At 31.7% G+C, this 72,089-nt stretch overlaps 3 protein-coding genes across 4 annotated transcripts; 2 read left to right on the top strand and 1 right to left on the bottom strand.

Annotated features, from left to right (window-relative positions):
• Window positions 1–21,235: 21,235 nt before the first annotated feature.
• Window positions 21,236–23,098, bottom strand: LOC100252177 (UDP-glycosyltransferase 84B1). The gene is made up of 2 exons (XM_010649591.3): window positions 21,376–23,098; window positions 21,236–21,292 (listed from the first exon to the last, which is right to left on the bottom strand). Exon 1 carries the CDS (start codon window positions 22,852–22,854, stop codon window positions 21,382–21,384), a length of 1,473 nt encoding a protein of 490 aa, XP_010647893.1. The 5' UTR covers window positions 22,855–23,098; the 3' UTR covers window positions 21,236–21,292; window positions 21,376–21,381.
• A 28,420-nt stretch (window positions 23,099–51,518) lies between these two features.
• On the top strand, window positions 51,519–61,206 carry LOC100253686 (RNA pseudouridine synthase 4, mitochondrial). Of its 2 annotated transcripts, XM_002282578.3 has the most exons (10): window positions 51,519–51,916; window positions 54,997–55,068; window positions 55,234–55,371; window positions 55,455–55,502; window positions 55,595–55,675; window positions 57,060–57,173; window positions 57,324–57,425; window positions 58,721–58,832; window positions 59,695–59,741; window positions 59,856–61,206. In XM_002282578.3, exons 1-10 carry the CDS (start codon window positions 51,560–51,562, stop codon window positions 60,213–60,215), a joined length of 1,431 nt encoding a protein of 476 aa, XP_002282614.1. In that variant the 5' UTR covers window positions 51,519–51,559; the 3' UTR covers window positions 60,216–61,206. The 2 variants fall into 2 exon arrangements, with proteins under 2 accessions (XP_002282614.1, XP_010647894.1); XM_010649592.2 differs by lacking the exon at window positions 55,234–55,371.
• Window positions 61,207–63,659: 2,453 nt separating this feature from the next.
• LOC100257308 (probable cinnamyl alcohol dehydrogenase 1) lies at window positions 63,660–65,446 on the top strand. The gene is made up of 5 exons (XM_002285370.4): window positions 63,660–63,866; window positions 63,944–64,057; window positions 64,204–64,431; window positions 64,541–64,980; window positions 65,092–65,446. Exons 1-5 carry the CDS (start codon window positions 63,778–63,780, stop codon window positions 65,292–65,294), a joined length of 1,074 nt encoding a protein of 357 aa, XP_002285406.1. The 5' UTR covers window positions 63,660–63,777; the 3' UTR covers window positions 65,295–65,446.
• Window positions 65,447–72,089: the final 6,643 nt, after the last annotated feature.

The raw sequence follows: 72,089 nt of genomic DNA, 5'->3' as shown, positions 1-72,089 counted from the left end.
AAAATCAAATAACTTTTTTATTTATGTTTTTCTCATCAATTTTTTCAAGATGCATGTTTTATGGTTTGCTTGGATGAACTTTTCAAAGTGGCCTTTGAAAATTTGATATTTCATTTCAATGAAATAAGTTACTATTGATATGTATTTTTAGATTAAGTAATTTTATACTAATAGTACAATAATAACCCCCTTAGCCTTATATCACTTTCTAAAGGAACATCAATTTCTCATGCATATTTAAAATTTTTAATATCTTATAACATGACTTTATTAATGAAATTTCTTATAAGTTAATACTTCCATTGAAAGAAATTAATATTTAAAAATAAAAATTTAAAATTAATCAAATATAAAAAATATTTCTAAAAAGGAAAAAAAGAAAAAGAAATGGAAGTTTAAATAAAATAAGTTATTTGAATTGAAAACAACTAACATTAATTTTTTTTTAAATACAATATTTTCTAAATATATTTGTATCCATAAAATTTCAGTTACCTAAAAGCATTATTTTTGTTAAATATTTAGTAAATATGAGTTTATAGAAGAAAGAAGTAATTAGAAATTGAGAAATAAGATTGAATTGAATGACTATGAATTAATAGATAATATTAATGATGATAAAATTTCATAATTCAAAATTGTGACAACTAAATATTTTTCTAAATTAAAAAATTTTTGAACTAAAAAAAAAAAAAAAAAAAAGGGAAAAGTGGGTTTTGATTCTTTAATTTGAAAAAAAAATATAGAAAAAAGAACCCCAACTTTTGTAAAATAGTTTTATCTTCATCCATTTAAAAATATTTTAAAATATATGCACTTTTTTATAACTTAAATAATTATTTCCTAAAATACCCTTTACTTGATAATATTAAATAAAATTATCCAAAATTAATTTCTAATTTTAATTTGATAAAAGTACTTTGTAAATAAATATATTATACATTTTTTTATTATATAATATGAGATATAAATTATTGTGGAAAAATTCTCCAAGATTTTCAAATGATAAATAAAATATTTCTAATCCCCTAGTTAATAATGATTTTATATCGTGCATTATATAAATCTCTTCATCTTCTCATTTTATTTAATAAAATTGAATAAAAAATTTTATTAGTTGACATCAACAATAAAAGGAAAAATTTTAAAAATAGAAATAAAATACGTAAAAATTAAATACAATTAAAAAAAACTTAAAAAATTAAAAATTAAAATCTCAAATCAATTAAAAATTACTCTCATTGTATTTCCAACTCTTTATCGATATTTATATTTTCTACTACTTTAATTAAGTGAAAGTTAATATTTTGCTTTTATATTTTTAGCTTTAAAGTTTTTTTAGTTTTAATTATATTTTTAATTTTTAAAATTTCTTATTTTATTAATCTGAAATCGGTTCTCACGGTAAAAAAATTGTTAATTCATGTTATTAATATATAAAAAGGTCATTTTAGGAAATAATTATTTGAGTTATAAAAAAGTGCATGTATTTCTATATTTTTTTCAAATTAGTGACTCAAAACCCACTTTTCCCAAATATATATATATATATATATATATATATATATATATATATATATATATATATATATATATTTGAGTAACTATAAAAAGGAAAACTTTCTAATTTAATTAGATAATCTCTGATTTTCTATACCAAATGTATAGGTTATATAACTCATCTTATTATTCTCTTGACAAAAAAATATCAATTAACAATGAGATTCCCAATGTCTTTTATGTGAAACTTATTATTACCAATAAATAAGTTAATTATATCTTAATTGTTAATAGTTTTATCTTGTTACTCAAAATTTAGTTACAACTTTTATTGGTATTTTAAATACAATAAGAATTATTTATTATATATAAAATCAAAATTGTTTTTGATTTACCTAACCCACACTTGCATTTAATTTTTTTATCAAATAATATTAAATTGAACCATCATATTTTTATACTAATATACTAAACTTTATTTTGCTTTTTATCAAAGCATTGACTGTAAGTATGTATGTATGTATAAGGTTTTTTAAGAAATTATAACTATAGATAACTTAAAAATTATTTAAATAAATATCAAACTTTGATCATTAATTCACTACAAGAAAAAAAGGAATCAATAACACTTTTTAAGCGTCAAGAAAAGTATAAGATGACGCTTCTCTAAAGCGTCCCCTGTCATTATATGTTTTTGTTAATAATGACGCTTCTAAGAAGCGTCCTATTTGATCTAGACATTCAATGATACTTAAAGAAGTGTAATATTTGGATAACGTTAATGACGACACTTATAAATGCGTCATCTTTGAGTATTTTACTAAAATAATTTTTATAAAATTGTCATTGTTGACACTCATATGAGCATCGTCTTTGAATTATTTTTTCAATGACACTTTTAAAAGCGCCATATTTGGTTTATGTTGATAATGACACTTAATAGAAGCGTCATCTTTAAGCATTTTATTTTAATAATAACATTGCTTTTATGTTTTTAAAATAATGAATTTCCTATATAATTAAATAAAAGCAAAAGCAATTATAAATCATAAAATTAAATTGAATTGTACAAATTAAAATATCTCCAAATATTAATATACAATGACTTTGTTTGAATAATTAGTATAATTACTTGTATACAAATTATAAATTTGTTCATTAGATCAAAATATTTCAATGAGAATTTTTAAATCCAATATAAGAACAAATATTGGTGCAATGACTATAAAAAGAAACCATCATCAACAAAAGTCTAGTTCAACCTCCTAATGATTTAAATGATATCATCTTCATGATTTTTAGTATCGCTTCATTGTAATGATTTATCTTCTTCTTGTAAGCCAATTTCCTTTGCAAGCTATAAAAAAGAAAAAAAAAAAAGAATATAAAACTTTTAAATTATACATATAACAACCAATATAATTGAAAAAATATATATATATAAGAATAGAAAATAACCCAGCATGTTAATTAGCTTTTGTTCAAGTAAAGCAATGAAACAAACATACTAATATTCTTCTTATTTGCTCAAAGGTAAGAATTTTTACTAGTGTAAATAAATTATTAGTATTAAAAAATACTGTTACTAAGTAAGATAATTACCTCAATTATTAAGTGTACAACCACATGAATATGTCTTAGTTCCCTTAATTATTGAAAAGATCCATTTTATAATGATTAATACTATGTTGATAGTGAAGAAAATTAAATCTTCATTTACCTTGTCATTAGCATCATCGCCATCAAAGTTTTCTTCATTAGGCTCTTGCTTCAAAGAGGTTACCAATAACATTAGAGTAATATAAAGCAAAAGAGGATAATTAAAAAAAATAAAAATAAACATTGATAGATTTACCTTTTCACAAAATAGTTATATTTTAAGATGCCTTAAAAATTAAAAGAGATTGTTTATGTAGCTCAGCCATGTAAAGTTATTCGATTCATGTTTAAAGAGAGGTGAATTAAAAAAATAAAGATTGACATATTTACCTTTATTCACAAGATAACTATATTATAAAATTCCTTAAAGATGCCTAAAAATTTAAAAATAACACACTACCTATATTCCAAAGAACAGAAAAAAAAAAAAAAAGGTTGTACAATGAAAAGATGTCTCTACTCACAAGGATCAACACATTAATGTGATGCAACAATTGCTCACTAAAAGAAATGACAAAAAAGAAATAAAAATAAAAATAAAAACAATTGCTTGAACTGAAATATCCCATAATGCACTTCAAATTCCATTTTCTACCATCAAGATATCATGATTGACAAATGTGGTATGTTAAACCATGTGACACACTACCTTCATTTTCTTTCTTTTCTTTCTAAAAACTAGGAATACCATTTGATTCACTAAGGGAAAGAAAGTACTAGAATCTTGCAACCACTAATCCAAATCCTATAAACATAAGATTCCAAAGTTTCTATAATTTTATTTTATTTTTTATTTTTTACTATTCTTGCCTTAAAATTATGATTACCACTAGAGTTTTCTAGAAAAAACCAGAATTTTGCAAAGTCGGAGCAATTCAATGAATCAAACATACACAAAACACACTAAAATTTCTTTAAAACACTCACCATTCGGCTTATAATTCGCCATTACATTAGATTATGATATTCTTCATTGTATTATACCATTTATATTTAGTGATTCAATATGATTTTTGAGAAACATTAAGTTTATCAAAAGCAGATTGGAAGTTAATATCCTATTTTGGAGGACAATTGAGAGGGTTTACCTCATAAATGGTTTGGAATTATTATGATGAGTGGTGTGGAATTTACCTTTTCTAATTCCCAAGGATCTAAAAGTTCAAGAAATGACATAAAATTAAGTAATCACTGATCTAGAAAATTGTAAACAGTTTGTAGCTTAAAAACTTGTGGAAGAGACATGAACACTATTTTAGTTTTCCTTGTAGTCAGCATTCTCACATGAATACCAAGAAAAATAGAATAGTTATGAAAGTAAAAGCCATGATTTCATTAGGCAAAAAGCAAGTCTAATTCTAGAAAAACCTCTGAATTAATTCTCACTTCTCAAATATCAATTCCTACTTCAATCAAATCTGATCCATTTCTCCTACTTCCAGTTCTACGTGTCTCAACCCTAGCTATCCCAACTTATCAAGTACCTTGTAGATCCTGTAATGTTAAATAGTGATAAATACACCCACATATAAGAATTTCTCTCACTTAGTAAAATACCTAATTTTAGTTAACTTAACTATTTAATCAAGAGCTGATAATTCTTCTAGAATATGAATATTTCTTATAAGGCAGGATTTTCATCACTTAATACAAAATTCAAACTAATTAATTATTACAAAAAAAAGAGGTATAGATCTTGAAAAAACATAAGTTAATTAAAAGAAATAGTTTAAAACGTGAAACTAAAACTGTACCTACTATTTAATATCATCATTTAAGTACTAAAATATATGTTGAACTTGGAAGGAAATGGAGCAATATCCTCACTTGACATTAGCATAGTGGTTTAAAGTTCTTTCCAGTAAACCAACCCAGCATCTACATGTATAAAAAACAATTTGATACAATTTACAGGTAGATATTAAAAAGACTTCCAAAGAAACTAACATCAATAGCAAGAGAATATAAAATATTTTGAGAAAATACCAAACCTCTAAAATTTTCCTATAATTAAATACTTATGGAGTATAGTGTGGTATCTAATTTAGTAGTGCAAACATAAATATGTTGCTATAGGAAAAATAAGGTAAAAGAATCAATAATGTCATACAAATAAGCAAGGTTAAAAAATTAAAAGAATTTATGAGCACCCATCAAAATACTTCATCTACTCAAGCTAAAGTAATCGCTTCATTACTTCTCCTATTACTTGGTACTTACACTAATTCAATAAATTTGAATGAATGAAAAGTCATTACTTTTCAAATTATTAAATCAAATTATAAATTAAAATTTTAATATTTTAAAACATTTTGGAACAAATTTTTTTTACCATAAATTTAAGTTTGTCAATTATGTCAATGTTTTAACTTTATGCAATGTCATGGTCCTAAGGCCTAAATCAGGTTCGAATATTCTACTGTCCAAAAAAAATATTTTTTTTATAATTGGGATCATTTGTCTTCTATTTAATAAAATGATGAATATTAAAAAAAATTAAAAACTTATTACACTTAAATTTGCATTATTTTTTCTTTATCTCATTGTTATTAAAAACTAATAAAAATATGAAATTTTAATGATAGTACAGTCAAATGCCTAAACAAAATAAATAAAAATAATTACTTGATTCATTACTAATTTATTATATAGCTTCTAATATTTTTCTTCTATAAATTTTAAAAGTTTGAGGAGAATCAATTTAATGATTAACTATTGAAATTAATTCTACTATTTAATAATGAAAATTTTAAAAATACTACATTATATAGATATTATTAAATTTTCTAATATATAAGAATACTCCATATTCTTTATTATTAAAATAAATAAAATGTTTTTTTTATTTTGTTATAAAAACTAAATATTGGTTTGTCTAATCATCTATCATAATATTTGTCATCAAAAGTCAAATACAAAATTAATTTTTAGAGAAGTGCTACTCACAAAATCACCAATTTCCTACCAAAGCACTCCACTCCAAATCACCAATAAGAATTAAGCTGCCCATTATCCCATTTCACCAAAGCCTTCATAAATGGTACTCACCACCATCTCCCGAAATCTTACCAAAGCTAAACCTGCACACACTTAGACAAACACTAAACTCATTTAAAATCCCAAGACATTCAAAGCCTTTAATTTGAAACAAGTTTTCTGCAAATCTAGCTAGTCGTTTACTTCCCATAACCAAACACATACCCACAAAAATGCAAAAACGCTAAAATACTTTCATTTTTGAGAGACCAATGAAAACCGTAAGATAATGATAAAATAAAGACACTACCCCACCGCCAATAGTTGCAATCAAGGGAAGTCCATTTCTTCACCATTTCCATCCACTAAGCTTCTTTGCACGAATCTAAACACAAACCTATTTCCAACTCAGATCAAAATGAAAAAAAAATCAACTTTTTCAACAGAAATACAGGGATTTCAATAGGAGAGTAGTGTATTAGTAAACTATAATAAACTAGACAAAGTTCAAGCTTTGAAAATACATAAAACTAATCGTTTTTCTCTTTCTTTACAGCTCTTTACCTGATGCGAAAGTTACATAATACAGTGACCCAAAAGATAGGTGAAGTACTTTCGAGAGTCTTCGATGGGGCATTCCTAACAATCGCTGGTAAGGCTTCCAGTTGGTAGCTAGCCAATAAGGTTGTCAATTTATTGTTGGTGGTCTCCCACGAGTTTCCCAATGGTTGAAGGTTTGAAGGTCATAGATGGTTTTGGTTTTTATTTCCTATACAAGCTAGGTTTTTCAGATGCGGCGTGATGTTTGAAAAATAGGGAAACATGGGTTTCTCTCTCTATATATATATATATATATAGTATAGGAGATAATGACACTTGTTACAACTACCATAATATCAGACTCAACAATGACACTTAAAACAAACACCATTTTTTTTTAAAACATCCTTGCATAAAACACCGGTAAGGTTGTTCATAATATCCAGGCCAACAATGACACTTAAAAAAAACGCCATTGTTGAACAAGCGCCATTTTTATTTAATTCATTGACACTTTTTAAAAATGTCATGGAATTAAGCGTCATTATTTATAATTTTTGTAGTAGTGACGGTCGGGTAAATTATCACCATAGGTTTAGAATATTTAAGATAAATTATAACCTTTGGTCACGGTCAATGTGAAATTCGTGACTAAACATCATTAAAAAATATAGTTGTAGACCCTCATTTTGGTCTAGGTTTTTTTTGTTATTTTTGGAGCACATTTTTACCATATTTTAGGAAGTTTTGGAAGCACGTGTATGAGAGAGTGAGCTAGAAAATATATTTTCTTAAAGCAACCAACATGTGACAGATGGTGGGAATATTCTGAGACCGTTTTGAGGAAGTTTTGGAGAGAGAGAGAGAGTTGCAGGCCATTGTAAGGGGGGTGGGAGATAGCTTGAGAGAGGATAACCAACTAGGAAGAGAAGAAAAGAAAAAAGGAAAAAAAAATTGAGATAGTTGAAATGGGGGATTCGGGGGTTTTGAGTGAGAGTTGAGAAAATGTGTGAGGAAGAAAGAGTAAACCAATAGAAAAGGGATTTTAACTTCAGTGAGGTTCATTCCAAAGAGAGTGAGAGAGGAGAAAGAGGTGTTTTGAGTTGAGCAGAGAAGGAACTTGTCGTTTTGGTCCAGGTATGATTTTAGCATGCTTTACATTTCCCATTTCGAATTGTTCTATTCTATTTCCTGTCGATTTTGGGTTCATCTTGGTGTTTGAATGTGGACATTTGATATTATGCATATTTTTGAAATCTTAGATTGATTTTCATGCATTTTTGTTGATTCTAGTCTGGCTCCTTTAGCTTCGTTTGTAAATAACTTGTGCATTCCTCTGTTCATGAACAACTTGAATATGGATTCATCACTAAATGTAATTTTTGAAGATCATGTTCTTGCTTTCTTTTGATTCCACCTATATCTAGACCATTGACATTTATGAAATGGAGCTAGATTTAACCGTGTTATTTCCATTTGTATACACTTTGTTTCTATTTTTACTTTCTCCTCTATTTTTGGCATATTTGGAGTGTTGGGTATCACATTTGAGCTTGTCGTCTTGATCGGAATGCTTTTGAGAGAGTTCAGGTGAAGAAGATGATGATCATTGGTGTCAGATTAATTCAATAGATTCAGTTATGGAAGAAGTCTAGCTATTAAGAGTGTCTTCCAAGCTCAGGATTGATTATGTTGGCACCATTAATTAGGGTGAAGAGTACCCCTGGTGCTTTCTGAGAGCAGTGCTTGAATGTGAAGACGAGAGCCTTGTTAGCCTGGATTTAGCTTCTACAAGGACACAACCCGAGAGGTCCTTAATATTAGTGTCTTCTCTTGATTCATAACACTTTTGAAACTGAATGCATGAGTAGTAGGCATCTGGGGAAATTGAAATGATGAACAAACAAGAGAAAACAAGCTTCAACCCTTGATGATGAAGTACAAAAATGAGAAATAAAGGATTGATGAGCTTCGCAAGCTAAAACAAAAAAGAGATGAACTCATGTTTGCTTTACAAGAGGCTAAAGAAAGACATGATTTAGCCAGGACTGCTGATTTGAAATATGGGGCAATTCAAGAAGTGGAGGCTGCTATAGTAAACCTTGAAGGAATCACTGATGAGAACATGATGTTAACAAAGACTGTTGGACCTAAGCAAATTATTGAGGTAACGAGTCGCTGGATTGGCATCCCTGTCACTAGGCTTGGACAAAATGATAAAAAATGATTAATTGGGCTTGTGGAGAGGCTGTATTAGAGAGTGGTGGGGCAGAATCAGGCAGTTAGTGTTGTGGTAGAGGTTGTCTTGAGATCGAGGGTCAAGTTAGGAAGGCCACAACAACCCATTGGTTCATTCATCTTATTGGGTCTAACTGGTGTTGGTAAGACTGAGCTTGCCAAGGCCCTAGTTTAACAACTCTTTGATGATGAAAATCTTTTGATGAGAATTGACATGTCTGAGTACATGGAGAAACATTTAGTTTCAAGATTGATTGGGGCTCCTAGATATGTTGGACATGAAGAAGGTGGGCAACTCACAAAAACAATGAGGATGAGGCCTTATAGTGTTGTATTGTTCGAAGAAGTAGAGAAAGCACATATCTACATCTTTCATTATATCATCAAACCCACTTCTCTCACTACCTCCTCCATTCATTCCACTAGTAAACCCACTTCTCTCACTACCTTCTATCATCCATTCCACCAATGACAACCCACACCCTTCATACTCACCAGTCTCCATTCTGTATATTCACTAAACTTGATCACCACAACACATTCACATGTTCAGCTCATCACCTCCCTAACCATACCACCTAACTTACTTTTGGTTCACTTCCTTTCCTTTCCCACGTACATAAACTCCTATGCGCATGGTCACCTTCATCTCACCAATCTTTGTTACCTTCATACCTACTGAGACCATTACCATGCCCATCTAATAACTTTTTATCTATCATACCCACTGCCAGTTGTTGATTTCATCATCATACCCATATCTCCATCTTTCAATACCTTGTAAACCCACTTCTCTCACCACATTTTCCATTCATGCCACCTCCAAACTCATGTTTCTCATTATTCCTTCCACTTAAACTTCTTCCCATTGTTTTCCATGGGTGCGCAACCCGCATGCACAACCACTTCGATGCATACATGTCCTAATTCTGTTTATTTCTAATCATAGCATCTTCAATACTTGGTAGCCCCCCACATTATGATGAGAGTTCAAGTTTTGTAATCCTCACATAGTTTTCCAGTCAACCACCCCACCTCGAGCTCATATACATGTGGGTTCAACTGGCATGGTCACCTACAATGCATGAAAGCAACACCAGATAGCCGAAAATGCAAGTATAATGTTGAATGACGAGGATAGGAAGGCTTGGGCAGTGTGCAAAGAAACTCTATCAGTGTTTAAACTCAATATTCTAGAGTAATACAAGATTCAAGAGTTCCAATCCTTCATTCGCTTCAATTGATTTAGTTCATGTTGATTCTGGAAGAAAAAACGAAGCTGCCTTCAATTGAAATGAACAAAAATAGTAACTGAAGTTGAAGTTGGAGATGCAGCTGGGTATATGTTTGATGCTCACACGTCCAGGCCTTCATTTCAATTTGGATCATGACAATGCTCTACAACTTAGAGAGGAATTATGTATCATGCAGTCCCACTTTGGCACTTTTTGAATCCTATTTAGCCATCCACCTACACCCAACCTTCTACCAGATCTCTTTGTCACTTTTCTCATCTCCTTGTCTGCATAACATGCATGACATCTTCTAGCATGGGCAGAATTAAATGAAAGAGTATATTTCCCAATTTGGGCATGGGTCTGTGAAGCTAGCTCGCTAGGCTCAGAGCAAGGAAAAAACTCTGGCCAAAATCGAACGTGATGGCCTTACAGAAAAAGTGGTTAGAGACAAGATTCTCATATTTCGCTTCACTGATATGGGAAAGCTTCCCCCACCAATACTACAGTTTGTAGAAGGCACATTTGGCTACACTCCTGACAATCTTATTTATAAGAACATTGACTTTAGGGTAGACTTAGACTCAAGGATTGCTCTAGTGGGACCCAATGAGACTAAGAAGAGTACTTTGCTAAAGCTCATGACTGGGGATCTGGTTCCTATTGACGGCATGGTCCGACGACACAACCACTTGAGAATTGCTCAGTTCCATCAGCACCTGGCTGAGAAACTTGACTTGGAAATGTTTGTTTTTTTGTACATGATGAGAGAATACCCAAGAAATAAAGAAGAGATGATGATAACTGCAAGTATCCATATCACACAATTCAATCATCAAGACACTTCCACCCCAGGCCTCACAAGCATAAACTCCCATACATGGTCGTCTTGCAGTACCTAGAGTCACTGCACGCGTATTGTCCAGAGTTGGTAGGACGCTATCGTTCTCTTGCAGTTGTATGTAGCTCAACTTTACCGTGTGCATGTGGGACTATGCTGGAGCCAAATGAGCCCTCAAATGACCAGTCCAAGCAAGAAGTCCATGGGATTCAGATGAAAATGAGCTACTGGTAAAGTAGACACAGTTGCACCCGGGCTTCACTCTTACATGATTTTCCCTCATCATCTTTCCCACTTCTGCACCTATGCATGGCTACCTATTAGCATGTAATCCCAATAGCCACGTGTTATCCTTTTATTTCTTCATCTTTGATTTTAAAAATAATTTCCCAAACTTCGGTTTTCAAATTATTTACAAAATTCTAGTTTTCAAATAATTTCAACTCTTCAATCTTTCATCATTCCTTAGAATGTTAGGTCCCAAAAATCTCATTTTTCAATAAAACTTGTTGCCATTTTCTTTCTAGCAAGTATCATTTCACATTTTCCTTGATTTTTAAATGTTTTAAAATAAGCATAAATCAAATTCTATAATTCTAAATAAGGGAATTTATGGAATTAATTCATACAAAAATAAATTGGGCTTTGGTAGAGGCCCAACATTAGTGATGTTTTCTTTAGAAAAATAAATTTGAGCAACGTGCAATGTTTGTCAGTGATGGTTTCTTATTCTGTTTAGTGATGCATGTGATATATTTTATACTCACTATTATGAACTAACCCCATTTCAAGATAACGCATTATCGTTTGCTGCTAAGGTATGCTCACACTCTCACTTTGACTATTCTCTATGCATGTTTTGGCTTCCAATGTGTGACCATTTTGGTATCCATTGATTTCCTTACCAATTGTCATGTTTATTTCATCTTATTTAGTAGAAACTCATTTTAGGAGCTTAGAGGGGTGCTACGGTCTTTACCATACCTTTCCAATAAGTAACCTGACCCCCAAGCTCAAAGTTGGTTTTTCACAAACTGTATTTTTCAAATAAAGAGTCATATTTAGGGTTTTTTTTTCTTATTTTGTTTTCATTTTTAAAAATAAAACAAAAATAAGTGGCAACTCCAAGTCATTTTCTAAAAAAATAATTTTTTTTTCAAATAAAAAGCAAGTTCATCATCGAGTGGAAACACATGTATCGAAATGCGGGGTCCACAATAGCATAGTCACGGTTTCACAAAAAACATGACTAAAACACTCCTTCATCACATCTTTTGTCAAGTTGATAAAATCACCGTGACTAAAAATATTTGCACCATAATTTCCCTCCACCAAATAAAGTCGTGACTAAATACCTTTTTGGGTGACAGTTGATAAAATCATCGTGACTAAAAATATTGGCACCAAATTATCCCTCCATATTTTTTAGAAAGTTGATAGAGATATATAGTCACGATGTTATCATGGCTGTGACAAAATGATATCTTTTGGTGACAAGATTTTGTGACCGTGACTAAATAATTCTCATTAAAATCCCTTTTTTTTTTGTAGTGCTTGATCTAATTTTATTGTATGGATATGTAATTCTTCGACTTATTAAACCATTAAATGGGGGTTAATTGTGACGAAGTGGCAGTCGTGGTTGGTTATATAATAAAGTTTCATTCAGTTTGATAATTTTTTTTTTTTTTTTGTTAATTTATGTTACTCCACAAATCAACTGACAGTGATTTTTTTCCCAACAGCTGGCAAACCATTCAAATCAAACTCCCATTCTCATAATATTGAATTCTTCACTCAATCTCTTATGTTTTTCTAAATTAATACTTAAGGTTAGACCAGGCATTGAATAGCAAAAATACAAAAATTTCAAGATGCATGGATGCAGCACTGCCCCTTGTAAATTGCATTCTGGCAGCTAATTTTTCAGGCAAGTACACCCATTTTCCTGCTTGTGGGTCAAGGTGGCCATATACAATTGGAAAGTAGCATCATATAGATTGGAATATAAGGTTTAGGCTTGGCCAAGTGTAGGGGAGGGGATGCAAGTTTCAGTATAAAATTTAGGCTATATATGATTGAATTCTTCTGCATTGCATGAGTCAAAGTTAAATGATAAGTTTTAACTTCTTCAATTTTCCAGGGTATTGGAATATGGCAATGGGTCAAATTGGAATCAAGTTAATTAGTGGTTTTTAATTTATTTTTTAATTTTTATGATAGCAGCACAATCAACAAACATTCCAAGCATCTTAGTTGCATGGAGAGACTTGGTGGACATGCAGTTGGGCTCCATAAAATATCTAAAGTAGTCCTGGTTAGTTTTATAATTCTATAAATTAATACATAGTCTTGCATCATATTCCACTTAAATATTAATGACTCATAGTGTAATGCTAATTAAAGCAAATTATTAAATTGATTTGAGAGACCTCTTTTAGGATGGCATAATTCATGCCAGAAAGAAATGAGTTGATGGTGTCTGTGCTTATCTATATGATTATTGATTCTAAAATAACTTTTTTAATTTTGGGAAATGCTTGTTTTATTGAATTATTTTGTTAATTTGTTTTAATTGTCTATTAAACCAATAATATGGAATGTAATAGTGTAGACCCCCTTTGAAGAGCCAAGGGATTTTAGTTTTTTATATATATATATATAGCATTAGAAGAGCTAGTAGCTGGCTGTAGAATGAGTGGGGGTCGGTTTCCTCAAGTGCTGAAGGGCTGCATGGGATCACAAACCACCTACCTCTACGCTCATGATGAAATGTTCTGATCATAGGACAACAGAGTGGGTGAAAGTTGGACTAAAAAAATGGGTGAGTCGGCGGATTCGGGAGGATATAGAGGGATTTCAAAAGGAGAGCTAAGGGGGGTTTTTTTTGGAGGGAGGGGGGAGGGGGGGGGGGGGGGGGGACTGAGAAAGAGACATACCGAGGAAACGAGCAGGAAAGTGGAATAACTCAGGTATGGATTCTGAAAACCGGATTCATTAATTTATTTATTTTTTTGTTTGTTTTTGATGCCATGTTATGATAGTTTCTATGCATGAGGATTTTCATTTTTGATGTCTGAACATGCATATTGTGGATCCTTGTAATTTATTTGTTTTTTCTGGAATCCCACTCTGTGCTTGATTCCTAATTTCTCTTCTGAGCTCATTGATTGATATATGGAGTGAGGCTGGTACAGATCCATTTTGCTCCTATTATTTGTGCTCTGTTTCGCTGTTTTCCCCTGTTCTTGAAATAGGTATTGAGGCCTGGAAACGTGGAAGTCTTAGATATTGTTCATGTCAGCAAAGAGGGTGCATTTCCCATGCTCTCGACTTATCAGAGAAGGAGTTTGTCCGAAGCATTATATTGCCATGGCGAGGGTGTTCACGCTGTTTCTCTTGGCTTTTCTTGCCATTTCCATGCTTCACACCATTGTTTTAGCTTCGCATGGCCATGGCGGTCACCACTACGACCAAAGGAACTATGGTCCGGGGAGTCTGAAGAGCTTCCAATGCCCGTCACAGTGCTCGAAGAGGTGCAGCAAGACACAGCACTACAAACCTTGCACGTTCTTCTGTTAGAAGTGCTACCAAAAAAAAAAGTGCCTGTGCATTCCCTAGGGTATTATGGTAATAAAGTCGTCTGCCCAGGCTACAACAATTGAAGGCCAAGGAAGGAGGACCAAAATGCCCCTGGGTTGTTACCTTATTTACCTTTCTCACCCATTTTAAGTTGGCCCATTTGCTTGCTTTAATTTTTAAGTAATTTCCATGTTTCCAGCTTAAGTAATGTAATTTTTAAAGCCCTAATTTCTTGGTAAATCTTCTAAATCCCAATTTCTAAATCCTATTTTCAAAACTTACATCTTCAAGCAATCCTTCAAAAATTCCATGTTTTAATTTAATCTTTTAAATCCTAAAAACTCTACAATTCAACTAAATCTTATTTTCATTAATTAGAATTATAATCTCGTATTTATTTAATTATTTAAAGTCTAATCCTTCAAAAATTCTATGTTTTAATTTAATCTTTTAAATCCTAAAAACTCTACAATTCAACTAAATCTTATTTTCATTAATTAGAATTATAATCCCGTAATTATATAATTATTTAAAGTCTAATCTTTCAGAAATTCCATGTTTTAATTTAAATTTTCAATCCTAGAAATTCTACAATTCGTTTAAATTTCATTTTCATCAATTAGAATCATCATCCCATATTTATTTAAAGTCCAATCTTTCAAAAATCTCAATTTAACTTTCAACCTTAGAAATTCTATCATTCGCCTAAATGTTATTTTCGTTAACTAGAATTCTTATCCCCTATCTTTTTATTCATTTAAGGTCCAACTCTTCAAAAATTCAACGTCCTAATTTAATTTTCAATCTTAAAATTCCACTACTCTTTTTCTATTCGTTTAAAATATTGTTTCCGTTAAGTAGCATTATTATTCCATATTATCTATTTATTCTAATCGTTAAAATTTAATTCATCAGAATCCGACTTCCAAATCTAATTTCCAATCTCAAAAACTCCACCGTCCATATATCACTGTTTAATGATTATTTTCGTTATTATTATTATCCTATTCATTTATTTATTCACTTATTCATATATATATTTAAAATCTCATCTTCAAATAATTTCTCAAAATTTCAATCTCTAAATTGAAATCTCCAATCTCTAAAATTCTATTTTCCGCAATTATTTACCTAATCTTTATAATTTCACCATTATTATTATTCCATTCATTTATTTATTCACTCATTCGTTTATTAAAATTTTGTCTTTAAATAATTCTTCAAAATCCCGATTCCCAAATTTAGTTATCCGAAATTCCAATTCTTTTCAAATTTAATTTCTAAAATTCTCATTCTTGTATTTAATTTCAAAATTCCAATTTTCAAATAAACCTTAAAACTCCAATTTTCTAGTGATCTTCGAGATTCCAATTTTTCAATTAAATTTCAAAAATCTAATTTTCTCTCAAATAGCTTTAATTCCGCTCTGGTTTTCAAATGATCTTCTGCTCCTCTTGGTTTTACATAAGCAAGAATAATGAATTTTCATAATTCCAAAATAATGGAATTTGTGAGATCAATTCATGCAAGATCAATCGGGCTTTGGTGGGGGCCCAACATATGTGATTTCCTTATGATTGATTGATTGTTTGTTTGATTTAATTGTCATACATGATCGATTTTATTCTGCTCTATGACATGCTCGAAATTATTCCTTAATTGTGCGCTAACCTCACTTCTTGATAGCGCTTTATAGATCACTGCCCAGGTATGCATCCACACTCGCTCGGGTCATTTTTTGTATGCATGTTTAGATTCTCACATGTGCATGATCACTCTGAGTATTCATTGATTCCCTCATCAATTGCCATGATTGTTTCATTTTATTAGTAGAGACCCACTTTAGGGACTTAAAGGGGTGCTACGGTCTTTACCGTACTTTCCTGATAAGTAACCTGACCCCCGAACCCGATTCGGTTTTTTGCAGACCGTTTTTTCCAAATTAATGAGTCACACTTAGGGTTTTTCTTTCTTATTTTGTTTACCCTTTAAAAATAAAACAAAAATAAGTGGCGACTCCAAGTCATTTTTTTTAACCGATTAAATCATTTTTCAAAATAAAAATCGAGCTCGCCATCGAGTGGAAAACGCATGAGCACGAAATGCAGGGTCCACAAATAGATTAAGGATATTTATTATATGCTTGTTCAAGTGAACCCAAGAGCCTTCATAAAGTTCCTATAAGGTAACACCCAAAAGGTATGTTTGATTCTAGAAAAAGGTTTTTTATACCGAAATGTTGGAGCTACTTCATGAGAGGTGGGTGGCCATCATTCTCATGATGCAATTATATACACAAATGTCCATGCAAGGAAAAAGTATTGGATCATGTGATTAGAGAGAGAGAGAGATGAAACCTGGGCAATCATGTATAGATTACTGAACAAGAAACTATGCCTAAGAATCTTTAAAAAATTAGTGCTTATTTGTAACCTTAAAAAAACATGCAAAGAGAATATCGCAATAAAAAAATAATGTCAAACTTGGCCTGGAACCAAGGGGGAAGCACCCATATTTCAATGGCTAAAAGGATAGACTAATACATAAAAAATGACAGAGAAAAAAATGGAGAAATCTAGTTGTTGAAGAAGAGACGGGTGATGGGACTGGTGCACACATGCACCTGAAACGTAGTTGCCGAGAGGGGGCAGTAGAAAGGGTAGACACCTCTGTTCTTCAACATTCAAAATGTGAGCTCATCATCATACCAAATGCTATCTACTCGTCAACGCCACAAGGGGTTTGAATGTTTTATTGGAGGAAGATAACATTTCAACTACTAACCCACTTCTTTCCCTACACCAACCATGCTATATAATAGTTTATTATTATTATTAGAATCATATAACGTCTACATGTTAAATTTAGACAGTTTGTCCAAATGCTTCTCTATGCTCAGACGAAATCTATTCGGATGAAGAATGTGCTCATCCGTCCGAGCATTCTACCTCATACATCTACACCAGCTCTGATGTTCCGCAATTGACGGGAGATCCGAGGCTTCATGATCAACCTATCATTCATGGGGAGGGACTTGGCCAATGGGGATGGCTCATGGCACAATACTACTACAAGTTGGCAATTAATTTTTTGGGGAATGAAATATATTTATTGAGTGGAGACTCTATCAACTTGGCTTTGGTTACCGGCTTACAGCCTGTAATAGAAGTAAAATAGGCAAATTTTGGTTACAGGTTTACAGCCTAGAGGAAAATAACTTGGCATTTTGAGTTGAGTAATTGAGTTGAGTTAAGTTAAATGTGATATAAGAAAAAAAAAATTAATGGAGGGTATTTTTTATAAAAAAATAATAATAATAAATAAAGGTTATATTTTATATTTTTTAAAATATAAAGGTTATTTTTAAAAAAAATATATATGTGATTGTTTTATCTTTTTAATTAAATAATTTTAATATATAAATATAATTGTTACTCATTTTCATCAAATAATTCTAATATATAAAAACATTTTTTACTTTCTCATGAAAAAATAAAAATTTAGGAAAAATTAATTAATTTATTTATTTTAAATTAATTTTCAATTTTTTTTAGTAGAGGGGATGGATATAAAAATTTTGCTTGATCAACATTTTCCCTATATCTTAAATTTAATTTTGTGCTAGAAAAACACTATGCTTTTTCTGAAATTTAGCTAGGATATATTTTTATTTTTTAAAATAGTAACTTTAATATAAAACATAAATTTATAAAAGGAAAATTATCTTATATTTTAAAAAAATCAAAATTTTAGGGTTTGTTCCGTAACAATTTTCAAAAATAATTATGAAAAACAACTTTGGAGAACAATTTTGAAAAGTATTTTATAATGTTGTGTAAAATAAAAGTCTATTTGAAAACTTAAAATATTTTAAAATATATTTTAAAAATATTTTTTATGTATATTATTTTATTTTTAATCATTCTACATATTTGTATAATTTTTTTAAAAAATAATTCTTAGAAAAAAATTAAAAATAATAATAAAATAATTAAAAGATGTTATCTAAAAATATTATATTTTTTGTTTTTAAGACAAAATAAAATACAATTTTTTATTGTCAAACTTGTTTTCTTGGTTTTTTTATTTAAAGAATAGAAAATTATTTTTAAAAATAGTTGCTAAACATATACTTTGAGAATATGAAAACTTTTACTTGCTCAAATGCTAAATATTATTTTGAATTATATCAAATATCCACCCATTATTTTATAAAAATTCGTACTTTTTATATAAAAATTTTAATTTTTAAAAATAAAAAATTTCAAAAATATGAAAAGATAATTTTTTTTTTATATTAAAAAAATAATAACATAAATATAAAGTAGAATTAACCTATGTTCCAAAAAGAATAATTTGAAATGTCCCCACTAAATTAGTGGGTAGATCACATGTCTAACCAACCTAGTCATTTTCAATCCACTTCTTCCATTAATGGTTCCCACCAGCTTGACACTACCCCTAATTATTATTAATAATGGAGATCTAATGAAAAGTGTGACAGAGATTGATTATTGGAAGGAATTTAAAATTAATGAAAAGTGCTTGCATGGCTATCTGGATTTATTGGTCCTCTCAAAGTACATCATAACCAGTAGTATTGTTTTTGTTTGAAAGAGTAGTAGAAAATGACTTTTTTTCTCTTATAATTAACATAGCTGCAGTGGTCTCATCATCGTGGGATTTTTTTTTTAATATTATTTTTAAAAAGTATTATTAATAGAAAAATATATAAAAATATGGTCACAATAGTACTTTCTCCTATCTATTTTGTTTTTATATCTTAAAGGATTAATTCACTTTTTATATAAAAATATAAATAAATAAATAAGTTCAACTCTTAGGTTGAATTCAATTTTTGGAAAAATGAGTTTTTTTTATTATACCAAATTTGTCTTTTTAAAAAATAAGTTCTATTTTTAATTATATTACAAATTCCACGTGAAATACAATGGCTGGTGAATGAGGATGTGATGACAGATTAAATTGGTAAATATTTTGGGAGGAGATGTATTCTTCAAAAGCACTATTTTGGGCTTAAAATCCTTAATGTCATATGCTTAGAGGGAATTTGGTAGAAATCTTTATAAAGTATTTTTATTAGAAGTGTTTTCTCTAAAAGTATTTTTAAGATAATCACTTAGAGCTAGTTTGGTAATAATTTTAGGAAGTGTTTCTATCCTTTTTAACACTTACAAATTTGTATCATTCAAGTGTTAGAAAGATTAAAAACATTTTCTAAAATCATTACCAAACACACTTTTAGAATCAATTGGATAGTGATTTTAGAAAGTATTTTTAATAGTTTTTAGTACTTAAAAATTTTTATCATTAAAGTGTTAAAAATGGTAAAAATGTTTTCTAAAATCACTTCCAAATACACTCTAAAAGTGCATGTAATAGTGATTTTATGAAATGTTTTTAAGTTTTTTAATACTTTAAAAATAAAAATTTTCAAGTATTAAAAAAAAATTAAAAACATTTTTTAAAATCATTGTCAAATACACTCTTAATAAGAATAAGTTTGACAATTATTTTAGAGAGTGTTTATTATAGCCTTTCTAATACTTGAAAAAAACAAAAAACACTTCTTAAAATTATTACCAAATACACTTTAAATATTTATTTAAAAAATATTATAAGTGATTTTTCAACTTTTTAAAAGAAACTTCTAAATTTTGGCAGACATTTTATTTTTATGGGATGCATAATATATTCAACACTCTATCATTGTAGATTATTAAGTGCTCAGTTGAAGACATCTTGGACAGTTACAAATTTTCCTAAATGGAAAAATTGTAGTTCGTGTCATTTCTTTAGGAAAAATATAGAACAGGCCTTGTTTGTAGCAAAGTTCTTGCCCAATACATAACGCTGGTTGGTCAAAGCCCTGGAGATGAAGGCTCGGCTTGCAGGCCTTCGAGTTGGGCCGTCGAGCCCAAACCAATGTAACCTGTGAAACCACTTGTTGGGCCTTCAAGTTGGCCCGTCCACCAATTTTTTTGGATTGATGTCCCCTTATCTCTTTAAAGAAAGAAAGGGAAAAAATAATAATAATAATTACTGCAAGGAGCTTACTGCAATGAGGCATTTTGGAGAAGAGAACCATTTTCTTAAATTTATTCCATGCCATTTCTATACTATCTTTCAAATTCTTTCATCAGGAAGATTACCATTTAGGGTATTGACAATGATGTAATTAGGGTGAAGACTATAAAATTATAATAATTGATAGAAAATTCATGAATAGGAAATATTGAAGTACTATTTTTAATATTAATTTTTACTATTATTATTAACAATTAATAATAATAATAATAATAATGAATAGCACCAAAAAGGGTAATTTTGGTATTTTTATGGTGGACAAGTCAAATATCTTGGGCGACAATTATATCAAAACCTATTAGTCATGGGATGAAATATACTAACATAAGTAGACTTTGACCCAAATTATATGGAATTGAACAACCCTAAGCATATTGTCGCATTTCTTTAATCACATTCAAAATTTGAATTTGCTTCTTTTTAAATTTATAATAATTTGAATTCCCACAAGGGCCTGATTTTAGTGGTCTCAAGGCTGTTTGGACTCGAACAAACTACATTCCAACAAAGTGTCTATATCACCATGGAAATGGGAGTCGGTGGCCTCTGGCACTACTTTAATAAATGATTCCCTTGCCTAGTCCATTATTGTAAGAGTTCGGCTACACCACGTCTGTCATACAATACAACAGAATTACAGGATCACCTTAAGCAAATGAAAGCAAAGTATGAGGCCGTGCATGTGGAACCATATACCTTATTTTATTCGATGTCTTCATGGTTCAATTGCACTGCAGTTGACCTAGAGGGATCCGTGATTGAATTGCCCTTGATCTCGTCCACAAACCACTGAATGTTACTATCGGATGAGCCGCCTTTGACGACTGCTTTTTGAGCTAATTGCTTCAATTCTGCGGCCGTCTTCTTGACTTCTTCTGCCCTGGGCCCGACTGTGATTTCTTCGATGCTTTTCTCTACCTCCTCATTGGTAACAATGCCATCCTGGTTTGGCCTGAGCCTTACGCCTATGCGTAGAACGTCCACGATAAGTTTGGCGTTGGTGGGCTGGTCTGTCCACTGTGGGTAGGCGATCACCGGCACGCCTGCTGCGATGGTCTCTAAGGTAGAATTCCAGCCACAGTGACTCAAGAAACATGAGATGGATGGGTGAGTTAGTACCATGGTTTGAGGGCACCATGGCACCACTAGGCCTTGGTCCTTGGTTTCTTCCAGAAACCCTACTGGCAATTTTCCTGAACCATCAGATGCTGGAGGGTCTTGAGGCTTCACCACCCACAGAAATGGACGATTACTGTTCTTCAGGCCTGTTGCAATGTTCTCCATTTGCTTTGCTGATAACACAACAATGCTCCCAAATGATACGTAAACAACAGAACACGGCTTTTTTTGCTTCAGCCACTCTAGGCATGTTTCCTCTGGTTTCCACATTTCTACCCCAATATCAGCACTCTGATCTTCACCCAGAAGCATTGATGGGACCAGAGGACCGACGGTTCGTATTGGGCAGAGCTCAGCCATGGACACAATAGCATCCTTCTCAAGCTCATGGAATGAATTCCCCAAAACCCACTTGATCTTCTTCATGTTCTGAAACATTTCAGAGAACAACTTTGGGAAACTACCAAACGGATTAGAAGGAAGAACAAACGATGGTAAATCCTCAGTGTTCAACAAAGGCAAGCCGGGTAATTCAACGCTCATATGAGGGTTTTCCAGAGTGGGAAATTGATTCAAACTATTATAGAATCGATAATAGATAGCATAGAGAATGGATGGCTGGATCCACAGCAGGGCACATGGGATTCCATGCTCAGCCGCGACATCAGCCACCCATGGCACAAAAGGGTTGCTGATCAAGCAAGAGAATTTCCCAAGACCGCTCTGTGAGCGATCTTGGATGAGTTTGGACAAGTTGATAGGGCCCATCTTGCCCAGAGTTTCCATATAGTGATCGAGATTAGTCTTCCTATCATAGTCTAAGCTGAAGCCGTCAGAGAAGAATTCAAGTTGGATACCTGAAACACAGTTAGTGGTGGTGGTGGTGGTGGACTTGAGCATTCGTTGGCGTGTAAACTCTGTGAGTGCGAGCGTAACATCAAGGCCTTTGGAAACAAGGCGTTTGCCAAGCCTAAGCATTGGGTTGATGTGGCCTTGCGCCGAGAACGACACCATCAGCACATGAATCTCTTCCTTTACCTCCTCCTTCAAGGCCATGCCTGCACTCCGATACAACACAGGAGGGAGAGAGAGAGAGAGAGATAAAGAGATAAAGAGATAAAGAGAAGGAATGGTGGAGAGACAGTTAAGCTTGCGAGAGAGAATGAATAAAAATACGATATACAAGACAAAGGAACAGGTTAAGTCAAGCAATTGTAATAAATGTGATATCTACAGATTTGGCATTGTACAAATTAAAATCCATTACTTTTGATGATGAATAAAAAGGTTACTGTGTTTTTCTTTATTTTTTTATTATTTTTATTTATTTATTTATTTATTTATAGTTCTCCATGTTTTCTTTTGGTTCTCTAAAATAAGAAAAAACAACATTCACCTATTTTTTTTTATATATATATATATATATATATTCATATTTATTTTTTAAGGCTCATAGAAAACAATACTCAAACAAGCTAATAAGTTTTTAAAAATAGAATAGAAAAATATTTTAAAAAATGTGGAAAAACAAGCTCTTGGTTTTTGGCCATTTGTGGGGGGGGGGGGACGCTCGTTCCTCCATTGAACAAGTGATTCAAAATGATGGCATGCCAACTTCTTGCAAAGAAAATGCTGGGCACCACACATTAGTTCAATGAACTACTCATTCTTATTTTACTTTATTTTACCTTGTTTTATTTCTTCATTTATTTTAAAATTTAATCATGATGGGAACTTGTGTGGGTAGGTATTGGAGATGGTGCAATGTCTCTTGGGATAACCCTTGGCTACGGGATGGTTAATTAAACACTTGGGAGATGGTTAAAACAGAATAATTGAACTCCACCTTTATACAAACTAAACAATGAAAACAATACACTTCAAAAAATAATAATAATAAATTCATTCATTATCAAAAAGAAATTCAAAAAGGGATAAATGAGAAAACAACCTATGGGTACCATTCAAGGGAAGAAAGCAAAAATTAATGCCCCGTTTAATAACTGGATTCAAAAACTATTTTAAAAAACAAATTTTAAAACAATTTCTTAAAATTATTATTATTATTATTATTATTATTATTATTATTATTATTATTGTGTTCTATAAAACAAAAATTTGTTTAAAAATCTGAAATGTTTTTAATCTATTTTTAATATTTTTAAATATGATTTGAGAATAATTTTTATATTTAATAATTATTTTCAATTGTTTTACATATTTGCATAATTGTTTTTTAAAATAGTCTTCAAAAAACAAGAAAAAACAATTAAAAGATGTTCTTGAAAATATATATTTTATTTTTAAAAAAATAGTAAACAAAAAATAATTTTCTAGTTGTCAAAATATTCTAGAGAATAAAAAATTGTTCTCAAGAATAATTATCAAACGGAGTCTAAAACTTTTTTTTCCAATAATTTTGATGTAGAAAGGGAAAATGAAAATGCCTGGGATCTTAACATGGTATCTAGAGAAGAAGGAAGAGCCTAGCAGTGCCAAGGGACTAATCACATTCACTTTATTTGATGCCAAAAAAAAAAATTGATATATATCTTGCCCCTAAACATCCTCTAGTTCATGGATGCACTATTCTCTATGGGTGCTCTTACTAAATGTTTTTGGAAAAATTTGTTGGAATTGGAGGCGATGAAGAGACCACTTATGCTTTGCTTTGGGCTTATAAATGGCTTGGCTTGGCTTGAAATCCAACACTCCCATTTAATTTGCTTCCTTTGTGATAGATTGAATATATAGAAACTTAGGTTATGTTTTGGAAAAAAACGAGTGAATCATGGCATGAAATATGCTAAAAAAATGTTATGAAGTGAGATAGAGGGCAAATAACCATAATGAAGGAGACTTGAAGTAAATGCAATTAAGTTTACATGGAAATTTAGAACTCAAAATTTGACAGCAACACATACCTTAACTTTGCGATAAATTCTAGAGCACTTCCTAATGTTATTTTAAGTCAAGCTAAATATTATTTCAAAGGTTGGGAAGTAAAAAAAATCCAAAGTTCAAACAGTTTGCAAATCAAAGCTAAAACAAAGATGATATGGGCATTTGAAGAAAATTGGTTAGAGAGGAATGGTGAGTTCAAATTTAACAAACTGAGTTGGAAATGGTTTTTAGCCATTTAGAACTCAAGGGAATGCAAGGATACCTTTGGTAAAGGTTGGGTTCGAATCCCCTTACCTATTTTGAACAAGAGGAACTCATTTTGAAGCAGGGGATGAGTTCGAAATTAGCTGAAAATTGCAAACTTACCATTTTGATTTCAAACTCACTTGATTTTGTTACTTAAGAGTTCAAAATTGATTTTGAATTCACTCCAATTTTGAACTTAGCTAGTGGTGATCAATTTTTTAGCCTAAAAAAATATTGAAACAAGTTTCAAATGCCTTCATCCAATTCGAAATGCATAACACTTATTTAGAACTCGTAATATTTTGAAACCTTAGGTTGTTCATGACTTTTCTTTGGAATAAATGGCTAATAGAAGTGTCACATGGTAATTTATTGAATTTACTATATAAACTCTTTTAGTTCTAGGATTTGGAAGAGATGAGAAAATAGTTTCGAAAATTTTAGTGGAAGACAGCAAGTTTAATTTGTTTCCTTTCGCTTTGACTTACTATTTTTTTTTTTAATTCAATACATGTCTTTTTAGTCTATTATGGATTGTGAATGTCATATCACTCCTATGGGAGGCTAAAAAACCATCCTAGAAAATGAAGCATGAAAACCTAAGGGTTAGAAACTTAAAGGAACAATGGATAAATAATTATAATAATAAGATTGATGAATAGATTGGACAACAATGTTAATTCTCCCCATGTTAGTTGGATTGAGGAATAATATGGTAAAGTATTACTTAATACTAGTGATTCTTGGCAACCTTAATCATTAGTTTTCTCAGGTTTCCCCATCGTTATCCACTTTAAGACAAAGCTACAAGTAAGAAGGGTTAAAAAGTCAAGACTTGAACTTGCAATTAATTTTGTGAAACCAAGGTTTGGTTAATCTTGATTTTGATGATAACAAAACAAGGTTTAGAACTAATGATTATATTTCAAGTGTGATTAGGCAAGATGATTTCCAAAGTGGCAATCACAAAGACAAATCAAGTCAAGGAGAAATCATGAAGAAGAAGACCACCTCAAAGAGAAGTGTTTTTCAAGACCCAAGCTTCATAAGATCTTTTTGTAAGGTTGTTGGTGCACTAGGATTTTCATGCATTACATTATTTACTTATGCACCAAAATCATCCAAGAGTTATTTTGTTTTAAATATCTTAAGAATCGGATGATTTCATGTTTTCAACTAAAACCTTGTGTTAAATATTTCTCAAACTTGTTTTAAAAGGTTTTAAGTTGAAAAAGGTTGGGTGTTGAGCCAAAAAATGGCTCAACCGATTGAGGAACCGGTCGACCTGTTGTGCTCATCCGGTCGACCGGTTGAGGGAGGTCAAAAAGTTTTTCTCTCTCTCAGTGGCCTTCTCTTCCCGGTCGAGGACCGGTCGAGGTCCGGTTAAGGCCCAACGGTCACCTGCCAAGCATTTAATGCTAACAGCTAGTCAACCGGTCAACCCCTAACTCGACCGGTCAAACCCCCAAACGGCTAGTTTGGATTTTCTCTTCTATAGAAAGGCTCCAATCTTCATTGTTTAAGAGCTTAACCTTCCCAAACCTTTCTTGATTATATTTGAGCCTTGGAAGAGTGTTTTTTAGTGCACCATTGTTCTAAAACTTGCATATCCTTAGTGCACTTTTCAATCCTAGTTTTCTTGTATCATTTGAGCTTAAAGTTCTTGTGCTAAGATTTTTGTGAGATCATTTATTTGTAAACCTTTGAGAAGAAGTTTCTCAAGAGTGTGGTATCTCTTGTGAAGTGTAAAGGGTGCTTGGAGCCAAAAGTCCAAGAGGGTGAATTGAAACCATAATTCAATTGTATTGTTTTAAGGCTTGGTTTAGAAGCCTTGAATTAGTGAAACCTCAAACTCGGGATTGAAGCTAGAGGAGAGTGGATGTAGACCAAGTGTGGACCCGTATTTTTCACGTGCGTCCCCACTCGATTGGCGAGACTCGCTTTTTATTTGTGAAAAATCAATTTTAGAAAAGTTGGAGTCACCACCTATTTTATTTTTATTTTAAAGGGAAAATAAAACAAGAAAGAAAAACCCTAAAAAATGACTCCATAGTTTTGGAAAAAGCATGTATTTGGGAAACCTGAGTCTAAGTCCGGGGATCAGGTTACTTATTGGGAAGGTACCTCTAGGAGGTAGCACTCCTCTAAGCCCTTCAAAGGTCTCTACTGACTAAGTTGAGGGAAACGTGGCAATTAAATGGTTAATCATGGATACCTAAGCAAGCAAGGTGATTTCAAAAAAATAGCATGCCAAACAAGATCTAATCACGATAAAGGAGAGTTAGGGTGCGTACCTGAAACACTTCTTAAGCGTTATCAAAAGGTCATCAAATGTTAGTTTGAAAATATGATACAACATTTGTTTTATCCAAGCCAATCAAGCATGTATCTAAACACCCAAGAATCACATCATGTATGGATATAATCGTCAATAGCATATGTGCCCATATAATTCTCGAAAAATAGGTGAGGAGGAGTGTACCTGGATAGCAAGCTAGTACTCCTTTATGAGAAATAAAATTAGCCAAATAACATATCCAAAATAATCTCATATATACCACAAAATGAAGCACAATCAATCGAATATCAAACAAGAAATATTTGAGGAAATATCATGAATGTCGGGCCCCTCTCCAAAGCCCTAGTTAATTTTGCATGAGTTGACTCTATAAATTCCATTATATGGAATCATGAATTTTGTTCATGCTTATTAAAATCAAGAGGAGCAGAAGATTGCGGGCGGAAATGGATCCGGCGGATCATGAGTGTCTGACGAGCCAAGCTGTCCAGGGAATATGAATTGTCGGCTGGACAGAATTCCGGATGTGAGATATCTGGAGGAGATGGAACGTCGGTGGACAGAATTCCGGATGTGAGATATTCGAAGGAGGTGGAATGTCAGCAAACAGAATTCTGGATGTGATACATCCGGAGGAGATGGAACATTGGCCGGACAGAATTCCGGATGTGAGATATCTGGAGGAGGTGGAATGTCGGCGGATAGAATTCCGGATGTGAGATATCCGAAGAAGGTGGAATGGCGGCGGGACAGAATTCCGGATGTGAGATATCCGGAGGAGATGGAATGTTGGCAGGCAGAATTCCGGATGTGAGATATCCGGAGAAGGTGGAATGTCGACGGGACAGAATTCCGGATGTGAGATATCCGGAGAAGGTGGAATGGCGGCGGGACAGAATTCCAGATGTGATATATCCGGAGGAGGTGGAATGGCGGCAAGACAGAATTCCGGATGTGAGATATCTAGAGCAGGTGGAATGTCGGCGGGCAAAATTACGGATGTGAGATATTCGGAGAAGGTGGAATGGCGGCGGGACAGAATTCCGCATGTGATATATCCGGAGGAGATGGAATGGCGGCGGGACAGAATTCCGGATGTGAGATATGCGGAGAGGTGGAATGGCGGCGGGATAGAATTCCAGATGTGATATATCCGGAGGAGATGGAATGGCGGCGGGATAGAATTCCGGATATGAGATATCCGAAGGAAGTGGAATGTCGGCGGACAGAATTCCTCCAATTCCAAGAGTTCCAGAAATTGCTACATAACGGAGACAGAGTACCCAAAAAAAAAAAGGAAACTAGAAAAAGAAAAGAAAAGAAGAAACAAACGCAAAGAGAAAGAGCTCCAGAAAATAGAGTAGAGATAAGAAAAAAAACAAACAAACAAAAAAAAAAGAATAACCAAGCCAAGCCACATTCCAATTCTTTGTCAATGGGCTTGGAATGGTGAGAGAGGTACGAGCAGATTCCAACAAACAAGTATAACCATAGTCCTCATGTAATGCGTAGGAAATTAAAAAAATAAATAAAACCTTTCAAACCTAAATCAAAATTAGAGAACTCCAAAGAGACAAATCAACAACATCTATAGAAGCAATCAAGTACCAATGTAGACAAACATAGGACCTCTGTCATTCTATCCCCTAGCATCCGAACGAGACTCAAAATTCAACGAAAATTCATACATTAAAAGGATAATTGGAATCAAGAAGGGGTCTATAGTAAACATACCTGGAAACACTTCCTTCCGGTGAGAAAATCTCCATTGTTTTTTGTATTCCCAGATTTTTCCCACTGGTCTTTTCCGTGCTTCCTTCATCTTCCCTTGAAAACTTCTCTCTCTACCCTTCTGACAGTCACAGAATCCTCTCCTCCTTCTTCCTCTCTCACGTATATATATCAGTCTTCCCCTAGAACCCTCCCAAATCTGCTGGAGCCCAAAATCCCCCTTTTCTCTTTTCCTTTTTATGCAATGCATGCCTTCCTTTTTACGACCGATTCCCTCATGGAAATAATATGTGTTATCCTTCTAAAAAAACAAAATCTCCTCTTTTTCAAAAGTTTGTTGGTTCTCTTTCCAAATAGGTGGCGGCCCATTTCCTCATGACCAAAAGTCAAGAAATATGATTTAGAAAACTTGTAATAATATAAAATAAAATAAAATAAAATAAAAATAATAAAGAAATCCATATAAGCCACACAAGTCATGTAGGCCATGTAATCATGCAAGTCATATAAAAAGTGGGTTTAAAAGTGCTAAAGTGGACCTAAGTGAACTAAGCCTAATGAAGTATCTAAGTGGACTTAAGGTGTTTAGGAAAGTGTCTAAGTCTAAATTAGGGCTGCCGAGGTCATAATAAGGGGTTAGGCAATCCCTCAATCAGAGTCTCCGAGGTGGTTCAAGAAAGGTAAGTAATGTGAGTAGATATGGGCCACCAAGGAGCTACTGTAAAGTATCGAATAAGTATCCAATAAGACATGTGCTAGGAGGACAAAATTGAGAGTCTACACCGGGTTGCGCCGAATCACTATAAACTCTTGTGTTTGCATTATCTCTTTCCTACTCTTTAATTTATATGCAATTGTCTTTATATTGCTTATTATATACTTGCATATAATTGTCTCTTACATTCACTTAGTTTAAATTTGTAAAAAGAGACCATCACCCTATTCACCCCCTCCCCCCCTCCCTCCCTCTAGGGTGATTACCATAGGTTGGATTAGCCTAATTTTTCTAACAAATTTCATTCACTTTATTGTATTTAGGAATCTAATTTAAAAAAGTAAAATCAAGTATAGAATGCAATTTTGAGTTTTAGAGCTCAGGTTGATTGCAAACGACCAAAGATCCCAAAAACTCTAAGACCACCCTACTTAAGAAACCCTTATTTTCCCTTAAACTTGAGTCATTTAAATTAAGAATCAATATTTACACCATTATTAATTCAATTTTCTTTATTTAATTATATTTCATAAAAATTAATTCACATACTATTTTTATTTATGATTTGAGTAAAAGCAACTCATTTGACATAGTATTGATACTTTTATAGGTCAATCCCTAAAGATGATGCTCAGAATACTACAAAAGTCGTAGCAACTTTTTTTTTTTTTTGTCAAAGTTATTATACAATTAAGCTAAAGTATTTTAGTGCAACAAAGAGTTGTGATCACTTAACCATAAGTCAAAGCAATTGAATGCCTCAAAACTAACTTAATATCCTCTCAAGATTGAGAGTTCATACTACATAATAACTTGATGAAATCATGACTGTCTTATAGTTAATATCATGACTCATTGTAGTTCTTACACTAGTTAACTCACTATGGGAAACTCATCATGATGACCAAGACAAGTCATCTCTCTAACTAGGAGGTAATGCACTACAACCTTAGATAGATTACCTAAGTCCTTGAAGCGATTATTAATTAACCACTCATCAATTTGCGATGAACCTATGAGTTACATATTCTATGCATTTTCTAATACATTCAAGTCATATACAATGCAAGTGATGTAGGCTTAAATGCTCAAACAAATATTAATACAAATAAGGATAAGATAGTGGAAACATAAATCATAATAGATAAATATATTAATGAAATTTCACTTTGTTAAATCATGTCATATTTTTTAGGGATCTATCCAAATCTCTCAGTGCGTACTTGTTTAATCCATTTTTATGTACTCAAGAAGAAAATTGTATATTTCAAAAGTGAAAAAGACCACATTGACCATAACTAAAATTCATATTTTTTAGCCAAGTGTGAAAGTCGTCACTTGCATAAAATAAAAAAATAAAAAAATATCTCTATTGTGAAATGAGTAGTTGTAAATGAACCATAATTTTCATAGTCTATCCAATTTACTCTCGAAGTTTGTATTGATAGAAAATTTCATTAATTATGAAGAAAGAAAGTCATTAAAAATGACTTCCTAAAATTGAGTCATGTTAAATAGAAATATGGCTAAAGGATTCAAATTGATTGTTATCACATAAAGGGATCCTAGATAAATTTGTTAAAATAATTAGGTTAAAGGATTGATGATTTCAAGTAGGGGGCTTTAATTATGGAATTGAAGTGTACTATATTACACATGTCTTACTCATTATTAACTTGAAAATCATAAATTTTTGTTAATTAAATTAATTTGATTCAATTTATAATTTTATGAATACCTATAATTTTTGGATGCATGATTTGTATCAGGCTAAAGTGCTTAATTAAAATCATAACATAATATAAATTTTTAGATTTATTATATATTTAATAAGATTTTAATTTCTCATGCTTTATCTATCCTATTGTATGCATTATATCTTATAAGCATTCTAGTGTGATTCATTTTGAATTGTACATAACTTTGGTGCATTAATAATTGCACGAAAGATTCAATTCATGGGTTTCTTGCAAGTAAATGATTTATTCATAACCGATTTGTGAACTTAGGCAATCCATTTGAGGCTATAATGCATCACCTTCTAAATGGAAGAATTATTAATCTTAGTCATCAGGATAGGTTTCTCATAATGAATGCATTAGTTTGTAGGGGTCACATATTGAACAAGATCTATGGTGAGTCATGACCAAAGGCTATTAGGTAATCATAATTTCATCAAGCTACTATATTGTATGATCTCTCGACCTTAAGAGAATATTGAGTTTGCGACAAAGTTTGCAGTAGCTTTGACCTATGGGTGAGACCCATGGATTGTCATATATTTTTTATGGATTAAGTCACTATTGATAAAAGCCAATGACAATAAGTATTCTCAATAAAAACACCATGATATATCTCAGAGTTTGAAATGAGACAATGTATCCCTTTAGGTCATCTTATGGAAGTGTATTCAGGAAAACTATGGTTATATATAGTAGTTCCTTAAGTGGAACTTCACTTCTACTCTTTGTGAACTAGAACACGTCAATTGATCACATAATAAGAAGATCTATAACTCAAGGCTGGTATAGGTAATTTTAAAAGGTTGATAACATTTACCTTGTTAGATTACAGATATTAGTTCATAAGGAGACTACACATGTGGATAATAGGTTACAAACTTGAGCACTTGTGTCTTGTTGTAATATACATAGGGTACTAAAGTGCAGTTGACTTTATATAGTAAGGTGTTGAGTCTACTGCAAAATTTGATTCTAAATGAACTAGTTGTTGGCATCTTAGGTTTAAGCAACAAAAGCAATATCAATTTTTACAAAAAATGATATTTGGAGTTGAAGTACTAACCTTTAGGTTTGAATGTACCTAAACCTTAAATCCAAGCGTTGAATAATCAAATCAATATCATCAGAAGTCTCATAGTCCCATGATTTTCCGCCTGATGACTCAACCTAATTCCTTAGTACACAAAAGGTGGAGAGTTTGGAAAGGTAAAGGCTAGGACTTTCTCTTCTCTCTGGATGATGGAAGATAAAAAGTAATGGAAACCCTAACCCCTAAGAGATATTTATAGGTTCCTAATTGGGCTTAAGTGACTTAAACCCATATGAATTTAGGTCATTTAATGTAGCCCAAATTGGGCTCTAATTGATTAATTTACCCAATAAAACCTACAAATTAATCAATTAGTATAATCCATAGACTTTGGTCACTTACCCTTGTGCAACTTTGATAATTACCAAAATGCCCTTATGCACAAAAGTGAACCTGAAACCAATCCAACCCTCATAACTCATGTCAACAAGGTATATGAGCTCAGAGTGGGGATCATTAGAACCCATAAGAGTACTAACTCCCTCAAAATCCAAATTTGAAGTTGATTCAATTTTGAAGTTGATTCAGCATTCCGCTATAGATAATCAACTGAGCTCTAGTATCTTATGTAAATAACAACGAGACTATGGACCCACATTTCTCACGTGTGTCCCACTTGTTAGCTAGACTCGTTTTTATTTGTGAAATTTTGTTTTTGTTAAAAATTGAAGTCGTCACTTATTTTATTTTATTTTATTATAAAAGGGAAAATAAAACAAGAAAAAAAAAACCCTAAAAAGTGACTCCTTAAGTTTTGGAAAAAGTCTATCTTTGAAGAAAAAAAAAACCCGAATTTAGGTCCATGGATCAAATTACATATTGGAAAGACACTTCGAAGAGGTAGCACTCCTCTAAGCTCTAAAAATGTCTCTACTGGCTAAGTCAAGGGAAATATGACTATTAATCAGTTAATTACGAATACTTAGATAAGTTAAGGTGATTTCAAAATTAACGTGTCAAACAAGAAAGCCAATCACAATCATAAAGAAGAGTTAGGGTGTGTACTAGGATTGCTTTTTAGGCGCTACCACAAGATATCAAAGTTAGTTTGACAATATAGTACAACATACCTCATGCATTCAAACAATCAAGCAATAAATCAAAGAAACCAAGCCAATATCAAACACGAGAATATTTACAAGCAAAGTTGGCATATTTATAGAATTAAAAAGAGAAATGGTGCATGGAACATATCTGGATAGCATGCATAACTTACAATGCACTTGCATGTGGTTAGAGAGGGTTAACTCACAAGTAATAACCAATAACTATGACAATAAACCCTAATATACATGGTATATGTACAACTTAAATGAAATGGCATAAGTCTAAAGAAACAACAACTATCACATAGGACATGCATGCAAACTCATTGTTAAATTTAAACTAATGCTCTAGAAAACTATAAGTATTAAAGTTAGTAAATAAGACAAAAACATGCAATAAAAGGGCAGAACAATTGCATTCACTTAAAAAATCCTAAACCAATATCTAGAAACATTATTTCAACATGGGAAGAATCATACAACATCCTCATTATGTCTATATTACAATGCCAAAGCCAAGATCAAGTAAAGACATATCAATTAACTCCAAATTAAAAGGTAAGTTAAACATTGTACAAAAATCTCAGCATGCAATCACAATAGGAGCCTTTAAAATATAAATCTTAAAAAATATCTAGAAGTGGAATTTAATTACAAAAATTTTTCAATTGAACATCTTCCATATGTCTAGATGGTCATCCAATTGGCCAAACAATTTAATAAAGCTCCATTTAATCCCAGTTTACAAAAACATTCAAGAAGGTTCAAAACGGGGCAGAATTCAATAGCATGCATGAACTGATTTTTAAACTAATATAGATGTGCTAAAAAATCATACAAAAAATAAAGAAACATGTTTATAATGCCTATTTTACAAAAAAATAAATAAATAAATAAAGACAAGGTCAGAAAGCACACGAATCAATTTTAAAAACAATAAAACATCCCCTCTATTCAAAATTATGGCAATGTAGTGAGTGTAGAAATGGGAAATTATATATTTCAATTGGAAAAACTATTTTCAATATTTCATGTGTCTAAAATTAATTTCAAGAAATAAGTAAAAATATCAAATAAAATTAACAAAGTCACCTAATAATTTATTTTCACAAATAATAATAATAATAATAATAATTTGGGTGTCCAAAACTAGGTAAAAACAGAACCTGTCATAAGATTAACTCATATTTCCAATTTGAAATTTTGCTTTTTAACTTGAACAAAGTTTTAAAATCAAGTTCAAGAAGTCAACAACATTATAAAAACACATGAAAAATTTGAGGAATACTCTAAAAGAGTCAAATCAAAATTTTATTTTAGATGTGCAGTAAATCCAACAAGTTGATAATAAAAAATTTTGAAAAATGATTTTCATGTAGGTTTTTACCAAGTCCCCAATTGATATACACAAATCTAGCCTAGAATTGTCCAATTTATTTGAGACCACAAGTTTGGATTCATATTCTATTCAAAACTAGATTTTTATTGGAAACAAAATGTAACACACTAAATAAGATATAGTTGCATATTTTTTAAAAGAGATTTTTGACCCTAAGGATTTTAAATGAATTTTTGGAATAGATTTTCAAAGGGATATTTTGAGAAAGGTATTTTATTTTAAAATGAAAGAAACCAATTTGAAAACAACAAAACATAAGAAACAAAATACCAACCAAAACCAAAGAACACAAATTCACAAAGTAAAATTTTTGACAACCAAGCAAACTAAAATTTATCCATAATAAATAAAATAAAATAAAAAACTAAAATGAAAACAAAACTAACTTTCACAGCTTATATAATAATTGACAACTAAATTAAAAGGAATTTAACTTTTCCATGTAGGATTAATTATATTAATGACTCATACCTAATCTAAAACACTTCAACTAAACAAGATAAATCAAATTTAACATAATGCAAACTAGAAGCATGAATTTTCAAACATGGAATGGAATTAAAAACTAAAGACTTTAAGATAAGTAAACTAACACAAAATCATTCATGAATTATCAATTAATAAAAACAATACATAAACTAATGGATCAAAATCTAATTATAAATAAATAAATCCAAATCAAGCGTCCTGAGAATAAGAACTCACATTTAATCCATTCCGTGATGCAGCTGGTTTTCTATCAAGGTACATGTCGTGTCCTAAAAGTGGCAGTGGGGTCTTTTTCCTTCAAGGAGTGAGCGACTGATGATGAACTCCAATCATGTATCGTCAACGAATGATGTGTCAATGGGATGGGTATGTTGCAGAATGGTGCGTCGGTTGAGAGAAGTTTCTGATCAGCATGCGCACCTGTACCCTTTGAAATGCCAGTGGTGATTCGCCCCTCAAGTCATGGTGTTGTTGATCATGCACCAATCTAGACTCTGTTGATGATGCGGCCCTCCAAATGACACCCACGCTGGCAAGTCGAAGGAGTTGATGCAGATTTCTGATGTGCCAATGGAATGGAAGAGATAATGGTGTGTTCTTGGAGTGGGGATGCTGATGGTGGGTTCTCAAAGTGGCCCTTGATAGTGCGTCCTCCAATCAATAAAAATAAAAAAATAAAATAAAATAAAATAAAATAAAATAAATAAATAATCCACTCATTCTTATTGAACCACCCCCAAAATTAATCTCACTCAATGTGTAAGTTTGTGCATGGTGATGTCCGGAGTCCTGATGGATGCAGCCCCGTCCAAAAATCTGGTGATAATCTGCTTCCAAAAGTCGTCCCAAGCGTGATTCCCCTTTAAAAGAATGTCGGCCACTCATTTTTGTTTGAGATGGTGTTATGTGGGTGATTTTTCCTAAAAACCATTACTGTGTGTGTTGTGTAAAATGGAGAATCATGGTCTCCCCTGTCCTCCATCCATGGCAGCCTCATTTATTATTACTTTTTCCTCCTTTTGCTAATATGGCCAGGATTCTCTCTTATATGGCAACCTAAATAATTCCATTAATGATATGATCTCTAAAAGAATTCCCCATCGATGAATCCATTCTCCAATAATAAATTCTCCCATTTTTCCTTCTTTCTCCAATCTTCCATCCAAAATCCCATTTCATTTCAAATTCTACTTTTTATATTAAAAAATACATGTAGTTGTGGACTCTCAATTATTATCAAGGAGTCCAATTTTCCTTAAACTCCCAATATCCATACCTTTTTTAGCAAAACTAATCCTTAGAATTTCAAACTCCCCAAAACCTCCTTCTAAGGAGCGTCCTACTTTCCTTAAACTCCAATGTCATTTTCATATCTTTCTCACCAAAAAAAAATCCATAGAATTTCAAACCCCCCAAAAAGGTCTTCCAAAGAGAGTCCCACTTTCCTTAAACTCCAATGTCATCTCCATATCTTTCTCACCAAAACAAATCCATAGAATTTCAAACTACCCAAAAATGTCTTCCAAGGATAGTCTCACTTTCCTTATCCAATGGTAAGTTTTCTTGTAAAAGCACCAAATTTATTAAATTAAATAATTGAATAAAGAAATAAATAAATAAATCAGAAAACAATAAAACAATAATAAATAAATAATTTAATTAAAAAATAAAAAATATAACAAATAAAAATAAATAAATAAATAAAAACTAAGTCATACAAACCATACAAGCCATGCAACCATACAAGTCATAAAAATCATGCAAAAGATGTATAAAACGTGACCTAAGTGTGTTTAAGGTGGGCCTAGGTGAATCTAAGTGGGTCGAGTGTGCCTAGGTGGGCCAAGGTGAACCTAAATGGGCCCAAATGAACCTAAGTAGGCCTAGTTGTGCCTAAAATGGGCCTAGGTGGACCTAAAAGGTGCCTATGAAACCTAAGGTGATCAAGATAGTGCCTAAATGACCTAGGGTGATTAGGACGATTCTTAAATGACCTAGGGTGATCATAAAAGTGTCTAAGTGACCTAAGATGATAAAAACAATGCGCTTAAGTGACCTAGGGTGAAGTGTAATGTGCCTAGGTGACCTATGTGAGCCTAAATGTGCCATAAGTGAATCTAGGTAAAGTGTGATGTGCCTAAGTGACCTAAGGTGTGACTCGATGGTCCTAAGTGACCTAAAGTGATCATTAAGGTACCTAAGTTACCTAAGGTGATCAATAAGGTACCTAAGTGACCGAAGGTGATCAATAAGGTACCTAAGTGGCCTAGGGTGATTAGAAAGGTGTCTAAGTGACCTAGAGTGAGTGTGTGCAAGCTAGAAGGTACGTAGGTGTGCTTAAGAAATGTCTAAGTGAACCTAAGTGATTTAGAATGCATCTAAGTGACCTAAAAAGTGTGTCTAAACATGCCTAAGTATTTTATCATAAAGATACACCTAAATAAGCTATCCTAAAAAAAGAAGGAAAAATCTAATTTAAAATTGGGGCTGCCAAAAGTCACAATTGGGGGAGAGGGGGGGCAGATAAATCCTCATTGATAATCTCAAAGGTGGCTCAAAAAAAGGTAAGGTGTATGAGTAGCAATAGGCCACTCGAAAGTTGTTGTGAAGTATTGAATGAACACTTAATAGGACATGTGCTAAGATGACAAAATGGAGGGTCTATAGAGACACTATGTGCTTAGATTTGTGACCTGCTATCCATTGCATTCAGTCTCTACATGAACTAATGTTTGTAGTCTAACAAAGTAAAAGTTATTAATCTTTCAAGACTACCTCTACTATACTTGAGTTACAGATCATTCTATTATGTGTTCAACTAACATGTTTTAGCTCTCAAAGAGTTTATGTCAAGTTCCACCTAAGGAACTAATATGACAATAGTTTTCATGAATGCATCTCCTTAGGATCACTCAAGGAGACACTCTGTTTCAATCTCATGAGATATCATGATACCTCTATTGAAAATACCTATTGCTACTAGCTTCTATCAACAATGACTCAATTCATAGGAAATATATGATCAGCTTACAATCTTACCCATAGGTCAAAGTCACTACTAACTTTAGCATAAACTCAATATTATCTCAAGATTGAGAGACAACATAATGAAGCAGCTTAGTGAGATCATGGCTACTTGATAGCCTTAAGTCATGACTCATCATAGGTCATGTTTAATGCGTAACCATACACACTAATGCACTCACCATGGGAAACTCATTTCGATGACCAAAACCAACCATTCCTCCAATTAGAAGGTGGTATACTACAACTTCTAATGAGTTGCCTAAATCAATGAACCAGTTGTGAACAAGTCATCTATTTGCAAGGAATCAGTGACTTAAATTTTCAATGCAACTCTTAAGGCACTTAAATCACATACAAAACAAAATATGTTAGACGAGAATACTCATAAAGTACAATATATGGAATAAGGATAAATAAAAGTGACACTATAATATCATTAAATAAATAATGAATGCTAAGTCTATTACATCATGTCATGCTTTTAAAGGTTCTAGCCTAACATTAGTATTATCCTATAGGTCCCAATAATTCTCGTTCAAGCTCATATTCCTTATTGACATGGTTTATGAAGGTTAGATTGGTTCTTAGTTCACATGTGTGCATGATCTCCACTAAATATTTAAGGTTGTTGTTAACTCAACCGAAAAGTCGCATGTAAGTTCAAAAAGGTTTGTTAGTAGCAAGTTAAGTGATTAAAGGGTTAAAGTAAATCAATTATTTTTCTATAAACTAAAATTATTTAAATTAATGTTTTGGAAAAACATAGGACACTTGAGTGATTGAAATAGTGCTAAAACTAATTAAGAGTTTATTCAATGCTCAAGTGCCCAAGGTGCTCGAGCGGTGGGTAAGTGCACTCGAGTGGTCGTCTCAAACCTACTAGAATATGATAGATTTATTTTTTGGAAATTCACAAGTATTCTTTTTTGGAAAATTCTAAAAATCGATCTCCTAAGCCTATAGGCCTATGTAAACCCTCTTTCAACCCATTTAAGAGTGGACAATTAGAAATATTCAACCTAACTTGCCCTAACGTTCCTAATCTCTCAAGAAAGATTCAACATTTGAATCTTAGATTGTTAAAAGACTTACATCCCTTCAATGAGGTTGAGAAAAATTCATTGGAGTAATTGGAAATTATTGCGTTACAAACATGAATCAAGTTATAGGTTCTGAAGAATAAATCTTAAGAGTAAGTTGTCAGATAATTCTATATAACTTAATCTCATATAATAATAGATTTTAAATTAAAGGTATTAGACTCATGGTTTTTTATCTCCACAATTAGTGTGAGGATTTTCCAATAAAAAATCCATGTCCCTTTTTGGTTGTTTTATTGCATTGATTATTCAAATTATCTTACTAGCTTAAATTAATTTAAAATGGGCTAAATCAATTCCATAATTGGTTGTTTGGCTAGGGTAAAGGTATTAATTGTTTTTAAATTTTAAAATTACACTCTTTCACCCCCTCTATATGTTCAGGTGCCGGATTTTGTTTTTTCACATTCAATTAATAGTTTTTCACACTAGGGAGTTTTTGGAGAACTCTCTATAAATGGTTTTTCCACGTTATATGCACTGTTTTTATATGAAATTGATTAACTATTACTCATTATTAATTGGAATTGTCAAAATCTAAATAAAATTTAAAATTTAGATATACCTTATTTGGACTCCCTATTCACCCCGCTAGACAGTTCCCTTAATCCGACCCAATCTGACACGTTGTGTTTAAGATCTTATTTTAAAAGTTCAAGCATATTTCAATATTCATTGTACTTATTTGTTTCAATATTTATTCCAGATTTTTAAGTTTGCTCTGATTTTGTTCAGATTCATTTGGTACTTTGCTTATTTTTGTTTCACTTAAAACTTGAAAATCCTGTCGGAATCTTTTTCCATGGTTGAAACGCAGCCTTAAATTCTCCAACACGAGAACCTTTTGCAGTGTGACCAAACATTTTCATTCATTTTCTCGGCACATGTACAAGAAACTTTTGGGCAAAGAAAACCAGTGCCCAGTGCCCACACATTATATTATTAAACGTCATCTTTCAATGACTTTTCCAAAATGAATTTATGTAGTCACGTGAGAGCAGGAATTTGATTGAGAAACATGGAACACAATATTGGGCCTTACCCTCCACGTTGGTTGCCCAAAGGTGGCGGCACCTCCTCCTCGATGCATATATCTCACATGTCTTTGAATAGTAGTGCGCCCAGTCAAAATGCCACCCTCCCCCCAACACTATATATTATACCCCATCTCACTGCTCCTCCCTAACCCCACGCACAAGACCCACCTCCCGTCCTCCCCCACATCTCTCATGGCTAGACCACTCCTCTTCCTCACTTCCTTTCTTCTTCTTCTACCTCTCCTTTTGAGTTCCATGACATTCCCTTCTGTAATAGAAGCGCGGCCGCTGCACATGACCCCTATTAATTATGGAGATTCCAACGGTCGTTTTGAAGGGTTTTCTATTGGGGCCATCAAGCATTCCGGACCGAGCTATCGTGGCGGAGGACACAGCCTTATACGGCTTGGAAAACTAAAAGTGCTGATGAAGGACTCGGGCCCCAGTCCCGGCGAGGGACACAAGTATATCACTGGCAATCACCACTGACGATCACTTACCATTTTCTCTTCTCTCTGATCTTATTTTCCCGGAGAAAGAATGACTCGACTTTATTTATTTGAGCATTCAACCATGGTTGCTGTATGTTTGAAGATGCTAGCACTGCTGTTGGCCTCTCCATGTTTTTGTCCATTGATTCAGTTTTGTTTTGTATCATTCTCTTATGATGTACTCCTTAAAATGTAGAAATTGCTAAGATTTTAGCGATACTTTAATGAACTCTTTTACCATATACTTTAGACGCCCGCATTTTGTGTACTTGTCCAGATCCTCCATGAATGATCACTGTAGACTCACTTTTAGGCCTAAAGCCACCAACATTCATCCCCCACAGGGATTATTATAACTCAAGACTGAGAAAAGAAATGGAGATCATGGCGAAAATGGAGCATGAGAAAGAGAAGACAATTGATCAACCAAAAAAAAACGTGCACTTTTGGCTTTGTGGGACTGCAGCTAGCCGAAATTTGAGACCTCAATTGGGTTTCATTTAATTCCCATGTTGCCGACATTTACCCAGAAAAAGGAGAGAAGAAACAATTAAAAAATAAAGATGGTAATTATAAAGAAAAGGAGAAGTGAAGACTTGGTTGTTTGGGATGCGGGAATGTTGTATGAGAAAGGGAAAGAAGTGTGCCAAACGGCACTGAACAAATAGAAGTCTGACAGATATGAGGGGTGCAGGCGGTTTTCATTTTCAAGATTCCAATTGTTCGTTCCTCCTGGCATTAACTTTTTGAGGGTCAAACCCCTCCCAAAATGCCATGAAATCTCTGACAATTACTTCTTCATAATTCTTCACCAGTCACGTACCTCGCTGAGCTGGGCTGAAATGTTGGACTTTTCTTTTGCCGCTCATCTTTACGTGTTATTCGTATATATCTTATTTTCATTAAAATAAATAAATTAAAAATATCTACATTTTAAACTCTTTCTTTTTTAAAAAAATTAATTTACATCTTATTTTTCATTTCATTTATTCAATTTTTTTTTCTTTTCCACGTTATTCTCTCATGATATCAAAGAAACTATTTACTATTTTCTATTTTTTATTTTTAAAAACATAAAATATAATATTTTTAGATAACATATTTTAATTATTTTTTATTTATTTTATAAAAAATATTTTAGAAAATAATTATACAAATATATAGAATGATTAAAAATAAAGTATCATATAAAAATATATATTTAAAAATATTAGAAATATTTAAAATTCTCAATCACAATTACTAAACATAATTTATATTTTTAATTTTGAGAACTTTTTTTTTAAGAACATAAAAAATAGAAATATATATTAATTAAAAAAATTAAAAAATAATTTTATATTCTTAAAAACATAAAACAAGATGTTTTTTTAAAAATATTTTAATTATTTTGTATTGGTTTCTAATACTTTTTAGGAATTATTTTTAAAACTAGCATATCAGATATAAAAAATAATTAAAAATAAAACACTAAGACAAAATTTATTCTTAAAAAAATATTTAAAAATATCATCCAACTTTTTTTCAAAAAGGTTCTAAAAAATTGTTTTATTAAATATTCTAAACAAACAATAAGTTTTATTTTATTATTTAATCAGTTAAAAGTACAAACCGTTGTCTTATTTCATCCTGTTTTTAAAAATATTATTTTTAAATTAAATTAAAAGCATCTCAAAAGAGAGGAGCCAAGTCATGAAGTTGAGGTAGTTTTCAACGGAGGCTGCCAAGAGACCATCGCAGTCGCCCATATTGTCCAAAGTATATACTTTTCTTCAATTCCCAAATTTAGGCGGTTGTGACAAATACATTTAACTAATTTTGCAAGATACAAATGTACATATATACTTTATTCAAACGATATTCTCATCTTTAATCATACTTTGATCTAAAATGTTTGAGATTTGATGTTTAAGCTTTATTTTATTTGGACCGTCTCATGATTTTTGTACTTTTATATGACAAGTGTCTCTAATCCATGGTCCATATGGTATGAAAGTCCACATGGGTCATATATTATATTATATTTGTTGTTAGTTTTAGTCCCAAGAAAATCAAGGAAAAATTTATTTTGGTCATCCCAAGTTTGAATGTTGGATAATGGAATACCTACTAAAATATGAATTTTTTAAGAAATAATTAATTAGAAGGACGAAATACTCTTCATATTTTTTAAATTTATTCCTTTTTATGTTTTTATTTGAAAAAAAAATTATTTTGACATGTCCTTAACTATTTCAAGTATTTTCAATATTTTTATAAAAAAAATAATAAGGATATTTTTATCAAAATAAAACCAAAAAATGATAAAGGGCTAGATTTTTTAAATTGGGTTTTCAATGGTCTTTTAATCAAATATCCCTTTTTTTTAAACGCAAATTTATGGGTTAAGAATGCTAAGAATGGAATTAAGCTATTAATTAAATAAATATTTTTGTATCATGTTTGGTTTTAGGAAAATAAATGGAAAAAAAATTATTTCTTCATATTTAGCTTTATTATAAAAATAATAAATAAATTTTAATACGATTAAAATTAGTTAAAATTTTGCATATTTTTAAATTATTTAATCCTTGCAAAGGTTGTAAAAATATGTTTGAATTAATATATAAAATTTATCTATTAAATTTAAATTTATTTTTTATATTTTTACTTTTTTATTATTTTTTTATATTTTCTTTTATTTTCTTTCATTCATAATTTTTTTCATAACAAAACTGTTTACACGATGATCACCTTTCACTTTTTGAATTAATGTTGAAATGATTTGTGTGGCTCTCCTGTCCCAATAGTGGATCCAAGAAATAAATTTGAAATATTATATAATTTTATTTATTTTTTGGACATTTTATTTTCTTTTCCATACACCCACACGACACTATTAGAGTATAAAGTAAAGTTTACTTCATTTTCAGGGTGACTCGAATGAGGCCAAATCCAACCAAAAGAAGTCCTAAACTTTGAAAATGGATCATGCCACCAAGAATGGGGACCAAATGTTGCGGCCAAGATGAAGCTTCAGGATCCCACAATTTCCCAAATCTATCGCATTAAAATACTGAATTATCCTTGGAAATAGAGGATATTTGCGTGACGTTAAAGGAAATGCTGGCTCTGTGGGTCACATCTTCCACACAAGCCTTCCGGTGGAGCATTACTTACATTGGTTGATGTGTGGATGTGGCCAACCAAGTTGACTCTGCCACCACCCTCCCCACCCTCCCCCCAACCCCCTCGGGCCCATCCCAATGCCCTAAGCACACTGCTTTTCCGAAGCTGCCAATAATAATTCTTAAATCTCAATCATTATCAACCATAAAAATAAAATTATATTAAAATTTTGACATTTGAAAAACAAATCTTCTCATCTTGTCTTATCATTGTAGATGTACATGCACTTTTATATATATATAAAGGGTTTTAAGTTTTTAAAACACTTTTCATATTTTAAATTTACTCTAAAAATTTACCTTTTTTTTTTCAAAAATAAATTCTCAACAAAACCTATTTTCACTCAAAATTTTGATTTTGTAATTTAGAAAAAAAAATAATTTTTTTTTATTCTTTTAGGAATAGCTCCGTTTTTTATTTTTAATATTTTGTGACATGAGATGATATACATCTAAACCCTAAATTTATAAAATAAAAAATTATGGTATTATTTAAATTTATTTTTAAAATACAAAAAATGATAGTAACTCTTATAAAATTAAAAACAATTTAAGAGAGGTTGACCTTCTTACTTCTCTCATGGTACAATCCTCTTTCCTCAAGTCCGTTCAATCCACAAAGACAAAATATAAGACTGACGTCAATAATTCATTATGTAAGAAATGGTTTATTGAATCGGGATTACTAGCTAATACTAATATTAATATAATAGAAAAAAAAAACTTTTTTTTTTTTTGTATACTTTCTTCTTAGTACCATCGTGAAAAAGATTCAACAAAATAAAAACAAATCCACTATATGTTTTATATCAAGTAATATATGAAGTAACTCTTGATACAGCAATAAAAGCAAAACGTGTAAGTATATCAACTCAGTAAGTTCCCATTGCATAGGATCCAAACAAGAAAAAACACTTGTCATTTGTTGGTTACCTCAAAAACATTGAAATCGAAATATGACTTTCAAATTATGTTTTGAATTAATGGATGCTGCCAAGGAGAGAAACATAATAATTTTAAAAATCGTTTGAAAAGATTAAGGTATAAAAAAAAAATATAAAAATATTTTTTTAGGAGATAAGGTAAACATATATAGTTTATTTAACGTTATCAAATTCTATTATTATTATTTTTTAATTATTTTAAACAAAATTCAAACAAGTATTAAGTTTTATTACTTAATAAGTACAATGGTTATGATATAAATATTTAATTTGGTCCAAATTAAATTCAAGAAAATTTAAGCAGCAATGTGACATTTTGGTATTTATTTATTTTTTTAGGTTGGTGTTTACGTCACTCAAGAAGCTACTAACAAACTTGAGAAGCAGGGAGTTGTAATGTTGTATTAATATAACAAGTCATATTAAAAACAAAAATTGATGAAGAAAATCGTGCGAGAATTTGGCAATCCGGATAAGGGAATGGGGTATGAGAGTTAGGTCCAAAAATTTTGAGGGAATAAAATTGAAAGTAATGGAATGGAAACATTGAACTAAAGATTTAGTCAACAGCAAATCCCTTGTAAGTATGCCGAATTCGAATCGTTCATTGCCTTTTTCTCAGGTAAAGAAAAATGGGGAGTTCGGTGTCAACATTCCTACTCCTCGAGAAAACAAATTGATTAGCCGAAAGCCATTTAGATAGCTAACAACGTTGGTTTCCCTTTGTCTCTTCCTACCCTTCTAAAGCCACTTCCCTCGTCTTTTCCTTTTTCCTTTTTTTTCTTTCTTCTAATTTTTATTTCATTTTATTATATATATATAAATGGGCTCCGGACGAGTCACTCCATCCCAACCACATCGCTTTTATATGAGATAATAGACTAAGAGTGGTTTCGAGACAGGTCCCAACCTTATCCCGTTTATTTGAAATAATTTTTATTCTCGCCCCCATTAAAAAAAATTAAATATTGCGTGGCAAGATAAAGTGGGTATGTAAATTTCTCATACTCATCTGTTCAATTTTTTATTTCTTATTTTAAAAAAAATATTTTTAAAATTTTTAATTGTATTAATTAATTATAATTTTTATAAATTATTCTATTGAAAAGTAATTTTTTATTCATATGCATTAAAAAAATAGGAAAATAAAATTTAAATTAAATTAATTTTATATTTAATCATGTGGAGTTGAACAAGGCAATATTCAAATCTACCCATAACATATTTATTTAAATTTCAAACTCATCCCATTAGGGACGGGTGAGCTAGGTACTTGAAAAACCAACCTCATTGTCATTCATAAATACATGAATGCTTGAACATTTTTCATATTTATTACTATATATATTTTACTTTTTATATTTATTGCTATATATATTTTAGAGATTTTATCTAGGTAATTCATTAATCAAATAAATTTTTAAATACATTCACTATAATTTAAACTTAAATGTTTTAATATATTTTAAACTTTGAGTTTAAATTGGTTTTAAAATCTAAATTAACTTACATTAAATTATCATAACCAAGCCGATCTTAAACAAACGGGAGAATTGTACTTTCGACTTGGTTAGGCCTTGAAATTGACCTTCAATCCGTGTAAGTAGCTTAATTGATAGGAATGATATGAAAACAAAAATACCATGAAGATGACACATAAGATTTTTTAAAAAGCTGACTAGTTGCACACGTGGCAATAACCTGAAAAAGTCCCCAATTTTTTATTGGGTTAATTGGTTAAAAGGTTCAAAATAACCCCCATATTTGCAAATATAACCCATCGGTCAAAAAGCAAAAAAGTTGACCTGGTTGAGACAAAAAGGCCCTTCTTATTTTTTCTCTCCAACACATACAACTTCTCATCTTCTGTTTCATTTACAGAACGACTCCTTATATTTTCCAAAAAATTTCTCTCATCATCTTCTTTTATTTCATTATCTTCCTTTGGTGCACAAAACGGAAAGGTCGTCTCCTCTTCCACTTCATTTACAGAACGAGTCCTCATCTTTCATCATTTTCTTATATTTCATTATCTTCCTTTGATGCACAAAACGAAAAATCTCATATTTCCTTCAAAAACCTTAGAAAATTTCTCGTCTATCATCTCATCCTTTGTTTCATTTTGAATCCTTGGAAAAATTGTTATTCTATTTTTTTCAAGTTATCTCATATTATATCTTCAAGCACGAAGGAAACAATGAGTTCATTAAAGAGTGATAGGAGAAAAAGATTTAAAAAAGTGGCGACAAAGCAAAAATGGCAATTGCAAACAGAAGAAAAAAGTGAAACAGAAGAAAGTGAAGTAAAGGAAAGCGAAGCTACTGAGCACAAATCCCAATTACCAATAGAAGAGGCAAGTGATTATGCTAAACTGGTGAGTGTAGTCTTCACATTTGATAAATTATTGAAAATTTTAAAGATGTTATATAATAATAATTGAGTATGGTTAAGTTTATTAGTTAAATGCATGAAGAAAAATTTAGGATTTATTGAATTGTATTCAAAGTATAAAATTTTTATATTTATAATTTTTTTAGTTCTCCATTGTTATCAGTTATGTATTTTGAGTTAATAAATTTAGGTTTGTTAGCTGATGTTTGAAAATATTTGGGAACTATTATAGTGTGTTGAAAAATAATAAATTGCATATTAATATTGTTTCAGTTTTCTGTATTATTATCAATCATGTGTTTAGAGTGAATGGATATATTCAATGTAATAACATCTAATTAGGGATAAGTTTACAGATAATTTATGAAATTTTAGGGATTTTTAGAAATTTTAGGGGTATTATACAATGGTGTTTGAGTAGGTCTATGTTCCAAATGCAAGCAGATGATATTTTTGTTGACTATGTTAATGGGCTTCACCCAATTCCTTCCATGAAATGGTCTGAGGTGGACATTGTCTATGTCCCTATTAATGTCTAAAGTATGCATTGGGTATTGGGAGTAATTCACCTTGCTCAGAGGAGAATATTTGTGTATGACTCGTTGATAGACATTAATAGTGATAATCGACTAAAAGGTGCCATAATACCTTTAGCTAAAGTGTTACCGCGTATTTTGCATGCTACATCATATTATGGGAAGAGTGGTGATCCTAAGGGTGAAGAATACTGGGACATTGAATGATTGCATGATGTTCCTCAACAAGAGTATGAGTATGTAAACAAATATCCAAACTTCATCTTATCATTTCACCCTTATGCCTTATATAGTAAAAAAATTTTAGCCATCTTATTTTGATTACTTGTGTTTCATGCAGTGGTGATTGTGGGATGTTCCTGATTAAATATGCAAAATACTTAATGCATGATCATCCATTCAGCTCACTAATCGGTGCCTGCATTGATTGGTTTAGAGAGAAAATGACAATTGAATTGTTCTACTTCAAAAATTTACCAATGTAGTGGGTTTCATTTTGATTATGTAAAAGGTTTACATGTTGTTGAGTGTTGATTGTTATTTTGGATGAATTTGACTTGATGCTCAAAGTTACAATTTTTGTAATGTAACTATAACTATCAACTTAAATATAGTTAAGTTATTTGTTAATGCAATTCAACAATTGTTAAGTTCAGATGAATATTCTGAGTGTGAATTTAACCTCATTGAAGTTATTTATTAATGCAACTCAATCATTGTTAAGTTCAAGTGATAATTTTAACTGTAAACTTAATTGTGGTTAAGTTCAGGTGAAAATTTTGACTATAAACTTAACTGTGATTAAGTTTTTTGTTAATGCAACTCAATTACTGTTAAGTTCAGGTGAAAATTCTGATTGTGAACTTATCCACAGTTAAGTTCTTTGTGAATGTAACTCAACTACTGTTACGTTCAGGTGAAAATTATGACTATGAATTTAATTGTAGTTAAGTTCTTTGTTAATGCAACTCAACCACTGTTAAGTTCAGGTGAAAAAATGAACAAAGAACTTAACTACAATTAAGTTATTTATTAATGCAACTCAACCATTATTAAGTTTAGGTGAAATTTATGACTGTGAATTTGCTTACCATCATTTTATCTTGTCATATGGATAAATCTTTTCAACTTCTTTTGAACGAACTTTTCACTTTTTCAAAACTAACAATGGAGTCTCTATTTTTTACCAACAATGTTGAAGTCGGATTTTGAATTTTCAAGAAACAGAAAGAAATAAAATGATAATATAAAAAAGAAATTGTTGGTTGCTTACATTTTTTTTTTTTCATATTTTCATGACCAAGAATGAATAATAGATGAAACAATGGTAAGAGTTTAAACTTGTTCTCTACAGGAAAAGAGAGAGAGAATGAGCAACTAATGACCGAATAAAAAAATTAGAACCTAATATGCTATAAAACAAAGGGAAAGGGAACGTTGTCTTGGAGGGAAAAATGAGGGGGGAAAAGGAAAGGAGAAGTTGTATGTGTTTGAGAGAAAAAAGAAGAAGGACATTTTTATCTCAACTGGTTAACTTTTTTGCTTTTTGACTGGTGAGTTATATTTGCAAATAGGGGGATTATTTTGACTCCTTTAGCCAATTAACCCTTTTTTATTTTATTAAATAGAAGAAAATGTTATTTACAAAATATATTTCAATCTTTTTTTGTTGACAAAAACCAATTTCTATTTGAATTAGAAAATACTTATAAAAAAAATTATTTATGTTTATAAAAAAAAAAACTCTCAAATTTATTTAGAAAAGTATTATAATTTATTTTTCTAAAAAAAGTTATCCCCGTTTTATCCTAAAAAAATATTTTAAATTAGTTATAAAAAATTAAGAGAAAAAAGTTCAAATTTATTAAAAAATGTGATTTCAAATTCTAAAAAAAAAGATTTATTTAAAAAAATAATTTATTAAAAGAAAAACTCAATTTATTAAAAATGGAAATTCGATTTTATTAAAAAAATATTTTTTTTTCTTTTCAATTTTACTCTAAATATGTTTTTTTTTCCTACTTTTATTAAAAAAACCATTTTTAAATTTTTATTTTGAAGAGTTTTATTTTTATTTTCTTTTTTTCTTAAAAAAAAAGTTTATGATATGATTTTCAACTTGGATTTTGTGCTTTTATTTTTTCACAATCCATAAAGGGCATTTTGTGAAATATTGAAGTTCTATATTATTTTTTCTCAATTTTTATACTTTTCTTAGGTTTTAAACTTAAATATACAGGTTTTATGGACTTAAAAAAGGTCATTTTTTTGGTTCAATCGGGTCTAAAGCATAATTTCCTCAACCAAATTTGGAGTGGTTGGGATGATTAAAGGATTGATTTGGTTTTGACCATATTAAGTCACTTAATTTTTTCTTCACAAAACCGAATGGCAAATATTTTTACACCCCTGCATAGCCCTGAATTGGTTCTTTTAAACTCAAGCCAACCATGGGTCTAAACATTGATTGAAGTTTGAAAAATATTCATTGAAAAATACGTTTTATAAAATATTCTTTCTGATCCAAATTTCCAAACAAAGGAAAATACTTAAAGCCTATTAATAAATCAATTTAATGACTTAATAACTTAATTTATATCAATCTCAAATTTTTTTTATAAACATAATTTTATATTTAAGTAAGAATAAGTTAACGGTTGTATCTTAATACTTGAAATCATTTTTAACTTTAAGTTATGATATTAAATTATTTAAAATATATATATTTAATTTATTTAATAACTTAAATTAAGTTATGAAATCATTAAGTTAATTTACTAAAGATCCTCTTAGTCGGAGCCTAACCCGAAACTGAATCAAACCTCTTAAGCTTTTTCTGTAAGCTTATATTTATAATATAAGCTTCAATTATGTATAAAAGGAGAGTGCATGAATTAGGGAAAATATGACAATTGTAAAAGCACATATCTCACGAAAGAATGGAACAAAATTAAAGAGCCATCTCTTTGAAATATTAGTTTAAATTAATTTTCCTTATATGTTGTTCAACATATAATTTTGGTTTATCTTTCTTGAGATTTTATTTAAATACACCTAAATTCCATTAATTTAAAATTTTATTAAATACTTCTCTTATTTTTTTTATTTGTAATTTTCACTATCTCATTTATCATTCGAAACAAGGGAGACCAGTAGGCTTAGATTTGGTTACTCAAACCCCTTAAACAATGAAATTAACACAATTAGATGTAAAGTTTTAAAAGTCAAAATCATTTTTTTTTAATTCGAAAAGCATTGGGCCAATCTGGGCCAAATGCGAGGGTGGCCCAAGATCGACAGGGCCTAAATGGACCAGTCACAGACGGGCCCAGACTCGATCACAAATTCCCCTCGTTTCCGAAACCCCACTCACCCCTGGCACAGTTACACTTTCTTCAACTGCAAAAATGGCGGTAGCCGTTCTCCGCCGCCGATTTTTCCTCCAATCTCGACGGGAAACCACCGGGAAGGTTGGCGACATGTTCTGTATTTCAGCCCTGGATCAACAGCGGTCCTGCTTTGCCACCAGTAACGACGCCGTTTCCGAAGCGCACAAGAGCAAGAAGGGCAAATGGTTCACCTTGCCGGCGTTCACTCCCGTCGTCGACGCTTCGTCCTTGGGGAAAGTGCTTTCCGGACATCGTACGGACTTGAACACCGGTAATACCACCGCTGGAGCCTCTACGACGGCTTTGAAATGGGTGGTTCGGTGCTGTCCGCAACTGCCGAGGTCGCTCGTACAGAAGCTCTTTCGCTTGAGACAGGTTTGGTTCTCAGTCTCAATGTATTGCGCAATGGTGTGTAGTTATGTGTGCAAATATTTACTCTGTTGATTTGATATTGAACTCTATAATTTGGTTTGGTGATAGTTTTGAACTGTGACCTTAGAGAATGTAATTCGTTGATACAAATTGCTTTATATTGAAGAATTAAGGAAAATGTGTGGTTTTTTCTTTAATTTTTTTCATCAGAAACAAAGTTCAATCATTAGGATTTTGAAGTAAGGATAAGAAATCCTTCCTAAATATACGAACTCTAATCAAAAGAAAAGATAAATACGATGTCTCCTGTGCACCACCCAAAACCATAGAGGAAATATGGTTTTGTTGCTCTTTTAACTATTTATTTACAATTTTATGCCTAGTTTTAATATAATGAAACTACCTAGAGGAGGTGAATAGGTAGTCTCTAGATTAATCCCCAAATTAACACTTAATTACTATTTTTGGTTTCTCTCTTTAGATTAATTATTTATTAAGAGTAATAAATTTCATGCAAATATAAATAAAATCCATCACACAAATGAACACAAGGATATAACGTGGACCTACAAGGTATAAAAATCACAAGTGGTCTCTTGACCGCTAAATAATTGACTAATTATAAGAAAATGGTACACGGTTTTACTTAACCATATGCACCTATTCCCTGGGGTCTTATACCACTAGCACCTATGCTTTATACATATTCCCAACACAATACTCCCCCGTGCTTCTTATTGGATCCCTTTAAACCCTTATTGAAGTTTTACGATGAGAGCTTTGACCTTTGTTTTAACCAAATGTTTTTTTCAAAGTTTTGAAAGGTTTAAGAGTTGGAGGATCAAGCTTTGGAGATGACAATTGTTCTCTTAGAGTTTTTGTCTCTCACTTGGGTTTTCTTGGAGGCCAATAATTTCCAATAAAACAAATTTTATTTATGTTTGAAAAACCCTAGACTCCCATTATGAAGAGTTTCCCAAATGTAAAACATTCCAAAAGCCCTAATAAGAAATTAAGAGAGTTTCCAAGTTTTTAAACATTCCAAAAACATAATCTTTTCAATTAAAATGAAATTTGGAAACTTAAAAAATTCACAGATCGTTTGAATGGTCCTTGGGCCGTTTGAACTCCCTCAGGGTGTTTAAACACTTTCCTTTTTCTTCTCAAGAATCCATTTTTCATTTTTCTAGTTATTTTCAATTCAAATCATGTAAGTGTCATTCCAAAAACTTCATCGATCCATAAATGTATAATTACCTTGAATTTAATGACTCTAAAATGGTTTGAAATCAAGTCTATAAAAAATAAGTCCAAAATCATCTTGAGATTGATAAAACTCAAGGAAGTCACATCTACTCAGTAAGAAATGGAACAAAACTGTTTACTAAACAAAATACACTAACAAAGCTTAGTATTAGTGAGAGGAGTGCTATTGAAAGCAGAAGTTGTTGAGGTCCAAAAAGAGGAATAAAACTAGATTATGTCTCATATCAACTCTAGACTTCTCCACTTATCCTAAGAATTCTTTTCATTTTTTCCCTCTATACTATCCAAATCAATGTAAGGTATGCAATTTGCCAAAGAGTTTTGCTTCTATCTGTACTCCCCAAACCTTTAAAAAATGATCATAATGTTGCATATGTTCCAAGGAAGGACCTAATCTAACCCAACTAGTTTGAATAATCTATGTCAAAACATCAAAGTCGTTGGACAGTGTAAAAAGAGATAATCAACTAATTCACCATGCCTCATACACATAATGCAAAGGGTAGGACTAGGAGCTTTGTGGGGTCTTCTCACTTGTAGCAAGTTGTTGGTATTGACCTTCTTGTTGGGCACTAACCACACAAAAGCCTTGATCTTAGATGAGGCTTTAGATTGCAAATCCAAACAAACAACATATGATACTTATGCAACTATAGCTGAAACAAACCCTAGGTATACGAAAAAAAAGAAAAGAAAAGAAAGTTGTGGGGATCAATTTTTAGGTCAATATAATGTGTTGTGTTGTTGATGAATTCCGATTCTATATGCAATAGGGTAGGGATAGTAATTTTGATACAACACAACATGACTAAAAAATGACATGAATTTTAGTGGGTTCGGGATAGCTGTAATCATGTTTATATCAATTGTACCCTTTAACTTGTTTACTCAATCCTGTCAAAATACCTTGTTTATGACCTATTTAACCTATATAAATTTATTAAATTTGTAAAAACTAAAAATATTTTTGTTATTAGAAATATTTTATAATTTATTTTTGGTACTGCAAACGTATTGTAATTAAAATTAAATAGTTAATGTGTTGTTTGAATACACTTGTTTTTTGTTTTTAAAAATGGAAACTTCTTCATTAAATATAAGATTTCTAAAAAACACTTTTCAAAGTTTTTAAACTTTGAGGAAGTAAAATTTCACTTCAAATTTTAAAATTTTTGAAAAGTGTTTTCAAGAATACAAGGTAAGTCCCTACTTTTTGTATAAGAGTCACTTCTTCAAATTTTAAAATTTTTGAAAAGTGTTTTCAAGAATACAAGGTAAGTCCCTACTTTTTGTATAAGAGTTCCTGCATTTTATATAGGAATTTTTATTTTTAAAAATAAAAAATAAGAAGTGCATCCAAATGCCACCTAAATTTGTCAAGTTTTAAAAAAAAAGAGAAAAAATTAAAAGTTGAAAGTTAAAGCAACTAAAAAGTATTTTATAGTTCTCACCACCCCTACAATAGGGTAAACCATTAGATTTATTGACTGCATTCTGTTCGCAGATTCCTTTCCATTTATTATACTTAGTTTTTTTTTTTTTTTTCTTCATATATGTCTCGGTCTTGTTCAAAATAGAAACAAAATGCAGAGGATCTCTCATCTCTAAGTGTTATTATAGCTAAATAACTCGTCATAGTTCACTAGATGCCAAGATTGATTATTGACCCTCATGTTTTTCTGCATTTTTCAGCTGGTTGAATTTTTAATTCTTTTTGTTTTTCCTTGTTTAAAATATCTGATCTTGGGGGAAAAGGCAATGGTAAAGAAGGGACCATTCCATGTAAAGCCAATTTCTTATTGTGTTCTTCCTTACAGGTTAGAAGAGAATCCTACAACATGATAACTTCTGATATTGGTGTTCAAAACCAAGAACATCGACTTAAAAGGGTAAGTAATTATTTGGCTAGATTCTCATTTGATTAAAATGGCCTTTTCAATGTGTAGAGTTTGTTTAATTTTTATTATCGTATGTGTAAATAGGATTTGGACTACTGTTTCTTTACAGTTTCATCAGGCAAGTTTTCTTTCATCTGATGTTTAAGTCATTTTAAGGTGGCTGCCAAGGACTTGATGAACTTGGGAGATCAAATCCTTCTTCCTATCACAGTTGAAGAGTTTCCTTCGGAAAAACATGAGTACCATTGCAATGATGAAGAAATAAACTTTGTCCATAACCTTGAATTGTATAAGGTTCCCTACCTGGATTCTTTTAGTTGGAAAGTATGTTATGTTTCACATCCAATATCTGATACAATATGCTTGTTGACATTCAGGATCCAGCCATTATTGTTGTCAATAAACCTCCGGGATTGCCTGTTCAGGTATGCTAGTTTGTGTTCATGCTTGATTTCCCATTCTACTTTTGGATTGTTATTAGCAAGCTCTTTATCAACTGATACATTCCTCTGGACAGGGTGGCATTGGCATCAAAAGGAGTTTAGATGAACTGGCTGCAACTTATTTAAGATATGACTGCTCAGAACCCCCTCGACTAGTGAGTTTTCTTGTAAATCAACCATATATGATTTGCATAGTCTAATGGTACAGTTAGCAACATGTTTACTTGAGGATGAAGCTTGCTTATTTTGTTCCATATGGTTTGCAAGCTATCATGATCTTTTCCTTTTTTTCCTTTTTTTTCCTGTTTTTGTATGTAATTCACATGTTCATCATTCTATATCCAGAGGTGGTAATAGGTTGTGTCAGGTTCGTATCATGTTAAGATGAGAAATAGTAAAAATTTACTCAACCTGGATGCTACTTGTTTAATGATCATGTCAGAATGACCTGACACACTTGAGCTTGTTTTTCTAGACTACTGGAAACTTGATGTCAAATTGGCTTGTATTGGCTTCATTAATAACTATATGAAGTTTCTTACATATCAGAGAAGGAAAAAAGATTACTATTTATGAGATGTTCATCTCATACTTCTAATTTTTCAAATACCAATGGATCGTCTTCTATTTCTGCTTGCCTGCCATCCACAATTAGGAGTTTGAACTGTCAGTTTCTTTTTAAGGACTAGTGCACCAGAAGTGGAGTGTTAATGTTTCTAGTGGTTTGGGTCTTAATAGGTTGAGGTCCAGATATGTAACTGATGGACCTGGGTCCTTCTCATCAAATGGCTTTGAGTTCCTAAAGAAATACAAAGAAATAAGGAGAAACCAAATAATTATTCAAAACATAAGATTACCTCCTACAACTAAGAAAATCCTTGTATATATTGTTTCATAAAGAATATATATATTGTGTGTCTTGTAAATTGCAGGTTGGACGAGGAGGATCCTTGGTTATTGCATGTGTATCCAGACCCAAACTAATCAGCCACTAGGTTCAAGGAATGCTATCTAACCCTACTAATCAGGAATTGGCCTATTGGGTAATCGAATGGTTACTCATTGCATACCCCTATCTGCAATAAAGGATGTCCAAAATGACCCTTTGCAGCCAATTTTACATGTTCCGTCATCAGTAACATCTCAATAGCATATTCTCAATTGCACAAGAAAATGAAAACATGGAGTGAATGCCAACTCAGACAATACCTATGCTTATAATTTGAAGTTAATCTTCTATGTGTCTGTTGCAATCCACAATGAACTAGATGCTACTTGTACCAATTCTCTAGCAGTGCCTAGGATTTCTGAAGTTTATCTTCTCAAGCAATAGTGGTCATAAACTGAACTCAAGCTTTAGCTCATTTAACAATAAAACAAGCTTCCTTAATGTTCTTCATTCACAAAAATTTAAACCATTTTTATATGGAACCAGTTATTTTGTGTCTATTTTCCACTGTATATTTTTCAGGTTGTTTGTAGATAGGGGTTAATATCATGCAGTGATAAAGCTTTGCATTTATGTTTATTACTTATCAGGTACACAGACTTGACAGAGATAGTAGTGGCATCTTGATCATGGGGAGGACACAAACAAGTGCTACAATTCTGCATTCCATATTTCGTGAGAAAACATTTGGAGCATCAAATAATGTGAGTACATATCTGTTTATCTTTCTACAGGTGAATTATTTCTTTTCAATAGCTATACAGGTTTATAGGAAGGTCACTGTTGATATTTCTGTTTTCTTTTCTTTGTAAATGTACTTCTAGTGGTCAACCTAAAATTTGTGTTTTCTGAAGGACATTGATACCAAGAAGAGAATTTTGCAAAGGAGGTATTGGGCACTTGTCATTGGTTCTCCAAGACGTCCAAGGGGATTAATTTCAGCACCATTAGGAAAGGTTGGAATATTCTCCATTCTCTCTTCCAAGGATTGCAAATTTCCTTTATTTCAAGATTTAACAGTTATAAAAAAAATTTAAAAAAAGGTTGGTTGAAAAATATATAAAAAATACTTTTTGCAAGATCTCTCATCTTTTTTTGTAGTTATTTTTACTTACCTTAATATATTATACTGTTGTTTCTCATCAAATATATATATATATATATATATGTGTGTGTGTGTGTGTGTGTGTGTGTGTGTGTGTGTGTGTGTGTGTATGTATGCAAAAATCTCACAGTTTTGGCCATGTGAGTTTGCCTACATGGATTTAGTTAACCCATCTTTTAAGGAGTCATGCCAACACAAGCATGCTTTCCTATTGAGGATCACATGACTCACTCTATTCCAAATAGAGCGTAAATCAACTGTCACAAGTTGACTTCTTTTGAACAGTGAAGGAGAATGTGGTCAACTATATCTTCTTCTTCTTTGCACATATAGCATCCTTTCGGTATCTTCTACCCCCTTCATATAAGTAGATCTAATGTCAAAATCCTTTCCCACACAAATTCCCAAGCAAAAAAAAACCTAACTCTCAATGGGATCCAAGTGTTCCATACAAGATAGGAGGGAAAAGTCTCCATTCTTCCATTGGACAAAGAAGAGTAAAGAGAATTAACTGAAAAAAATGTCACCTTTCAAGTTCAACCAAACCATTTTATCCTTTACATCTCTGTCAACTTCCTAAGGAGAGCTTCCACCCACTCTAGTTCCCAATCATTAGGCCTTTTCCCTAACTGCTCCTAAGCACCAATCTCCCACTTCTCCATATTTCCATATGATCACTTCTTCTAAAAGGAGTCTCTCTCCATAGCAAATCTTCAACATCATTTATAAAGAACTTTATTATGCACAGACAAAGTTCTAATGCCCAATCACCTCTCTCTTGATCATGCAAACTATTGACTAGCTAACTAGGCGAGGCTTTTTCTCCATAGCACCTCCCCCCCCCCCCCCCCGAAGGAAACCCCTTTGGATCTTTTCTAGCCTTAACTTAAGTTCACCTTACCTAAAGAGACCCATTTGCATGTCATCATCAAGATGCATTGACCGTACCGGTGCCCATATCCTTTTTATTAGCTAGGCCATATGACAGTCTTGGCTTAGGGAATAGTTGATCTCGCTTCTATCTTGAACTGAAATGTTCATTTTTTCCCCATTAAAACAGTGTTTACTTTCCCTGTAGCTGGGTAATGTTTTACAATATAACTCATTTTTGTGCAGTCCTGCTCATCCCTAATATTTATTCCCCAGGTGGTGGTGGATGATGGAAAGTCTGAACGAATCACCATTGTTGACAATGTACAAACTATGTCATCTCAGCATGCAATTACAGAGTATCGGGTGATTAAATCTTCATGTCATGGTAAGTGGTGCATGTAGAGGTATATGTCAAGAAAATAGCAAAAATGTGCCCTATAGACACTTGGATTGCCTCTAGTTCGTTAACATTTATACCTTCATGCCTTGATACATAAGGCAGAATCAAATTGTCTTGTGCTCTATTTCATTTGGTTTGGTTGCCTAGAAGATGTAGGAAAAGAAAAGAAACTCTGAAATTGTAAATGTTAGAAACAATTTTGCAAGCCAACCGGTTGTAACACTAATTTTTTTACAATATAGTTTTATAGTTTTCTTCCATTTTCTTGGAAACCAAAATGTAAATGAAATCTAGGATAACTTATGATCAGTAATGTCCTTAACTCACAATTCATGTACTGCATTGGACTATAGCAATCACAAATTCTCATGTTTCCTATAAATAAGGTCCAAATTAGCAACCAGGTCTGCTACATTTATTGCATTGATCTAGAAGGTCCTTGAAGGTCTCATGGAAATGAAATCAGTGATGGTGTTTTAGGAAAGCCTTTGAATGCACAAGTTGGTATTGTAATGTGGATATTTCACCATGGTATTCAACATAAAATAAAAATGTGATCATTGAAATCCTAAGATGTCTTAATTGTGATCAGTTTCATGGTTGGAAAAATATGGTTGACAATCTGAAAATAACTGTGCAATGAATTAGTCAGAAGATTATTTAGAGTAATTTTACTTTTAAGAGGCCTCCTAAGTTGAAATTTTTATGCAACTATCCCTGTTACCATTTGGATTAAAACAGTGCAGGGCAACTTTCTGCACTGTCCTGGGCATTCTTATAGATATATTTTGCAGCACGATGTGTGTCTTGCAAGTATATACTTAATATACTGGTGGTAATTTTGTAGGTTACACATGGTTAGAGTTGTCTCCTCTCACTGGTAGAAAGCACCAGGTATGGATCAGAACTTAATACTATCCTGCTTTTGAAATGCATCCTTATATCCTTGGTTTTGCACTTATTCTTCTACTCAGTTCAAGTTCCTTTTTCTCATATGCTGGTAAACAGCTTCGAGTACACTGTGCTGAGGTATTGGGAACACCCATAGTTGGAGACTACAAATATGGATGGCAAGCTCATAGGAAGTGGAAGCAATTGTTTCAGTCTAATATTGAAAAGAACTTGGATGAAAATCTTTCCAATAGAAAGACACATCCTTTTGGCCTTGATTTGGAGAGTGGAAGTATCTTGGATAAACAGCCCCACCTGCATCTCCATTGTAAGCAAATGGTTTTGCCCAATGTTTCTCTGGCCTTGCAGAATTTGCAATTATCTGCAGAGTGTGATCTTTCAGAACTGGAAAGCCTCGAGTTTGTTGCTCCTTTGCCTTCACACATGCAAAGAAGTTGGGACATTTTGAATTCATGAGCTACTATTGGAATTTTGCAAGTTCTTTTTTAAGACAATTTCTTCATTTTGAGAACCACTCTTGACTTAGCTATGAGATGCTCAGAGGTGCATTTACAACTTGCCTTACATTTCTACAGCTGAATCCTATTGATTGGGGTTCCTGATTCTGGGTGGTTTGATATGTCTGAAGCATAAGAAGCTATTTGGGAAACTGAGCATCTGAAGATCAACAAAGACATGGATGACCAAAATGGAAAAATGTCAAACTGCCATCTTTTGAGGGAAAGAGGGAAAAACATGACCAACTTGGCTCCTGACTTAGCAGCCTCTCCAAATTCAATTTGAACCAGCCAGCCCGGTTGCCTTAACTGCCCTAGGTGGGTCAGAATCAAGTTTTTGAGTGCATATCCTAACATTGTGTTGCCCCTACCATTACACTCTTCCACAAGCACCAGTTATTTGATCAAATGACATCCCATGTAACAGTCTTTAACATGTGTGCTCTCTTCTCATCATCAGAGAAAGACACTGGGGAAAAAGACTCAATTGTGCCTATTTTTTGCAGCTACCATTTACCCTGGATAGCAAGCAGCAGGCTTTATTGTTTGTGTAAAAAGACCATAAGCTGCACAATAATTATATGTAGTGTTTCTTTTTATTCCTAGTCCCAACATTCATTTATACAATCTTTTTGCCTCATCAAACTTGCTACTGCTGAATGCTGCTACCATGTGTTCTTCTGAATAAAGAGGACTACCAGATTCTGAACAGAGCTCTACATGCTTTTGTTTTGTGCTTTGTTGGAGTATTAGGATAAAGCTTTTTGGATTCCTTCAGTGAAATCAGTGCAAGTTTGGGTCCTCTATCAGTATGCTTTTTGTTATTATGTCTATGGCTTGTTCAACTCTTTGTAAATTGTTTATCTGCACCTTCGTTTTATTTGCTCTGTTGATATCCTATTGAAATCATAATAAGAATGTTTTATTTTGGCAATAGATCCATGCCATTATCTTCTGTAGTGCCTATTCTTATTTCCTGGCTCTGATTCTCTTGCCTTAATTTTTCTACTGATTTGATTAAATAACCTATGGCTTGCATATATAGAGTATCTAATTAAATACAACACGAGAACTCCCCAATATCTGCTGCATTATCATTCACATCCAGCTGTTGCCTTGTCATTAGAAACATTCTTCATATATTTGGTTGACTGATTAGTGGGAAAATTGAAATAGGTAGTCCTGTTCAAGATATTCTTCTCTGAGAGTTGTCAATAGAGACATTCTGGATCTCATCTATATTCATAAATTAGGTTAAACTCATCTTTGCTCTGCCAGGTAAGCATAATGTGTTCGTGGTTTTGCATGATTGGTCACCCCACCTAGTCTTCTTATACTTAGTGGGAAGCATGAAAAGGAAAGAAGCGCAACATTGTCGAAATTTTTGGGTTTGCTGGGTAGCTAGTGAACCTTTGGATTGCTCAATTTCAGGGCATTTATTTCAGGCATTTTGAGTGAAATTTAATTTCACATTGACACTCTAGTTCATCTGGCTCTTTTGCTTAATGGGTAATACTCTAATGGCCTGCCTGTTTACTTTTTTAAGGAATGGGAATGATTCCCCTTCCTTTCATTCCCTTTCACTTAAGCAGGGACCCGAAGAATAGGAAAGGAGGTGGGTGTCAACGTGTCGTAACTGTCAAGGAAACTCATTATCCAAAATGGAGTGTGACTACCGGAAAAGGAATCACTTAGAAAATGAAAATGATCTGGAAGCTGGGGGACTGATCAGATATCCATACAACTCCAAAGGGGAGTGCTGTTGGAGGTGGAGCCCGAGGGGGTGGGTGTGGTTAGTGGGCTGCTTCTCTGGTAAGTCCAAGTATCTGACGCACACGATCTTTATGGAATTGGTGGTCTGCCTTTCCTCTGAAGTCACACATCATATGCAACTCCTTTTTCAAATATGTTAGTACTTATCCACCGCTGCATGATTGATTACCACTCTTTTATGTTCGTTTATGATTTTTTTCTCTTCTTTTATCATCAATTAATACAATACACAGACCACAGTTGATCTCTGAAGGTAAAGTTGGTTAATGGGCACCATGGATGCAGGCAGTATAAATTTTATATCTGGATTGAGGGTAAAAAGTGTGTGGTGTCATTTGTTTAAGACAAGATAAAGAGCATGTCATAGGGGAGGTTGGAAGGCCCTGGTCATGGTTTTCAGATTTTAGGCTACTTGTCCCTTTTTTGTCTATAGGAAAGTATTGCTTACAAGTTTAGAAATTGATTGAGAAACACACACAAAGTGAAACTTTCATAAATGATAGCCTTTTGTGAAGTTAGATATTTGATTAAGAAGGCATTTATTATAAAAGATAATTTTCAAGAACTCTACTCGTATTTAATTAATTTCATTGCTGAAATTAAAGGGTAACATGTTGTTACAAAACTAAATCGATATTCTATCGAAAAGTGAAAATGACTACAATATGCTATAAATATAATTTGATTCCAGTGTTTTATGCTCAACTTGAATTCTATTGTGTATCTTTGGTTCCATTTTTCTGTACTTTGATCTTGTTCATTTATATTTGACTTCATTATTTATATCTTAATCTCATACACTTTAACGATTGAGGTTAAAAAATATTATAAATTAATGATGATATAAAACTATTGTCGTTTAACAATTTAAATTTCACCATATATTTTTAATAATCGAAAGAACGAGTTCAATAAACATCATATCAATATGAGTAAACTCTATCTTTGTCCTAATCAATTCTTTTAATATTACGAGTTTTAATGTTTTCCTAATTTAATAGCATCTGATCTAGATGTTTATATCTTAATCTTATACATTTTTAACGATCGAGGTTAAAAGGTACCATTTGTTAAAGTGATATAAAACGCTCGTAGTTTAACAACTTAGATTTATTGTTTGCTTTTAGTAATCAAAAGTACAAGTTTAATAAACATTGAAGTGGCAATTAAAGTTTTAAGTTAAAGATATAATCATAATTAATAATTAAGGCTTCATTTTCTAATTGAAACCTTAATTGATGATTAAGATTTAAACTCAAGTTGCAAAAAAAAAAGAGTTTTTTTAATGTTATTATCCAATGTGGCAATAAAAAAATCATTTCAAATATAAATATGGTAAAGCGGTTATTATTATTATTTTTTTAAATTTAATTTTTATAGAAGGGGTATATGAGTTTATGAGGTACGAGAATCATCGATAATGCGTTGATTTTTTTCAAGGCCTGGTACTTGTTTTGAAGAAAAATAAGATTAGGTTTGGAGAACGTGGTCCAATAAAAAAGGGAGTGGATGCTTCCCATTTTATTTGGGTAGTCGGAGGTGACGTAGCACTGACGTCCATGCTAGGGCCATTCCACCAACCGCACCACCCACTAAAACGCAGCGTTTTGGATCACTCCGACTTCATCTCTCTCTATTGTATCCTGTATATATTATAATAAATCATCTCTTTCCCCTTTTCATTCCGAAATTCCCAACAGTATTTCTGTCTCTCTGTCTCTTTCCGTTCTCTCTATCTCTCTGTGGAAATGGGTAGCCTTGAGACTGAGAAAACGATCATAGGATGGGCAGCTAGAGACCCTTCCGGCGTTCTCTCTCCCTACACCTACACTCTCAGGTAAGGTTTCAATCTCTCTCTCTTTCTCATCCTTATAATCTCATCTCTATCATCTCTCGCTCTGAAAATTTTTACAGAAACACGGGCCCAGAAGATGTTCTGATCAAGGTCACCTACTGTGGAATTTGCCATACTGATCTTCATCAAATCAAAAATGACCTTGGCATGTCCCACTACCCCATGGTTCCTGGGTATGTTTGTTTCTTTGCCTCTTTCAAAAAGAATATTTCATCTGTTTTTCAGTTTTCTTCGATCTGATCCTGTCGTTTCGTCAGAAACTACACAAATTCATTATTTTTTCCGTGAATTAATTAATTTCTTTAATATTTTGGAATAGGCATGAGGTGGTAGGTGAAGTGGTGGAGGTGGGATCGGATGTGAGCAAGGTCAGGGTAGGAGACTGCGTGGGAGTGGGGGTGATCGTCGGATGCTGCAGAAGCTGTCGTCCATGCCAATCAGATATCGAGCAATACTGCAGCAAGAAGATCTGGTCCTACAACGATGTCTATACTGATGGCAAACCCACCCAGGGAGGCTTTGCTGAATCCATGATCGTTGATCAAAAGTAAACTTTTAAAAGAATATTTTATTTCAAGCTAGTTGAATTGTATGTTTTTGATATTTCGTTATTAAATAAATTTTAAACCTTCTTCTTTTTTCCTTTTTTTTTGAAGGTTTGTGCTGAAAATACCAGATGGGATGGCACCGGAGCAGGCGGCGCCACTACTGTGCGCGGGGGTGACAGTGTACAGCCCACTGAGTCACTTTGGGCTGAAAAAGAGTGGGTTGAGAGGAGGAATACTAGGGCTTGGGGGAGTTGGGCACATGGGTGTGAAGATAGCAAAAGCCATGGGCCACCATGTGACTGTCATCAGCTCTTCTGATCGGAAGAGGGAGGAGGCTATGGACCATCTTGGCGCTGATGATTACTTGGTCAGCTCTGACTCCACTCGGATGCAGGAAGCTGCCGATTCCCTTGACTATATCATTGATACTGTCCCTGTCTTCCACCCTCTTGAGCCATATCTTTCCTTGCTCAAGCTCGACGGCAAGTTGATTCTCATGGGCGTTATCAATACTCCTCTCCAGTTTGTCACCCCCATGGTTATGCTTGGTGAGCTCCATTTCCCAAAAAAAACTCTCAAAATTTTCTCTGGGTGTCTCTGTTTTTTTGTTTAATCTAATTGCTAAATGTCTTTGGTTTCTCTGGTATGAAATTGTGAAGGGAGGAAAATCATAACTGGGAGCTTCATAGGAAGCATGAAAGAGACAGAGGAAATGCTGGAATTCTGCAAGGAGAATGGACTAACATCAATGATCGAAATGGTGAAAATGGATTATGTTAACACAGCTTTGGAGAGATTGGAGAAGAACGATGTGAGGTATAGGTTCGTGGTTGATGTCGCTGGAAGCAAGCTTGATCAGTGAAAATGGATGACAAAAAATACTTCACTTTCTGTTTGTTTCGAGGCCTCTGTTTTCTGGGTTTCCTCTGTTTTTTTTCTTCTTGATTTCATGGATGTTTTCGTACTATATTCCTTCTAAAACTGCAATATGATTAACCCGGCGCTGTTCATAAATTCGCATTTTTATGGTTTTTGGTGTTCATTTATTGTGTGTAATATTACACCTTTTGGGGTCGGTTTAAACAATCTTCTTATACCCTGTTTGGTTAGTATTTTAAAATAATAGAAATTATGGTACAATTGAATTAGCATTTTAAAAGAATAAAGATAATTGAATTTTATAACTGGTAATTAATATTTTTAAAAATTTTAATAAAGTGAAAATTGCTTCCCTTGTTGATTTCCTATAGGCACATTGTTGTATCATGTTCAATTTTGCTTTATTTTGGTTTTTTTTTTCCTTATGTGTTGTTCACTTGCATTCCCATAATACCATCTCAATGCTTTTCTTGGGAAGAAAGTGTTTTAAATATTTTTATTTCCATTATTCTCTTTAAATATAAGAAATTGAAAAAGGAATATGGGAAGAAGGAAGGAGCAAAAAAAAGGAAAAGATTTTGAAAGTTTGAGAACATATATAAAGTCACCTAGAATTTCTATTTGTTACTATTTTCTAAGATGGTAAGAGAAATTAGCTTCTTCTTTTTTTTTTTCTTCATTTGTGAGATTTAAGATTACTTTTGAGAGCGAGTCTCCAATTCTTAGTACTTAAAAGTATTTTCATGACAAAAAGAGATATCTAATAAAAATTTAAGAAAGTGGGACTAACTAGTAAAAAGTATTAATTTCTAAAAGAAATTAAGGAGTCTTTGGTCGCGTTTCTTAAATTTGTTTTTAAAAATTGTTTTTAAGTTAAAGAATAAGAAACAATTTTTAAAAACAAGTTCAAGAAAATATGTTTAAACTGGCTTATGTTTTTATTTTATTTTTAAAAATTAATAAAAATAATTCTTACTTATTCTTTAAAAATTATTCTCAATTTTACTTTGTTTTTTTTAAAAAATTTCAATAGAACAACCACCAACAATTTTTAAAAATAGTTTTTTTATTTTTAAACTGTTTTTAAAAACAAAAACTGTTTTTAAATTATATGGTCAAACATGCTTTAACTTTTATATAAATAACTTGTAATCAAAACACTATAAAATTACATCTGCAATTAATACACTTATTCAGGTATTAACATGTAAGAATTCATATGGAAAAAATATGCTAAAGTAGAGGTGGTAAATAACTAAAATTCATTTTATTAAATCAAAAGTGTATATTTGGAAGTGATTCCAATTAAAATGCTTCTATTTATAGTGTTTTTATTAGTAACACATCTATTAGGAATGCCTTTAAAAATGATTGCTTAAACTTTTCATATAAATTGAAAAGCCTTTCAAAGAATTATTTATCAAGTGATTATCCATAAATAATTTTTAGTGATTCTTCGAATATTGAAATTTTATATTAGAGGAAAAAAAATCGTAATCCTTTTTATGGTCATAAGACTCATAACAGACTTTAAAAACCTCTTTTAAAAATAATATTGAAAAGATTCAAAATACTTCTTAATTTGAAGGATTTTTGTTTGTTTGTTTGTTTTTTTTTTTTTTTTTTTTTTTGAAAAAAAGGCACTTCAAACCCTCATTAAGCTTTAACCCTTGGCTTGTGGTAACCCAACAAAAGATGGTCTTGGCCTTTGGAATAGTAGTAAGGTGGGGATGGTGTTTTCAATGAATTAAAGTTAAACATCATATGTTTGTCTTATCAGGTGTTGGGTGGTGAGTGGTGAAATGAAATCTAGATTATAGAATGCCCCAACATAGAATAAATTCCATTTTCTTTGGATTCTCAATAAGATGCTTTGGCCTTTGGGAACATTACAATATTACACTAATACATCATGTTATTAATCTACTTTATTTAAAAAGAAAATAACTTTGGTATGAAGCATCTTTTGTGTGGCATTTTACATTTAAAATAATTTTAAAATTTTACAGTTATTTCTCAAGGTGGTTGTGATGATTTTGAACTCCCTTCTATGATTGTGCACATGGAGTGCAAAAAGAAAAAAAAAAAAAAAATTCTTTGCTCATAAGCAACTGCTTGATGATATAGAGCACCCAATTCTTCATTCCAAGTAATGAGAAGTTTTCAAGACGAGGGCAAAGATCTTTATTATTATTATTATTATTATTATTATAAAATATTATTAATTACGAATAAAATGTTTTATACCCCTGACAAAATGAATAATAATATCAAAAATAAAATATAAAGAAAAAGGGGATAGAAAAATTGTAAACTCAACATTTTTACAGTGGTTCACGCAACTTATTTATATCCATTATCCTTCAACTTCAATCAAGAAAAGAGTTTCAATATACTAAGGTTATGTTTTTGGTTCCTGGAAAATACTAAGGAAAGAAAAAAAATGAAAAGGAAAATTATTTTTTCATGTTTGATTGTCATATAAAAAATATCAAAGAAAATCAAATATAATTAAAACTAATTAAAAGCTTATATATTTTTAAATTATTTAATCTTTATATTAATGAGTTAAAATAAATAAAATGAGTTTGAAGTAACAAAAAAAATAATTTATCAATTTTTAATCTATTTTTTTATTTTCCTTCTACTTTTCCTTTGTATTTTCTTTCCTTTACATTTTCCTTCAAATTTTCTAGGAACCAAACATAGCCTAAGGGTTTCAATTGAAGCATCCAAACTTTATAATTAAGTTATGTTTGCAATCAACCATATTGGATTATGGTCTCATGAACCTTTTACAAAACCATTAAGAGATCATACTTATAAACTCGCTGAATAATGTATCATTGGAATCCCTAAAGTATTATCCCACATTTGAGCTCACTTCACACCGTTTACAAAAAAATGAATTAATAATGATAAACTCTTAGTATATAAGTTAAAGATTAAATAATACAAGATCAACTAGAATTAACGAGCAATAAATAGATATGCAAGTTTATATATAAATGAATGAAAATTAATATTAATTATTGGAACTTAGTAAATAATAGTTAATAGACCTTTATATATGAATAAAAAAGGACTTGGTCAACCACCTAACCCATGCATGCCTCTAAGTTGAGCTTGTTTGGCAAAATTTAATACTCGTACTTAAAGTTAGTTGATTCCATGCTTTTTTAAAAACATTTTTCATCATGAAATACATAAATTAAAGATGGTTTTAGTATAGAAAATACTCCATCCAACTTTTGAAAAGATTTAAAACTAATTGGTTGCAATGAGATGAGATTTGGAGTAATGGATGCTTTAAAGAACATAAGCATGCAATCCTAATTTAGTACATCCAAAGAGTCATACATAAGATTAAGCTTGATAAGTCTTCTTGAAGTGCACTTGATCTCCTTTTGTTTCCATTTTTAGCCTTCATGCATCTCTTTCTTAATTACTCCATAGAAATCTTCTTACTACAAATCATCTCCCTCTTCAATCATACTTTCTTTTATTTCTTTGAGATGGGAGAGACACATGAGCTTTGGCAAATGGAACGATGAGATTTTTTTGAACTTATACATTTAATACAATCATGAGTGTCTTTAATTTTTGTTTTATTATCATTAAAACTGAGATTAAACAAACTTTAGTCTAATAAATTTTTTTTTTATAAATAATGTTGGATGGATAGAGTTGAAAAAGGACATAAATAATTAACAAATGAAGAATTATTTTTAAAACTATACATATCCTCTCATTCATCAATCATTATATAATTTCTTATTTATAAATATTCACACTTAAAAATATAGACTTTTAATAAAAAAAATATAAAAATATTGTAGGACTTATGTGCTTTTATATATAAATTAAATCAACTACTCAAACTACAAATATTTGAAATTGATATTTTTTTTCAAATAAATCAAATTCTAATTTTTTTTTTTTAAACTTCCAAAACTTAAATTTACTTTTCAACTTCTCATATTTAGTAAATTATTTGACAGCTAAAACACCAACCACCCTATGGGTGTTTACACCCAAGAGGTTACTAGTTTGTTTTCACTCTATATATCTGATTTTTTTTTTCTCTTCTACTTGAAATCTTTTTATTTTTAAAGATATTAAATTTTAACATCACTCTCTTTCTTTTATGAGTCTTTCTACTTATTATAATTAATAATCATCTATTTTTTTCCTAAAGCAGTTAGGTTTCCATGTATCAACTTTTGATCATATCTATTATTTTTAGATTTGTAAGTTATACATGTACAAATGATATAGTTAAGTTTTTATATAAAAATAGAACATTTTTGTATAAATTTATCTTATATTTTTAAATTTTAAAAATACCTGAAGAATTTTTTTTTCATTCATTTTTTATGAAATTTCCATTAATATATAGTTTAGAATCGAATTCACTTCAAATGAAAAATTAGTTAGAGATGATGTTCACAATATGCCTAAAATAAAGAAAACAAAAACAAATAAATAAAAATAAAAAAGAGTAAACAAAAACAAATGGACTCATGGCTGCTAAGCCCTTGCCTATCTAAAAAATAATGGAAAAAGCATCTTATAAATTTCTTCTAGAATATTTTTTTATTGAATTGAACAAGTTGTCTTAGTTAAGATAAATTTGAACAAACCTATAATTAACCCCAAAAATAAAAATTTCTACGTGTATACATTGGGAGGCGGTTCACAAACTCCTAGGGTCATGTCTCTAGGAAAAAAAGAAGTAATTTCTTCTTTGGAGGTTTCCCATATTGTTGCAAACTGGGCGGTAGGTTACCTAATAAGTAATAACCAAGAGTATAAGTCAAGGTCGCACCCTCCCAAGTCCTCTACACTTACTTCCATTCATTCAAATGCCATTACTACCAAAGAATAAGTGTGGTCACCACTCACCAACCCATGCCCATGCTGTAGGGCCTTTTTTAACTTCTATCGGAAATTGTAAAAAAATTCTTGGGTAATTGTAAAAATACTGAGGAATCTCTATAACATAGTTTTACCGCGTAGAAAGAAACACCTTTTATAATTTTCATCAATCATACATTAAAAAAAAAATTAAATTTATTCTAAAGATTTCTCTTGAAAAAATATTTTTCATAATTTTTATATGAATCATATATTAAAAAAAAAATTAAATTTATACTAATGATGTCTCTTAAAGATACACCTTTCATATTTTTCATATCAACCTTACGAGAAAAAATAAATTCATATTACTTTTTTGTCAAAGGTATGATTGATATAAAAACTATGGAACATATCTTTTCAACAGCAATTTTCAATGTGTCGATTAAAAATATATTTTAATGTGTTATATTTTAAAAAATTAATTTTAAATTAACCCCATATTGTGGTCATCCCCCTTTTCTTTATCATATATTTTCAATGGTGGAGATAACATATATATATTTCAACGGGCAACTTTCAATATATCGATTAAAAATATTTTTTAATATGTTGTATTTTAAAAAATTAATTTTAAATTAATCCCATATTGTGGTGATCACCTTCTTCTGAAAATTCTTTAAGACCGTTAATTGAGTTTCGGAAAATAAGATGATATCATATATATATTGGTCTTGTTCTTTATACCAAAATCCAAGTTTGTAGACCTTTATCTTTATCTTTTATCTTATATTTTCAATGGTGGAGATGACATATTTGATCAAGGTACAACTTGGGTACCCTCGAAATTTTCATCTAAAATATTCAAAGACTTTGCTGGGTTGTCACCCACCTAATCAAATTGAAAATGGCGTCTGCTGTCTGTGGGATACTCCATATGGCAAGCAATGATAGTGAAAGATTGAGATGGGTTTGGTGGTTAAATGTCACTTGCCAACACATCACCTTTGGATTAAGCAAAAGCTGAGTAAGGCAAAAGACTTTGTATTTGGCTGAGATTCCAACCCCTCCAGAAGTTAGGTATCGATGGATAGGTGTCGTTTGGCCATGAAGATCAAGCCTAATTCTTTGGTTGAATTATTTTCAGATTTGGAGAAAATGACAACCATAAATTACTCTCCAATTATTGTGGTTGTTGTTAATTACTTCTTAATAGTGTGGAAGTTTTTGAAATGTCAAAAATAGGATTTTTTTTTTTAAATTTTTATTTTCTCCAAAATAATTTATTTTCAAAAAATGTTTTTAAGAGAATTAGGTTTAAGAGTTTGAAAATGATATAAAATGGGGAATACTAATTATAAATTTGGCTAGAAAAGTCTATGAAAATATGAAATGTGAGAAGACCAAAAGACTTTTCTTTTTTTCTTTTTCCATATTTTGTCTTTTCATTTTTTTGGATTATTCTCTTTTATGTCTCTCACCAACCACACATTTTTTTTATTTATTTATCATTATTTTTAATCAAATAATAATATTAACAGTTGCATTAATATTATATATTTAATACTATTATTAAATAAATACTATATTATTATTATTATTATTATTATTATTATTAAATATTTATTATTAATTTTCACAAAAGCAGTTGACTTGAAAACAGAGTGGCCTTTGACCTTAACGGCCTTGTCTTGAAACTATTGTTCAAACTACCCTTTTTTTTTTAATTTGAAACTGTATTTCTTCCTTCCTCCACCGGCACACCTATCACCACATATCACTGCTTGTTTGACCCAGCGCCCACAACGTCGCCGTTGGTTACTCCTTTCGCCACCTCCTCCGGCCGGCTGCACCCCCTTCCTTTCCTATTTCTCATTTTCTTTTTTTCTCCCTCTCCCCCTCCAACATACCCACCATACTC

Source organism: Vitis vinifera, chromosome 3, assembly GCF_030704535.1.
Source record: "Vitis vinifera cultivar Pinot Noir 40024 chromosome 3, ASM3070453v1".
NCBI classification, from domain to species: Eukaryota; Viridiplantae; Streptophyta; class Magnoliopsida; order Vitales; family Vitaceae; genus Vitis; species Vitis vinifera.
This window is presented reverse-complemented; position numbering and strand designations above follow the sequence as displayed.

Excerpts from the sequence above, each read along its gene's own strand:
- LOC100252177 (XM_010649591.3), bottom strand. The coding sequence starts at position 22,854 with ATGGCCTTGAAGGAGGAGGTAAAGGAAGAGATTCATGTGCTGATGGTG.
- LOC100253686 (XM_002282578.3), top strand. The coding sequence starts at position 51,560 with ATGGCGGTAGCCGTTCTCCGCCGCCGATTTTTCCTCCAATCTCGACGG. Across the intron at positions 51,917-54,996 it reads AGCTCTTTCGCTTGAGACAG|GTTAGAAGAGAATCCTACAA; the intron begins GTTTGGTTCTCA and ends TCTTCCTTACAG. Across the intron at positions 55,069-55,233 it reads AAGAACATCGACTTAAAAGG|GTGGCTGCCAAGGACTTGAT; the intron begins GTAAGTAATTAT and ends AGTCATTTTAAG.
- LOC100257308 (XM_002285370.4), top strand. The coding sequence starts at position 63,778 with ATGGGTAGCCTTGAGACTGAGAAAACGATCATAGGATGGGCAGCTAGA. Across the intron at positions 63,867-63,943 it reads CCCTACACCTACACTCTCAG|AAACACGGGCCCAGAAGATG; the intron begins GTAAGGTTTCAA and ends AAATTTTTACAG. Across the intron at positions 64,058-64,203 it reads CACTACCCCATGGTTCCTGG|GCATGAGGTGGTAGGTGAAG; the intron begins GTATGTTTGTTT and ends ATTTTGGAATAG.